The sequence below is a fragment of the Eucalyptus grandis genome, chromosome 11 (genome assembly GCF_016545825.1).
Source record: "Eucalyptus grandis isolate ANBG69807.140 chromosome 11, ASM1654582v1, whole genome shotgun sequence".
In the NCBI taxonomy this organism is placed as follows: domain Eukaryota; kingdom Viridiplantae; phylum Streptophyta; class Magnoliopsida; order Myrtales; family Myrtaceae; genus Eucalyptus; species Eucalyptus grandis.
Genome location: NC_052622.1, coordinates 12,847,073 through 12,919,161, shown reverse-complemented (window position 1 = coordinate 12,919,161; position 72,089 = coordinate 12,847,073). Strand labels below are relative to the sequence as shown.

Below are 72,089 nucleotides of genomic sequence, written 5' to 3'. Positions count from 1 at the left end.
TGAATATCAAATAAAACTCACCAAATTCAAGAGCAGTAGAACGGTTATTAGGTAGAAGCTGATGAAATATATGAGGGTCCAAGAGGTCCCTGTTAGTTCCTTGTAGCTCTGGAAAGTAGCAAGACAATAAATTAATTCATAAGACGCTCTGCCATTAGGAACAAAACACAATATATCAGATAGTATGTTAGTGACTGCAGCACCTGCATCCACTCTTGCCAGTTGTTCAGGACTAACAAATTGAAAAGTGTCACCATTCCATTTGGATAGTCATTAAAATTGAGGAGCAAATAGCTGACTTCTGTCAAGAAAAAGTGATCCAAATAACAAAATCTACCACCAACTAGCACAAAAGTAGGACATGAAAAATATTTGATGAAGCTTTCTACAAGATGAATACAGAATCAGGGTTATTAGAAATACTCTCAAACCATGGCATGTACAAGTTTTTTGTCCCTTTATGTAAAAGAAATTCGCCCAAAAGGGTCAAAAATGATATTAAAGTCTAGGAGGCATTCAGTTTGACGGATTTGCTTTTTTACATAGTCAAGGCCAAAAAATTTAGCTTAGTAGCTTTCTTTGAATCTTTGATACATAAAGCTATAACTGCTTATGTAATAAAAAAGTTCGCCCCAAAAGGTTTAAAGATGAAATAAAAATCTAAAAGGCATTCATTTTGAGGAATTTGCATTTTCTAATAATCATGGATAATGAATTTAGCTCCAAGTAGTTTCTTTTAAATCCTTACTGCACAAAGCTACGATTCTGCAGAGTAAGTATTCATTATTCTTGCCTTTTTTTTTAAATCTTAATTGTCTCTCTTTCATATAAGATTTTCATTGTCAATTGAAAATCATCTACAATTTTCCAATTGAAACATATACTGCATTTTCACCTTTTTGGCATTATTTCAACCCCTTAGAGTCAGCATTTAAAAGAAGTGGAAGAAAAATAGCTATTTCTTGTGGGTGTGAAGGGACTGGGGAGGGAGGGAGTAGATTTTACAAAGACTTTCAAGATAAATAAAAAAGGAGGGAGAAAAAGACAATACGAAGGATACTCATCAGCCGCAAGATCAGTTTCTTCCAATTTGGAGTTCCCAGCATTGACCATCCCACCAAAGATCTACAGAAAAGAATTTCAACAACAGTTTTAAGCTGAATTAACTTGAGAAGATGAAATAAAGACATGACATTTCATCCTTAATAAATTCAACTTATGACACAAGGACCAACTAAGGATGTGGTTCACAGAAAATTCAGCTGATAATGCTGAAAAAAGCTGTAAGGTTCCTACCAAGAATCATCATACTTATTTGATTTTTAAGAGTGGTAGATGTGTGGTCATTTCGCTTCAGCGAATGGAGTAGCAGAGTCTTACTTTTCCCTTTTTAAAAATAGGAATGCAGGTTTGATGACAATATATGCAAAAAATTAATTGGCTAGAAATGCTCGCTCCAAACTATTTAAACTAAACATGGAAGGAGTCGATACTTCAATATTTCATATTTACTGTAGAAGAAAAGATACTGCACCTAAAAAATAAGGTTGATAATGAAAAACAAGAACTTGGGAGACCACCCAATATTCTTCACCACAGAAAGATATGTAGGAGATAAACTACTGTTCGCAATTCCAATAAGGAGGAAAAGCAAAAACATTCAACAGATGATCCAAAGGACAATCCTTTGTTTGAGGACAAAAAGACGAGAGCATCTGATACCTGTTCTGCAAGGGAGCAATAAATGCACATTACACAAAAGATGATTCCAAGGTATGGCATCAAACTTGGTAGGAGAGTCAAGAATGTAGCAACAAAAGCTCGGTAGCGTTTAACATGCATTAGCAGCCTTATCAATCTCAGTAATCTCGCAAGAAGAAGGTACCGAATCCTGCAACAAAGAAACATCAGAAAAAAATTAGAAGTTGTCTTAAAGTGTACACGGAAGGCACAGAATCTACATTACATCTTTCGACTTTGGCAAACTCAAAGTGCCATGCTGAAATAGCATTGAAGGCACCCTGACAAATTATAGTTAATATTTCAACCCCATCGACTTATGAATCTGGATGTACCTTCTGTCCAAGTTTGTCGATTCAATATATTGTAATTTATATTAGTTGACCAGCTTTTAATCAAAGAAAGTTCACTGTAAACTGGACACTATACCTCGTCAAAAAAAAAAAAAAAAAAAAAAAAAAACTGGACACTATACATCATTATGATCAACCCCACCATGTTGTCACTGAGAATTGAAAGAAACAAACAAACTGGGCTACTCCAATATGCAACCTAACCTGATTGTTGAAGTCAGGCTCAGGGTAGCGTTTACGGATAATTGGTTCATGTTTAGTAGGAACCAGGAAAGGACTTTTCATTTTACCTATCATAAATTTTTTTTCCCTAAATGTGGATTACATAATTCAAGAAAATCCAAAATTTTCCAGTCCGGTTAAAATTCATGTAATGCATACAACCAAAAGGAAACATAGGATTTGCTCCTAACACCCCAATGCAAGTCTCCCAGCTGTCCTATCTGAGAATCTTTTGGGCACTTCACCTAGCCTACATACCTTCTGGTCATATCCAAGGGCCTACAGGTGATATCCGTGTAAAATATTGTAACCCACAAATGTGGCCATGTGAACCAGCAATAACCTCATTAACAAATTGCTCATCCGCAACTTAAATGATGTTCCTCTCCAGGAATTTCATGTCTAGATTAGCAGGTACAGTTCCTAAAAGCAGCGCGCCTGCAAAATTTCCCTCATGGACCTAGCGTATTCCAAACCGATGCAAAGCGAAGAAAGTAATGGGATATATCAAAAACTTATATCATGCGTACCATTCTCCATTTGAAAGAAAGTCAAGTCCATTAGGAGCCACAAAGGTGATAGTTTCTCCAATGACTGCAAAGCAGCAAGTATCGGTTCAGAAATGAGGAGCTTTAACATATCTAGAATAAGGAAATATCCAGACATGATTATTCAACAGCTGACTTGTTATTAGCAGATATGCATATTGTATCTGATAGTAAAATGTAACATACAAACAACCTTGGACCTCAACCATCTTCAATGTTTGTCATATCATCAGGTTATTTTACATGGAAAATTTTACCAAACTCTCTCGAGACACTCTTTAAGTTATATCTTATGAACTTTGAAAATGTAAAGAGATGTTTTGCATGTTCCAATGTCTTGTGACATTTGAAATTACTATACTTCACTCATTGTTTGTCTTGAAACATGTTCTATATGCATTACTCTCACCAAGTTCCCTTTGGACACCCATTAGAAAGTCTCGTCAAACATAAAGTAAGTAAAAAGCAGGTGAGCAGCTGCAACTCATTGCAATCAGCAAATTGACAACCATGTATTCTACTATTTGTGATAAGAAATTCTTATAACGTATTCAATGAATCATTTACGTCAAACTCTGTAATTGATTAAATACCCAAAGAGTTGCTAATAACTGTACATTTATTTTTATATATCATCTCATATAAATTGGCCTATGGTGAAAATTTACTGTATTTTAATGAAAAAAGGATCTCAACACTAAATTATTCAATGACATCAGCTTTACCTAGAGTCCGTAATTTATTTGATACTAGGGGTCCAATAGTAATCTTCATTTATTTCTTCTATTTAGTGATGCTTCATCGTATTTTACATACAGCTGATAATGGACTTCCATTTTTCTAGTTACAAACCTGATGAACTTATGGAGAAAATAATGCACTACTGACAATAACTAAATAGAAACTCAATTCTTATGAAGAAAGGCAGTATGTTCAATAATCATATGCATCGCATGGGTATGGAGACCAGTTTTATACACACACACACACACACACACACACACACACACACATACACACATCTCAACCACAACAAATTCCAGGTTCAACGAAACAGGCTACTATTTTCAGAGAATTCAATGGGAAAAATATGTCGTTAGGTCTTTGTATAGAATGTAGGGGCATCATTGCCATCATAGTAAGTAAGAACATTTATATGTCAGACAATTATATGCAGTGAAAAAATTTATGATCTATCATTGCATGAAAAATTCACCTATCACCCAGGTGATCACAAAATCAAAGCGGTTTTGACCATCCCTCCAATAATTTTCAAATCCCAATGAATAGACTTTCAAAGCCATCTCAAGCACATAGACCCAACCTGTAGGACAGAATAAAAATATCAATCATAACATCATATTACAAGCCCTTTAAAAGAATTAACCAAAAATCATAGGATATGACAATCAACCGACACAATACACAAGATTAACAAGTGCCAATGTATTATCTCATGTCTAAGATCTACAATAATTGATGGGCCCAAAAATTGCCAACCCAATCCCAGTGAAAAAGGATATTGAGTAGCTCAAAAACAAAGGAAGATTCCAAATAAGTAGGCAATTAGACAATTAGATGCACGATTGGAAACAATGACCACATGACTGCTTTTAAGATCGCTGACAAAGTGGATCTCACTCCGGCATTATAAAGACATCTGGTTCTGCTAGAGAGAGCATAATCAGATAGCAATTCACTAAAAATGAGCATGAATTAACAAATAAATCTTTTCAATGGTTTCGAGACAAAATAGCCATAACACTTGAAGACAATACAAGAAAATATCAGATCCATCCTCACTCACTCGACATCTGTAGACATTTTGAACTCAATGAAAGCACAACCCATTAGATAGAACTCATTAAAGCTGGTTCAAACTGGTATTTGATAAATAAAATTTCACTCTTGTAAGAAGGTAAATCATACTTATTGCAGCCATTTCCAATTCCAAATAGGAACTATGACTCATATACCATTAAATGACACAGGAATACCCAGCATATACTTACCAAAGATAAACTCTACCTCTTGCCACACTTTTTGGGCAGAGTTGTTTTCAATATCCAGCTGAAACACAACCAAACCATTAGCTCCGTTAATATTCCAATAACTACCACAATAATGTACCAAAGGGACTGAGATAAGTGAATTGTTTTACAACAAATGACGAAAGAGAGAATAGAAATAATGATGGTAAGGGGTACATGGTAAGTAGAGTGATTTTTGAGCTTTAATAGTGATAGGTCCAAGATAAGTCCATTGCACGAGAAAACAAGTCATAGCACTTCAGTATAGAATTGCAGGAAAGCCAGCCTTTTCTCCTTATTTGAACTAGGCGTGACAATCAATTAGTTAGCATCTGATTTAGATCATACTTAATCACCTCAGAGCACGTTATTTATCACGCCATTGACTGAAATCGACTCATCCCAATATGCAAGGAAGAGGTCAGCAATTCCAAGTTCTACAAGCCTGGGTAAATCCAGGACTTTTACACAGGTTGTGCCTATCAGTAACAATTAGTTTCATATTTCTTAAGCTCAGATAAGCTTTTATGACACACATAAGCTATTAATTGGCATCTAAAATTAAACAAAAACAGAAAGATATTCTTTCAACATTTGATCATCAAGAGACGTGGTCTAGACAATTATCACCTTATGAGTCACTAAAGTAATCATATTTGAGAGATTAGAGACGAGCAATAAGTTCAGCATTCTCATGCATGAATTTGACCATCAATTGCGTATAGAGCTCACTTCAGCATTGAAGACAAGGTAAAATAGAAAATTGTCCAATTGTAGCTCCGTTTTTGTCACATGATCAACTAACCAATTAACTGCAATTATCATAACTGATCATATGCTTCACTATAGTGCCATGCCGGGATTTGTAAAGCATTATGTTGATGAAAGTTCAAGCCGTACCGTTGTCTCAACAATCACCGCAACCAGATTCAGAATGAGAGCAAATAATATGGTATATCCAAATTTTTGACTTTTCACAAAACCCTTCAACTTCTCAGAAAATGGAGAATGGTAGATTGATGGAAATTTCTCGAACAGAGAAGGCTGCAAAATGGCAAAACAAATGGAAGTGAAACTCTGAAGCTTCATGCCTATGTTCAGATCAGCAAAAGAAGTAACTCACAGCATCCTCCTTCTCGAATCTGAGGGCAATTGCATTGCAAAGATCAGTAAATTCATCTGTGTTGATCTACAAAAGAAAAAGGAGAGGGAAAATTCTAATAGAGCATTGACCAGATAACTGACCATGGGTAGATGATATATCATCATGAAAATCAGTAATTGAAAGTCCAAAAATACAAAAAGAAATGGCAAATCATTTCCATTGTATAATATGGTCAGTTTAATGCATGCATATGCTTTCCAAAATATGTTGCTTTTTCTTCCTTTTGAGAAGTAAAAAAAATAAGGTAGTTGGCCATGCATATGCAAATTCTACACCAGTGAGATACATTAAAACAGCATATATCCGATCACTTCACTCATTAGGAAGAAGAAAAATAGAAGCAAGAAGTAAGAAAATCATAAAGAGCCTAGTGGAAAGAGTGTTGACATTGCACATATTTGAAACCATAGAAATAACATGTGAAGAGGCAAAGAAGAAAGTCCATTAAACAAAAATGAAACTAATGGAAGAAATGGCAATACTGTTAACCAAAAGCTCAACCAATTTTTTGATACCTTGAAGTCATGACTATCATCCAGCTCAACAAATATTAACTCAAAATCTTCTCTCGATATCTTTGGCAGTGTCCTGGAAGAATATTCAAAAGACCAGCATCCAAGGTTAGGAAAACATATAGAATAACCACTTTCTAAGAGAAATAAGATGGCTATTATCTTTGCACCGTAAGGCACGGAAGCCACACTTAATCATAGGCAAGCTTATTACCCAGACATTAGTCAGCGTAAAAGTCAAAGTGACGTGAAAGCAAATTAGTTTTTCTGAGATCCTGATTATTCATGCAAAGTTCAGAAGTTAAAAAGTCCAATAGGCTTTTCTTCATGCTATTGTTGCTTCCAGGCCCTAAGAAGATAGGGTCCTTCTTTACCATCATCAATCAGCTCTAATTCAAAGACAAACATGCTATTTTCAAGATAATCAAGATAATCTTACAGCAGCAATATTGCATTCTTCTTTGTTCGGGATTTCTCTGCTGGAACTATCTCTTCTTCTTTAAAATTTAAGGGCACTGACTAGCATCCCATGACATTTCATAATGCAAACAATTCACCACGCATGTTCTTGCATGTTCTCTGGCAGCTCTTACATATGAATGAATGCTTAACTTGACAGGCTGGAAATTATAAAACGAAAACAAGAAACAATAGTTCTAGTCATCTTGCAGTAGCATGCTTATATACCTGTAGTGATTCAGTTCTTCAAACAGGTGTACGCACTGCTCTTTATTGATATACCCAACGTTCTGCATGCAAAAAAAGACAAGCGCATCAGAGACGAGTACATGCAGGTATAGATTGACTATAAGACGAGCAAGTAAGAGGATAACCCGAACCACTCTAGGAAAACATAAGTAAGAATGATCCCCTGGAAGAAGCAACAGCAAAGTAAGATGAAGAGCTCCAATAATCCATCACTACAGGCTATTTATGCTTCTCACGGAGAGGAAAGAGAAACAAGAAGAGAGGGAGAAGGGGATGATAAAGAGAATATATATTCGGCCTCCATTATTCACCTTTGAGACATACACGGTATATTATCTTTTGTGGCTCATAATTGTGTCCAAGGGCATTATTCAATCAATCATATACATCCAAACCTTTTTAGTATAAAATTAGGTCATCGGAACGTCTAAGAGCTGTTCTTCTCTTCTATGCTGAAGTTAACTTCAGCAACTTCAGCATAGAAGATGGGAACAGCAAACAACATGTGAGAAGTTTACAAAGAAACCAAATAAATAACAGGTCTTAACGCACATACAAACCCATTTGATTATGTTTAGCTGTTTCTATTCCATGAGTTTTGGGACCTACACCTTGAAAACTTCGACTACCACACCAAAAAACGAGAGTACTAGCTCTCATGAATGACCGGCACAAGGAGATGCATGTTCTCTATAGATAGTGAAAACAAAATGATAAGCAAAAGAAGTTCCTTATGAAAGACATATAACAAAGAGTATTTAAGAGAGGCCAACATACTTACATTCTTATCTATGAGCTTAAAGGCTTTTCCCAACATGTTCTCCCTCATTCGGTCCATCTCAGAAACTTGTTTCACGAGCTAAAACAAATTAACATAATGTCAATATTTTCCTTCAAATACAAATTAAACATTACAAAGAAAGTTCCCCAAAGAAATTAAGTGAGATATTGAATAGACATATTTGCATGAGTTAATACCCCTTGATCACTGAAACAGCAGGGATGCAGAGAAAATTTACCTGACTCTTGAAGCTGTCATACACGACAGCAAGGACCAAATTCGTGACAAAGTAAACCCCCAGCAGGATATAGAGGACAAAGAAAAGGGAGTACCAACGTGAAACTCTGGAACAAAAAAATATTGAAGTCAAGCAGCTGTATAACATGATCATAATACAAATATAGAGGAAGTGAGGAAGTTAAGCCAGACCCAAGACCTTGGCCATTCCCTTATGGTACGTAATCCCTTATTCCTTTATGATATGTAATCATCTAAATAACAAAAATGTTTGGTCCAAATTTTAAGACATTCTCAGACAATCGCCAGTCCCAAACAAAAGATCAAGGGCATAGTTATGTGCCCGCCTAGTTTGAAGAAATAAAGAAAGAAAGTCTAGGTGTCCATTATGAAAGAATTCTAACTAATAATTTAATAGAGAATATCCAAAGGTAAAATTAAGAGACAGACAAAGACAGAGGGGGACAGAGACAGAGACAGACAGAAGCAATGTCCCCAATTTGAAAATTAGAAATTTAGCAAGCAGACAAAACAAAGCTAAAAGGCAAGCTAATCGCAGTCACATCTTGGGAATATGTAATCCAATAGTTGAGGGTAAAACCTATATTTTCTTCTCAAATGGCTATAAAAGAAGATCTTCTCTTGACAATCAACATGGGAAATTTAAAGCATTTACACCAATTTTACTTACTTATATGCCGGCATCCATACATCTGGATTATTGGATGTGGTGAATAACACAAACATCTTATATAAGGTGGCACCATATGAGGTAAATTCAGTCTTTCCCTGTGCGGTATCTTCAAACATGACATATGCTACCCAACTGGAAAACAAAAGAAACAGAAGCAACAGAGCCTGCAGTTTTACCAGAATAACAGGGAAATAAGCAAAACAAAGGTAAAACATCATGTAACGCAAGCTATATGTTGGCATTAATAGAGAAAATACTTGCTAAAATGTGATAATCTATTGCTAACATTAGTGAAACGTGGAGCAATAGCAATTCAAATGAGTAAAAGAGGGACTAAACCAACCAAGACATTTAAGTAGGTCCCAAGCATGCCAGCCAAAATGGAGGTGGTCGCTCGTAGTTCCCTATAATAACAAGGAAAGGTAAAATTTGAGAGCATAATATGAAAATGTAGAGATGCAAAGCTGGAAAGAAAGCAGTCCTGCCTATATTTTACTATTCATATCAAAAATTTTAGAATGGAAAAATTCCTTTCTTCCTTCACTATGGAATATAAGAAGCGGTGTAATTCTAGACCATTAAAATGGAAAGTATGACCTCAACTATAATGGAGAGTGTGAAAGTATAATTCCAAAATGCAATTGGACTTAAAAAATGACATCCTGTTTCGAATTTTTTTTCCATTTTGAATCGAACATGCAAAATAATCTGCCTAAGGTTTTTCAGATTTAATACTAAAAGCATGTCAAACCAGCTGATTTAAAGAAACATTGTGGAAATAACTCATACCGTACATTCATGATGAAAAATAAAACTCTAACATAAGGTGCTGCTCTAAAAGGAAGATAATCAAGGGCCACTGCAGGGGATAAGTAGAGGGCATATACTATTAAATCGGAATTATTATGACTTAAGTGACAGACAAAGAGAAGAGACAGAAGGCATTTGGTTAAGAGGATTCAATGTCCCCAATTTGATCATGAATTACGCTCTGCAAATTTTAAGCAGACAAAACAAAGCTAAAATGGCAAGCTAATCGAAAAGGCAGTCACATGTCCATTTATAGGCATAGTATAGTAATGAATGTTCATTCAATAGTTGATTGGGTAAAACCTATATTTTCTTCTCAAATGGCTATAAATGAAGATCTTCTCTTGAAAATCAATAAATGAAGCGCATAAGGTCTCAATATTTAAAAGCATTTACACAATTTTACTTACTTATATGCCGGCATCCATACATCTGGATTATTGGATGTGGAAGGCCCTCTGAATAACCTCAAACATCTATTATGGCACCATTTGGCAGCACTGAAATTTGACTGGTCGAGAATTCAGTCTTTCCCTGTGCATTTTCAATCATTCGGTATCTTCAAAAGAACATGACATATGCTACCCAACTGGAAAACAAAAGTTTAAAGCAATACGCAGACAAGTCAGCCTGCAGTTTTACCAGAATAACAAATAGTTTGTTTAAATAAGCAAAACAAAAGGTAAAACATTCCAATGTTTCGCGGCTAAATTGCCGTAGACGAAGCGTACGTAACCCGTTTCTAACGAGCTTGGCATTAATAAAACAGCAAGTGCCAATACGACGATTGCTAAAATGTGATAATCTATTTCATGCTAACATTATGTCGAAAATGCGGGATTTAAAGAGAACGAAAGACGAAGAGGAGAGAGAGAAAGCGAGCTAGACAATTCAAATTGAGGGACTAAACCACGAGCAGCAAGACATTTGGCGACGACAGTAGGTCCCAAGCAGCCAAAATTCAGATTCCCTATAATAACAAGAGGAGCATAGCAAAGCTGGAAAGAAAGCAGTCCTGCCTATATTTTACTATTCATATCAAAAATTTTAGAATGGAAAAATTCCTTTCTTCCTTCACTATGGAATATAAGAAGCGGTGTAATTCTAGACCATTAAAATGGAAAGTATGACCTCAACTATAATGAAAATTCAAAATGATTCGGTACAGTATCGACAGGGGGTGTCGGCACTTGATGACTGTAACTTTTAAATCGCCCTTTAAGAATTCCGAGAATTAACGTGGATCCTAAGTATCGGATAAGAACAGATCAAGATGTATTATCTGGTTTTCCCTTAGTTGGTGACTCGGAAGCTATAAGATTTCTCTGAAGCTTCTCCCACATTTTTCCATTTCCCAGCATCCATCTTTTTTCTAATTTTAAATGGAAACTTCTTTTCTCTCATGGTGCACCTTCTGTTCACTCATCTCAGTACTTGCGCAGGGTCCAAGGTATTTTCATTATTTCTATACCTTTATTTGGTTAAGAGGATTCCTTGAATAGATGCGTCAAAAATGGGAAAGATATGTATCACGGGTCACTGAAGGCTGATCGAGTATGACAAGTTCTGTTGATCAATGTAACACCACATCTTCGGCCTGCAGGATGCATTTTCAATCATTCGCACGTGATTATTCAAAAAGAACATCAGCAATGATCATTCCAGCTGGAGGAACAAACTTATAGGTTCATTCCCCAAGATAGGGAATAAGCGCATATACAGAACACCTATCCTCAATAATATAGTTTACAAGCTCACGGTTCTCATACGCAGACAAGTCAAAAGGCACTAAAGCAGTGGGCCACGATTGAAACAAAGAAAGCAAGATATAGAAATGCAAGCTGGGCAGGAAAGAAACTCGAAATAGTTTGTTTACAAGCTTAAGCCAAGATTAGCTAGAAAGAAGCACTCAAGATTTAATATCCCAAAAACCTGATAACCAAACAAGAGCACATTCCAATGTTTCGCGGCTAAATTGCCGTAGACAAGATCGAGACTTTTCGCGTTCCCGTCACGTAACCCGTTTCTAACGAGCTCAACGACTCGGGAAACATCGCAAACTCAGACCATCTCACCTCAACAGCAAACAGCAGCGCAGTGCCATCAGTCAGCGACGATCTCAACGCGGCGAAAAGCGATCGCCGCGAACGCAGCGTCACGACGCCACCTCCGACGGCAATCCGCGATCGAGATTTGGAAACCGAAAAAAAAAAAGACTGCTGATTTCATGCTCCGGGAAGCCCTCCCATTCGTCGCGCGCCGGAGAAGACGACGCGACGTCCCGGCGCAAATGCAGCACGCGCTCGTCGACTAAAACCGACTCGCGGGATTGAACACGGAAGAGAACGAAAGACGAAGAGAGAGAGAGAAAGCGAGCTGGCGAGACGGAGTCGCGCGCGCTCGCTCGCCGGCGGGGAGCGAGGGGACGGGAGGGGGGGGCTCACCAGATCGACGAGAGTGGCGGCCTTCTGGTACGGGGAGCCGTAGGCGAGGGCGTCGGAGCGGCGCTTGAAGCGGTCCTTCTTCAGCACCGCGTCGCTGCTCTCCCCGACGAGCAGCGGATCGTTCATGTCGCCGAAGCCGAAGCCGAAGCCGAAAGGCCTCCGCGCACAGAGAGAGAGAACTGAGGAGAGAGAAAGAGAGACAGCGGGGGCGCGAGAGAAGATGGCGACGACAGTGGCCGTTGCCTTTGCTGCGAGGGAAGGTGGACGCGCAGGTGGATGACGACGGGAAGGGAGTGAATACGTGTCGATCCCGCGGCGTTCAGGAGGAGCGCCCGAGAAGATTCGGTACAGTATCGACAGGGGGTGTCGGCACTTGATGAGTAACTTTTTGCCCTTTAAGAATTCCGAGAATTAACGTGGATCCTAAGTATCGGATCAGATCAATGCTGGTTTCTCGGAAGCGATTTCTCTCTCCTCCTTTTTCCATTTCCCAGCATCCATCTTTTTTCTAATTTTAAATGGGGTCGGCCGGGATATTTTCTATTTCTCTCCTCGGTAAAAGATACACGGGTCACTGAAGGCTGATCGAGTGTGTGATTCGATTCCGAGACTTTAGATTAATTCAATATGTTCCCTCGACTTTTTGTTCGTGTTCAAATTAATTCATATTACATATAAAAAAATTCAATGATATTGTGAATTAATTTAAGGATAATATTAAATATTACCCAAAATTTGTGGATGAACAAATTAAAAATTTATTAATCACATTGCATATTAAATTAAATTTCAGAAATCATATTAAATAAATTTGAAATTCAAAGGTAATATTATATATTAAATTAAAGTTGACCAAAGTCGAGGACTTTTTGTGTCCTCGTCATTCACTTTTTTCCTTGACATATAAAAGGCTAAGTGAATCAGCGTAGGGGACAAGGGCAACAGAAAGAAGGCCCCAACTGCAAGAAATAATTATTAAAACAAATGTTATTAATTTTAGTATTAATTTCTCACTTTAAAATATCTCTGTAGAATTTTCTCTTTCTTCCTCGTTGGCCAGATTTGGATCGCACATAGACCCGGGAGAGAAGGACCACCCCTTGCTCCTGCACCTATCAATTATGCCGGATTTACTGTTCTTGGGTACGGATGCCAGATGGGGCATACCCCGCTTACGGAAACTGACACCGTACAAAGTCAAACCGCTCACTTAAAATAATTCAGGAAAATCACAAAAGAAAAATAGTAGTGAGAGAGAGAGAGAGAGAGAGGTGAGGAGATGACGACGGGAAGCGAATGCGGGTCGGGCCCGCGTTCAGGAGCGCCGAGAAAAGTAGGTGCAGAAGCGACGGGGGTGTCGGCAGTTCGGTAACTTTAACCCTTTAAGAATACCAAGAATTAACGGGGATCCTAAGAATCGGATCAATGCTGATTCTCGGAACCCAATTTCTCTCTCCTTTTTTTGATTTCCGCATTTTCATGTTTTTAATTTAAATGTGGTAGGCTGGGATATTTTCTCTTTCAGATCAATAATATAAACTTCGACCAAAAAAAAAAAAGATGAACAATATAAACGGTTCTTAAACTTTCATCAAATACATAATGTAATTCATGAACTTTAAATTAATTTGATATATTCCTTATCATTTTGATACATGTTCAAATGAATTCATATTTTGTATGAAAATGTTCGATTATTTTAGGAATTAAATTGAACATATACTGTAACTTCAAAAATCATATTGAATAAATAAAAATTTATGAATCATATTTATATTAAATTTAAATTAAAAAATTATATTAAATAAAATTAAAATTTAAAGATCATATTATGCGCTAAATTAAAATTAAGAATTATACGTGCCCTTGTCTCTTTACTCTTTTTCTTGATATTTAATAGGGTAAGTGAGTCAGTGTACGGGATAAGGACAACATAAAGAAGCCCCCAACTGCAAGAAATAATTATTAAAAGAAAAGTTATTATTTTTAATTTTAATTTCGTACTTTAAAATATCTCTGTAGAATTTGGCCAGATTTGGATCGCACATGGACCCGGGAGAGAAGGACCTCCCCTCACACACACATCAATTATGCCGGATTTACCTTTCTTAGGTAAGGATGGGGCATGGCCGGCTTATGGAAAACGACACAAAACAAAGTCAAACAGCTCACTTAAAATAATTCAGGAAAATTTTTAAAAAAAAATAGTAATCATATGCTTTCAAGGGGTCCAAGTAGACCGGTAGAAAAGCCAAAAGAAATCGACACTCGGTAGTTATAAAGAGATAATGGTTTGGTTAAGGGAAAAAGACGTGGATCCAAACCCGTTAGCTTTGGAGAGAGGTCAACATCAAAATCCCAAAATATATTATGTGTTTTTTCTGGGTTTCATTTAATACGTGCACATGACCGTGAATCAAGGAGGAATCGTGTGGGACGGAGTCCCAACCACAGGTCAAAAGATAAGCCATCCACCTGAACTTTTCTTACAATGCCGTCGTCGCACCACGGAACCTTTTTTTGAACTTGGCGGGCATGTAAGAATTCAAAAGAGGTCAATGGTTGTAGAATTTGAGTATTTTCTGAGAACCCCACCGGTGAACGAGCACCAGAATAGAACCGCCATACCGAACACCAAACAACATCGAGCAAATGGAGGCGGTGTAAGCTGCGAAAATGACACCTAATTCGGAATTTATTGTCTTTAAAGTGAATCGGCGACGATCCAAAACTTCAACGCTTTTCATCCATTGTCCTCCATATTACTAGTTCATCCTTCATTTTGGATATGCAGGACACCCCAACCTTAAAATGATTTAAATTAAGCTTACGTCTAGTCCATAACTCAAAATGAATCAATGAAACAGCTTTGGCATGTTAAAGCTTTCATCTCACAGAAAATCAAAGAAATTGGTCCTAGTAACAATACTCATCATCATATCCACATGAGTACGATTGCTATTTTTCGCCACACCATTTGGTTCAGTCCCAAGCATAGTAAACCAAGCTACTATCTTAAATCCTTCAAATATTTGAAAAATGGCTCTTTAAGCTATCTAGTATCGCCATACTTACCAAAATACTCACAATCACGATCATATCTCACGACCATCACAAATTTTCTCAATTGTTTCTCAACTTCAGTGTGAAAAATCTTGAATTTATGAAGAAACTCGGATTTTTCCTTAATCGAGCATAGATATTTATATCAAGAATAATCATCAATAAATGTGATGAAATAAAAATTTCTACACAATGTTCTAATTAGTGTGAATGACCTCAAATAGGTTACAAATTCGGATTGCAATTTTCTTAAATATTTTAGTCATTTTATATCTAAAACAGTTTACACAAAAACTCTAGGTAAATTTTAAGAGTAGGCCGGATGTTAGGCTTTATCAGCCTTTCTAATCTTTTTTTAGAGTTAGTTAAAAAAAAATCTTTTTTAAGAGTTGTAACCAAGATGTTTATACTATAATGCATAAAATTGTTCATTAAGTACAGGTCTTTTGGAAACAACATTTTGAACTGTATAAGTGACGTATTTATCATTGAAAGTTAAACACAACCATATTGCAATACCTGACCTAACTTATTTGAATTAAAAAACATAAAAATATTATTGCTCTTTATTTTAAAATAGTAGACACACATGTCCAAACAAAATGCAAAAACTAAGTCGTGTCTAAAAGAAGGTATGCAAATTCCTTAATATCAAATTAAAACCAAAATTTAGAATTAAAATAACATCTCCTAGCTTTGATTCAACCTAATTTAGCTTCTTCCAATTTATGAATCCTTATACAATAAATGCAACATGATTAATTGCACCGCTATGAGACTTCTGATAGGTTGAATTTATAAACAAATGCCAATGAATTATTAATTGCATGTTCACGCTTGGACAACCATATTTTATATTTGTTGCAATCTTTCTTTTGTGATCTTTCTACCTATAAAAGTAACAATGGTCACCATCAATCGTAAAGGATGCTTTCTTAGAATCTAGACTATTAGAAAGACCAACAGTTTCATGAATGCCTATAAAAGTAACAATGGTATAATTTTTGAACCCATTACCCTTCTCACTACTAGAATTAAAGGCATACGAGACAATGTGCCCTTAAGTTTATCTTTCTCATTAACCATCCTTATATCAAGTCATTAATTGACTAGGTCTCATCTTAGCAATTATAATTAGTCTAGATAATCCCAAAATTCAGAGAAAGAGTGTTTAAGGCTTAATCCACAATGCAAGGAATGGAAATAGCAACGTTGAGAGCCTAAAGATTTGTGAACAAATCTATCATTTTTAGAACGTAATCCTTAACTCCACTTGAACTATCATACTTCATGTTGAAGAGTGCTTTTAGATGTATCATATTCTCAACATTAGACGAGACACGATATCAAACAACCAAGACTTCCATCATCTGACTAGCAGTGTAGTCAACCGATTTCTGAAATATGGATCGCCTCATAAATAACAAACAAATCCGATTACTTTTTTCCCAAGCAATAAAGTGTGCATTCTAGGCTTTTGCATTGTCAATTGGACACTTGTTGGCTTATCCGCAATAAGAATAACATAAACATCTACCAGATTCATTCCAACCAAAAAATCATTTCTCCATTTCTTAAAGTTTGAATTAATAAAAACTCCAATTATTACAATGGAGTTACTGTTGACAGAAAAAGTAACTGAAAACAAGCAACATATATTATCGTATATCGTATAGTCATCTTTGGGCAAAATACATAACATGCGGTTATATATTATCCACGTGATAGCGGCCATAGAAATAAATGCCAACCTTCCACTTTTGGTGTATGAATGACTAGTATGAATCACTCATTAATCATACATATCACTCCGTAAAATAATACACAATCACTTGCTTTGAGAGTATGATCACACATTAAAACATGAACAAGTTAGAATATGAGACATCCCATAATAACTCAAACTCAATTAAGTATGCCACTTTACCGGTCACGACTTGATTGAATCATTGAATCTCTGTATATGAGAGATATAAACTTTATGTCTCACATTCATCAAATACATGTAATTTTATGCTTGAAGACAGCCAATTTGTCACTAAAAGCATATGCATGTCAATTACATTACTCTATTTATTGATACATATTAAACCCCATGCATTTTATCCACACTCTACACATTCTTATGTGATAATATACATAAGTTAGCATCTGTAATTCCGAAATCATTAGGGAAAAAAACACACACGGAGGAAATATGCAAAAATACCCTAAAAATACATGTATTTAGGGTTTCATATGTAATTTTACATCCATAAAGACATCAAATATGTAAAATAAATATACCACAGCATAGGGAATCTCAATACAAGCATGTAGGCCCCAAGATCGCTTTAATTGAAGCTCCCACACGCTGCTTGAGCGCACTCTCAGCCCGCTCAACCGACTTGAACGGTCCAACCATTGATAGTTGGCAATTTGACTGGTGTTGGTCCGACCGATCGACTGATCTGGGTAAAAAATAAACCAAGTTGAGCGGTTCAACAAGTTGGATTTTCTAGTCAAGTAACCTAATCGATATTAATCCCAAAATGTTGCATGTGCAAGCATCGCCGCACACCACATGAGGGCGCATGCTCAACGCACACCACTGCTTAGCGATGCCTAGGGAATGTCCAGCCTCCCTTGGTGGCTCTCTAAGGGTCTGTTCGTTTCGTGAAAAATGACTTCCAGGAAAATGTTTTCCGGATTTTCCGGTGTTCGTTTCACGGAAAATGAACTAGTCAAGGAAAATGTTTTCCATCATTAGAAAAAACAACATTTAAAGTGAGGAAAACGTTTTCCATAACTTCTTCCCTCTTACTTCTTTTTATCAATACATTTTCGCTTTAATTTTATGCTTTTTTTTCTTCTTCTTTTTAAATCAAGTTTTTAATTTCTTTTCTTTTCTTTTTTTCTTTCCTTTTCATCTTATTCTTCGGCAGTGGCCAACGACAAACCACAGCCCGGTGTCCGACGACCGACCGAAAGCCAACGACCGGCGAGGCGGAGCTCTCGCAGCCTAGGCGGAGCTCGCGGCTCGCTAGATCCAGCAAGGCCGGGCAAGGCTCAGGCCTCGCCCGAGCTCGGCGAAGCTCGTGGCGAGCTCAGGCGAGATCAGCCGAGCCTCGAGCTCGCCGAATCTCACCACCTGATCTAGTCAACCGTCGGGCAGCCGGCCATCATCAGGCAGGAAGGAGGCGGCGGCGAAGGAAGTAGGAGGAAGAAGGAGGAATGTAAAGAAAAAGAAAAAGAAAGAAAAATAATGAATAATAAAAATTTCGATTTTTTAAAAATATAAATAATTAAAAATTTATTTTTAAAAATATATAAAAACAAAATTAATTTTTTGGTAATTAAAAATATTAAAATTCAATTTTTAATAATTTTTCCCAAATAATTAAATGAGCTAACGAATGGTGGAAAATATTTTCTACTCAAATTTTAGATTTTAGTGAACACCGAAAAATAGAGTCATTTTCCCGAAAAATGATTTCCAGGAAAATATTTTCCTAAACATGATATTTTCCGCGAAACGAACAGCACTTAAATGTCAAAATATTTGCCTCAACAAGTACAATCCATTTATGTAATAAAAATCAATTTTCATTGGACAAAAGATTCCCATAAGGCTCTATTTGTTTGTGTTCTTTTCTTCTAGTCATGAACATAATTTCTATTTTTTTTCTGGGAACAAAAAAGAGCATAAACGCGTTTATTTGCGTTTTTGTTCCAATTATATTTTTTTTGTTCCCGGAACAAATTTGGAGCAAACAAAAACAATAAAAACTTCTTTCTCGTTCCTAGAACACTTCCTAGAAACAATCTCTCTCTTATTTTTTTCCTTTTCTTTATTTTCTTCTTTTCTTTTTCTTTTTTCTTTGGCCCGTCGCCGGCCTCGACCATGGTCGGCAACCAACTATCAAGGGCCGACAACCTCGCCGGAGCGTCGCCAGCCATGGCGGAGGTCGGCGACGTAAAAGGAAGAAAAAAGAAAATTAAAAATTAAAAAATTAAAAGAAACAAAAAAAAAATTATACAAGTTTATCAAACATGTTTCTGTTATTTTTCTATTCGAGGAACAAATTTACTAAACGCATTCTTCTGTTTGAAAATGGTTCCTCGGAACAAAAATAGTTTTTTCTATTTCTGTCTCCTAAAACAATTTTTGAATAGAAATGTTACTAAACACACAATAAAAGGCAAAATTTGCACATTCCAATTCCAAACTATGGTTGTTAAACCGTGAAAACGACACCTCAAAAACTCCATAGCTAGAATCCAAAACACATAATTGAATAAAAGAGATTTTTGTATTTGATTTAGAATCCATCGTTCTTTATGCAAAGCAACAATTATACGAAGCTCAAGTGTTTTTCCACCATTACCCTATGTATCCCAATTCTTACCTAACAAATTCCAAGTTACTTTAGGCCATATTTGTTTATATTCTTTTCTTCTTCTCATGAACACAATTTCTGTTTTTTTTGTTCCAGGAACAAAAAAAGAACAAAAACACATTTGTTTGCATCTTTGTTCCAAATCTATTTTTTTGTTCCAAGAAACAATTTTTCTTTTATTTTTTTCTTTTATTTATTTTCTTCTTCTTTTCTTCTTCTTTTTTCTTTGGTCAATCGTCGGCCTTGGCCATGACCAACGATCGGCCATCAAGGCCCGATGACCTCGCCGAAGTGTCGCCGACCCCGGCGAGCCTCGCCGTGGCTAGGCGAGGCCGTTGGCTCTCGTCGGCTAGTTGCCGGTCATGGCCAAGGCCGGGGACAGGCCAAAAAGAAGAAAAAAGAAGAAAAAAACAAGGAAAATAAATAAATATATTAAAAAATTAAAAGAAACAAAAAAATTATACATCTTTACTAAACGTGTTTATGTTCTTTTCTATTCTCGTGAACAAATTTATCAAACGCGTTTTTTATTCAAAAATTGTTTCCCAAAACAGAAATGGAACAATTTTTTTAACGAAACGTTATGAAACACACTCTTAATATTTTATTAGTAGGTCAGGCTCAAAAGAAAAAGGATAGAACCATTATACATTTTTCTTATTTAAATTTTGAATTAAACTAGTATTCAATGAAAGGATACATGATTTTCTAAAAATCGTCTTAGTAATTTCACCGTTTCTTTTAAGTCTATTCTTCTCACTGGTATTGAAAGAAAAGCGTGGGATATTCTAGCATTTTCTAAAACAATCAAAACGTCTTTCATTCAAATGGAAGGTTTTACCATGAATTAGTTTATGAATAAACGAACTAATAATTAATTTAAAAAAATGAACTAGTTCTTTTTTTTATTAAGCCCATTCTGGTATGGATCATCCTATTATTTATATCAAAATTTAGTAATGTATTAACTACATATTTTGGTGTAATCATTTGCTCCATGGATATAAATTAACATATTACGTACTAATAATTGAATTTTTATTTTTATTTTCATTTTCATCGACTCAATAAGATTGCCCCACGCTCGGCATCATTTGTAAGGATATTTGTGTTTATGGGATTAATTAAAAGACTTGAACATTATTTATAGAATTCTAAGCCATCGGCCCTCACAATATCAATTAATGCAGCTCACATCAAAAAAAAACTTTTATAGGCGACGCAAAAGCTTGTGACATCGAAGCAAATGAAGCAGAACATAAAGTAATATTATGCAACAAGAATCGCTCTCGCATTGTACAGGACATCAGTGTCCTCTAACCGAGACGGCATGTTGACTGTTGAGTAATGTGCACAAAATTTACTCATATCGGAAGTCAGAAACTCGTGTTGCAAATTATAGGGTTGAAATTCGCAGCTGTACAAAATTTACCCAGCAACACAAACAGGCAATAGCAAACCGTGGCAAGAAGAACTACATACGTATGGTTCGAACCAGCCTATCTGAAATGGTCCATAAAATGCGGTCTGCTGTAACCTGTTATCTCGTATCGGGGTCTTCAAAATCACGCCCGCAACTAGCCAAAATGACGACATAAAAGAAATCAGGCTTAGTCCCATTTTTTCATCACCGCACCCTAAGAAAAGGCTAGCTGAAAGCTAGAGAACCAGGGTGAGCGAGTTGAAGGCGAATAAATAAGAAGGGAACAGTAACATGCAACTGACTACCTGTTACAGAGCTGACACAATCAAATTTAGAGACTGACTGCCACTAGCGGTTGCGTATATTTGACCAAACACTACCTAAAAGATATGATACGTACATAGCAACCATTGACAACTCGTACATGCAACCATGAAGCAACTATAGCAGAGCTGAAATTATAGCACTTGAGATTTTGCTGCAGTTCAGATGGAAGCGAGACGAAATATATCTTTATAGTCTGACAATGTTAACATGCATATGCATCAATCATCTATATCTAGTACCTCCCTCTATACTCATCAACAACCAAAACAGGGAGCCATCTAGAACTTATGAGATTAACATGTGATGCAATAAACAAATGCAATTCTAGCAATCCAACCAGTAAACCCTACCAGAATGACAGCCTTTAATACTGAACTTTGGTTGAGGGTTTGACAACAACATCCATTGAGTACTTAAACTATCTATGCCCTTTAAGATACCAAAGTTAGTTAAAATTGATAAAAACAGGTATTTTTCGGAAATCTAAACGAATTTAACTTCCAGTTTTCTATTCTGCATTAGTAGCAAACACCATGGTGAAGATTGCTTGGAAAACAAAGAGGTCTGCAGGACTTGAAAATAAATTCTTACCTCAATACTACATGATTAAGGTTGAGGAATAGTGCATTTTGCTTTATCAAGCTCCGCACTCAACATATGATGAAGCAGGACATCAACTCTCTGACTTCTTGTCTTCGTGCTGTATTAAACCAGGAAAAGAAACAAAGGTAATGCATCACACAATAATCTAAATCACTTGTAAATAAGAAGACAGGTATCACTAAATCGTGTCCACATGGTACATACCCGACTGAATGAGGCCGCCTGCCCCTTGTTTCCTATATAATGGGGATTGCATAGATTAATAAAAGCTTGATTCTAATAATAACTGGCAATTGGACAATTCTATGCCGACAATAGCTCATGTACCTAAAAGTTGTCATAACCTTTACTAGATAATACAAACCTTGTCCTGTTCCTCGCAGTTTTCTGATGATTCAAGATCCATCTCAGTAAAGAATGCCTCCAAGACAAAGGCAACGACCTGTAATCATATGGAAATAAAAATGCAAGCCCTTAATTTAACAATTGCCACAGAACTCAAGGATACAGTTTCAACCATCAGCGGATGTATTTTGCTATATGACTGAAGAATAAAAAAATCAAGATTTCATTTATCTAATCAATTTTCACTAGTAATACTGTTTCAGTCAATCATTAAAACAAGCCAACTCATAAAGTTTCGAGTTCCAATAAGAAGATGAGAATGCTTGACCATGCTGACTATTAACAGAATCTAGAAGAATAAATATAATTGCTAGTCTGACTGCCATATTTGGCAAAATCCTCTCAAAATTGTCCATGCCATTAATTTACTGCAATGCTAAAGAAGCATAGCTTGTTCAGATATTATTCTCAACATTCATTTCACCTATCTAAAAGCATACCGCTTAATAATTGGGTATACCGTGGTATAGGGGTGAAAGATGCATCAAAATAATGCAGATCAAGAGACAAGGAAGTTAACATTTTTCAAGTCAGGGCTTCTTGTATAAATTGTCTGGCTCAATTTGGATCTCTCTAATGCAAGTATGGAGACCCCCTAAAAAGCAATAACATCTTTAGCTACTAAAGTACATGTGCCAGCCATTTCCAATAATCTGCAGCAGTTGAGGTAAAGGTACCTTCTCCAGCACTAACATGCACGAAGTGCACTTTTTGATGATTGGAAAACACTACTATAGAGGAGATGATGCATTAAAGGATACAGAATCAAAAGCCTAGAAAGTTAACAAATCACTAGTCACAGCCCTGTCTAAGTTGTCAATTGCACTCTATCTCTAATGCAAGTATGGAGACCGATAAAAGGAAATTAACATCTTCAGCAGCTACGATACATGTGCCAATCATTTCCCACACAGCCTACAGTGCTTGAGGTAAAGGTCTCATTCTCCACCAGTAATAGAAAGAAATTCTCTTCTTGATAGAGAAAACCAATATGATCTCCAACTTGCGAATGTGTCACACTACACGACCCCCTTTGAACTTGATAAGGGAAGAAGAAGTTCCTTGACATAAGCATACTACATTAGGTGGGTGAGGCCTAGATGGTATTGCTCATGAAAGACTCCGCAGAGGCTTAGCTGAGCTCAACCAACACAAGGTTCTACAGTCTGCCTCATGCTAGGATGACTGCTTAATAGATACTGCTTAGTCTAAGCAAGTTGATCCAATACATCTACAGCAGAAATAAGTCATTTTGCATGCATATCCGGCCAGAACTTGATTCAATAAGAAGCAATTTAGCTGGCTTCTTGTAGAAAACAGTGTCTTCTCATAAACTTTTCCATGCCTTCTCTTCAAACTTCTTGCTTATTTAATTAATGGTCAGCAAACTCTCTTCAAGAGGAAAATGCACTCTAGAATGTTAAAAAAAATCAATGATATGTCCCTGTGAATATCAAATAAAACTCACCAAATTCAAGAGCAGTAAAACGGTTATTAGGTAGAAGCTGATGAAATATATGAGGGTCCAAGAGGTCCCTGTTAGTTCCTTGTAGCTCTGGAAAGTAGCAAGACAATAAATTAATTCATAAGATGCTCTGCCATTAGGAACAAAACACAATATATCAGATAGTATGTAGTGACTGCAGCACCTGCATCCAGTCTTGCCAGTTGTTCATGACTAACAAATTGAAAAGTGTCACCATTCCATTTGGATAGTCATTAAAATTGAAAAGCAAATAGCTGACTCATGTCAAGAAAAACTGATCCAAATAACAAAATATACCACCAACTAGCACAAAAGTAGGACATGAAAAATATTTGATGAAGCTTTCTACAAGATGAATACAGAATCAGGGTTATTAGAAATACTCTCAAACCATGGCATGTACAAGTTTTTTGTCCCTTTATGTAAAAGAAATTCGCCCAAAAGGGTCAAAAATGATATTAAAGTCTAGGAGGCATTCAGTTTGACGAATTTGTATTTTTTACATAGTCAAGGCCAAAAAATTTAGCTGAGTAGCTTCCTTCGAATCCTTGATACATAAAGCTATAACTGCTTATGTAATAAAAAAGTCCGCCCCAAAAGGTTTAAAGATGAAATAAAAATCTAAAAGGCATTCATTACGAGGAATTTGCATTTTCTAATAATCATGGATAATGAATTTAGCTTCAAGTAGTTTCTTTTAAATCCTTACTGCACAAAGCTACGATTCTGCAGATTAAGTATTCATTATTTTTGCCCTTTCTTTTGAAATCTTAATTGTCTCTTTTTTAAATAGGATTTTCATTGTCAATCGAAAATCATCTACAATTTTCCAATTGAAACATATACTGCATTTTCACCTTTTTGGCATTATTTCGGCCCCTTATTTAAAAGAAATGGAAGAAACATAGTTATTTCTTGTGGGTGTGAAGGGGCTGGGGAGGGAGGGAGTAGATTTTACAAAGATTTTCAAGATAAATAGAAAAGGAGGGAGAACAAGACAATACAAAGGATACTCATCAGCCATAAGATCAGTTTCTTCCAATTTGGAGTTCCCAGCATTGACCATCCCACCAAAGATCTACAGAAAAGAATTTCAACAACAGTATTAAGTTGAATTAACTTGAGAAGATGAAATAAAGACATGATATTTCATCCTTAATAAATTCAACTTATGACACAAGGACCAACTAAGGATGTCGTTCTCAGAAAATTCAGCTGATAAGGCTGAAAAAAGCTGTAAGGTTCCTACCAAGAATCATCATACTTATTTGATTTTTAAAAGTGGTGGATGTGTGGTCATTTTGCTTCGGCTAACAGAGTAGCAGAGTCTTACTTTTCCCTTTTTAAAAATAGGAATGCAGGTTTGATGACAATATATGCAAAAAATTAATTGATTAGAAATGCTCCCTCCAAACTATTTAAACTAAACATGGAAGGAGTCGATACTTCAATATTTCATATTTACTGTAGAAGAAAAGATAATGCACCTAAAAAATAAGGTTGATGAAGAAAAACAAACACTTGGGAGACCACCCAATATTCTTCACCACAGAAAGATATGTAGGAGATAAACTACTGTTTGCAATTCCAATAAGGAGGAAAAGCAAAAACATTCAACAGATGATCCAAAGTACAATCCTTTGTTTGAGGACAAAAAGACGAGAGCATCTGATACCTGTTCTGCAAGGGAGCAATAAATGCACAGTACACAAAAGATGATTCCAAGGTATGGCATCAAACTTGGTAGGAGAGTCAAGAATGTAGCAACAAAAGCTCGGTAGCGTTTAACATGCATTAGCAGCCTCATCAATCTCAGTAATCTAGCAAGAAGAAGGTACCGAATCCTGCAACAAAGAAATATGAGAAAAAAATTAGAAGTTGTCTTAAAGTGTACACGGCTACATCTTTCGACTTTGGCAAACTCAAAGAAGCAGTGTCATGCTGAAATAGCATTGAAGGCACCCTGACAAATTATAGTTAATATTTCACCCTCATCAACTTATGAGTCTGGATGTACCTTCTGTCCCAGTTCGTCAATTCAATATATTGTAAATTATATTAGTTGACCAGTTTTTAATCAAAGAAAGTTCACTGTAAACTGGACACTATACATCATTATGATCAACCCCACCATGTTGTCACTGAGAATCGAAAGAAAGAAACAAACTGGGCTGTTCCAATATGCAACCTAGCCTGATTGTTGAAGTCAGTCTCAGGGTAGCGTTTATGGATAATTGGTTGATGTTTAGCAGGAACCAGGAAAGGAGTTTTCTTTTCTCCTGTCATACAATTTTTTCCCCTAAAAGTGGATTACATAATTCAAGAAAATCCAAAGTTTTCCAGTCTGGTTAAAATTCATGTAATGCATACAACCAAAAGGAAACATAGGATTTGCTCCTAACACCCCAATGCAAGTCTCCCAGCTATCCTATCTGAGAATCTTTTGAGCACTTCACCTAGCCTACGTACCTTCTGGTCATATCCAAGGGCCTACAGGTGATTTCCGTGTAAAATATTGTAACCCACAAACATGGCCATGTGAACCAGCAAGAACCTCATTAACAAATTGCTCATCCGCAACTTAAATGATGTTCCTCTCCAGGAATTTCATGTCTAGATTAGCAGGTACAGCTCCTAAAAGCAGCGCACTTGCAAAATTTCCCTCATGGACCTAGCATATTCCAAACCGATGCAAAGCGAAGAAAGTAATGGGATATATCAGAAACTTATATCATGCGTACCATTCTCCATTTAAAAGAAAGTCAAGTCCATTAGGAGCCACAAAGGTGATAGTTTCTCCAATGACTGCAAAGCAGCAAGTATCAGTTCAGAAATGAGGAGCTTTAACATATCTATCCAGACATGATTATTTGACAACTGACTTGTTATTAGCATATATGCATATTGTAGCTGATAGTCAAATGTAACATACAAACAACCTTGGACCTCAACTATCTTCAATGTTTGTCATATCATCAAGTTATTTTACATGGAAAATTTTACCTAACTCTCTTGAGACACTCTTTAAGTTTTATCTTATGAACTTTGAAAATGTAAAGAGATGTTTTGCATGTTCCAATGTCTTGTGACATTTGAAATTACTATACTTTGCTCATTGTTTATCTTGAAAACATGTTCTATATGCATTATTCTCACCAAATTCCCTTTGGGCACCCATTAGAAAGTCTCATCAAACATAAAGTAAGTAAAAAGCAGGTGAGCAGCTGCAACTCATTGCAATCAGCAAATTGACAACCATTTATTCTACTATTTGTGATAAGAAGTTCTTATAACGTATTCAATGAATCATCTACGTCAAACTCTGTAATTGATTAAATACCCAAAGAGTTGCTAATAACTGTACATTTATTTTTTTTATATCATCTCATATAAATTGGCCTATGGTGAAAATTTACTGTATTTTAATGATAAAAAGGATCTCAACACTAAATTATTCAATGACATCAGCTTTACCTAGAGTCCGTAATTTATTTGATACTAGGGGTCCAATAATAATCTTCATTAATTTCTTCTATTTAGTGATGCTTCATTGTATTGTACATACAGCTGATAATGGACTTCCATTTTTCTAGTTAAAAACCTGATGAACTAATGGAGAAAATAATGCACTACTGACAATAACTAAATAGAAACGCAATTCTTATGAAGAAAGGCAGTATGTTCAATAATCATATGCATCGCATGGGTATAAAGACCACACACACACACACATACATACATATCTCAACCACAACAAATTCCAGGTTCAACGAAACAGGCTACTATATTCAGAGAATTCAATGGGAAAAAGGACTACCTACAATTCAAAAAATGTGTGCCGTTAGGTCTTTGTATAGAATGTAGGGGCATCATGGCCATCATAGTAAGTAAGAACATTTATATGTCAGACAATTATATGCACTGAAAAATTTATGATCTATCATTGCATGAAAAATTCACCTATCACCCAGGTGATCACAAAATCAAAGCGGTTTTGACCATCCCTCCAATAATTTTCAAATCCCAATGAATAGACTTTCAAAGCCATCTCAAGCACATAGACCCAACCTGTAGGACAGAATAAAAATATCAATCATAACAGCATATTACAAGCCCTCTAAAAGAATTAACCAAAAATCATAGGATATGACAATCAACTGACACAATATACAAGATTAACAAGTGCCAATTTATTTTCTCATGTCTAAGATCTACAATAATTGATGGGCCCAAAAATTGCCAACCAAATCCCAGTGAAAAAGGATATTGAGTAGCTCAAAAACAAAGGAAGATTCCAAATGAGTAGGCAATTAGACATTTAGATGCACGATTGGAAACAATGACCACATGACTGCTTTTAAGATCGCTGACAAAGTGGATCTCACTCCGGCATTATAAAGACATCTGGTTCTGCTAGAGAGAGCATAATCAGATAGCAATTCACTAAAAATGAGCACGAATTAACAAGTAAATCTTTTCAATGGTTTCAAGACAAAATAGCCATAACACTTAAAGACAATACAAGAAAATATCAGATCCATCCTCACTCACTCAACATCTGTAGACATTTTGAACTCAATGAAAGCACAACCAATAATATGACCCATTAGATAGAACTCATTAAAGCCGGTTCAAACTGGTATTTGATAAATAAAATTTCACTCTTGTAAGAAGGTAAGTCATACTTATTGCAGCTATTTCCGATTCCAAATAGGAACTATGTGACTCATATACCATTAAATGCCACAGGAATACCCGGCATATACTTACCAAAGATAAACTCTATCTCTTGCCACACTTTTTGGGCAGAGTTGTTTTCAATATCCAGCTGAAACACAACCAAACCATTAGCTCCATTAATATTCCAATAACTACCACAATAATGTACTAAAGGGACTGAGATAAGTGAATTGTTTTACAACAAATGATGAAAGAGGGAATAGGAATAATGATGGTAAGGGGTACATGGTAAGTAGAGTGACTTTTGAGCTTTAATAGTGATAGGTCCAAGATAAGTCCATTGCACGAGAAAACAAGTCATAGCACTTCATTATAGAATTGCAGAAAAGCCAGCCTGTTCTCCTTATTTGAACTAGGCGTGACAATCATTAAGTTAGCATCTGATTTAGATCATACTTAGTCACCTTAGAGCACATTATTTATCATGCCATTGACCAAAATCGACTCATCCCAATATGCAAGGAAGAGATCAACAATTCCAAGTTCTACAAGCCTGGTTGAATCCAGGACTTTTACACAGGTTGTGCCTATCAGTAACAACTAGTTTCATATTTCTTAAGCTCAGATAAGCTTTTATGACACACATAAGCTATTAATTGGCATCTAAAATTAAACGAAAAGAGAAAGATATTCTTCCAACATTTGATCATCAAGAGACGTGGACTAGACAATTATCACCTTATGAGTCGCTAAAGTAATCATATTTGAGAGATTAGAGACGAGCAATAAGTTCAGCATTCTCATGCATGAATTTGACCATCAATTGCTATAGAGGTCACTTCAGCATTGAAGACAAGGTAAAATAGAAACTTGTCCAATTGTAGCTCCATTTTTGTCACATGATCAACTAACCAATTAACTGCAATTATCATAAGTGATCATGTGCTTCACTATAGTGCCATGCTGGGATTTGTAAAGCATTAGGTTGATGAAAGTTCAAGCCATACCGTTGTCTCAACAATCACCGCAACCAGATTCAGAATGAGGAAAAACGATATCATATATCCAAACTTTGGACTTTTCACAAAACCCTTCAACTTCTCAGAAAATGGAGAATAGTAGATTGATGGACATTTCTCAAACAGAGAAGGCTGCACAATGGCATAACAAATGGGAGTGAAACTCTGAAGCTTCATGCCTATGTTCAGATCAGCAAAAGAATCAACTCACAACATCTTCCTTCTGGAATCTGAGGGCAATTGCATTGCAAAGATCAGCAAATTCATCCATGTTGATCTACAAAAGAAAAAGGAGATGGAAAATTCTAATAGAGCATTGACCAGAAAACCGACCATGGGTAGATGATCTATTGTCATGAAAATCAGTAATTGAAAGTCCAAAAACACAAAAAGAAATGGCAAATCATTTCCATTGTATAATATGGTCAATTTAATGCGTGCATATGCTTTCCAAAATATGTTGTTTTTTCTTCCTTTTGAGAAGTAAAAAGGAAGTTAGTTGGCAATGCATATGCAAAGTCTACACCAGTGAGATACATTAAAACAGCATATATCCGATCACTTCACTCATTGGGAAGAAGAAAAATGGAAGCAAGAAGTAAGAAAATCATAAAGAGCCTAGTGGAAAGAGTGTTGACGTTGCACATATTTGAAACCATACAACTAACATGTGAAGAGGCAAAGAAGAAAGTCCATTAAACAAAAATGAAACTAATGGAAGAAATGACAAGACTATTAACCAAAAGCTTAACCAATTTTTTGATACCTTGAAGTCATGACTATCATCCAGCTCAACAAATATTAACTCAAAATCTTCTCTCGATATCTTTGGCAGTGTCCTGGAAGAACATTCGAAAGACCAGCATCCAAGGTTAGGAAAATATATAGAATAACCACTTTCTAAGAGAAATAAGATGGCTATTATCTTTGCACCGTAAGGCACAGAAGCCACGCTTGATTATAGGCAAGCTTATTACCCAGACATTAGTCAGAGCAAAAGTCAAAGTGACGTGAAAGCAAATTAGTTTTTCTGAGATCCTGATTATTCGTGCAAAGTTCAGCAGTTAAAGTGCGATAGGCTTTTCTTCATGCTACTGTTGCTTCCAGGCCCTAAGAAGATAGGGTCATTCTTTACCATCATCAATCAGCTCTAATTCAAAGACAAACACGCTATTTTCAAGATAATCAAAATAATCTTACAGCAGCAATATCGCATTCTTCTTTGTTTGGGATTTCTCTGCTGGAACTATCTCTTCTAGTTTAAAATTTAAGGGCACTGACTAGCATCCCATGACATTTCATAATGCAAACAATTCACCACACATGTTCTTGCATGTTCTCTGGCAGCTTTTACATATGCATGAATGCTTAACTTGACAAGCTGGAAATTATAAAAAGAAAACAAGAAACAATAGTTCTAGTCATCTTGCAGTAGCATGCTTATATACCTGTAGTGATTCAGTTCTTCAAACAGGTGTACGCACTGCTCTTTATTGATATACCCAACCTTCTGCATGCAAAAAAAGAGAAGCGCATCAGAGACGAGTACATGCGGGTATAGATTTGAGTATAAGACGAGCAAGTAAGAGGATAACCCGAATCACTCTAGGAAAATATAAGTAAGAATGATCCCATGGAAGAAGCAACAGCAAAGTAGAATGATTCCCTGGAAGAGCTCCAATAATCCATCACTACAGGCTATTTATGCTTCTCACGGAGAGGAAAGAGAAACAAGAAGAGAGGGAGAAGGGGATGATAAAGAGAATATATATTCGGCCTCCATTATTCACCTTCGAGACATCCACAGTATATTATCTTTTGTGGCTCATAATTGTGCCCAAGGGCATTATTCAATCAATCATATACATTCAAACCTTTTTAGTATAAATTTAGGTCATCAGAACGTCTAAGAGCTGTTCTTCTCATCAAATATCTATATCAGATAACTTCAGCATAGAAGATGGGAACAGCAAACAACATGTGAGAAGTTTACAAAGAAACCAAATAATTAACAGGTCTTAACGCGCATACAAACCCATTTGATTATGTTTAGCTGTTTCTATTCCATGAGTTTTGAGACCTACACCATGAAAACTTCGAGTACCACACCAAAAATGAGAGTACTAGCTCTCATGAATGACCAGCACAAGGAGATGCATGTTCTCTATAGATAGTGAAAACAAAATGAAAAGTAAAAGAGGTTCCTTATGAAAGACATATAACAAAGAGTATTTAAGAGAGGCCAACATACTTACATTCTTATCTATGAGATTAAAGGCTTTTCTTAACATGTACTCCCTCATTCGGTCCATCTCAGAAACTTGTTTCACGAGCTAAAAGAAATTAACATAATGTCAACATTTTCCTTCAAATGCAAATTAAACATTACAAAGAAAGTTCCCCAAAGAAATTAAGTGAGATATTGAATAGAAATATTTGCCTGAGTTAATACCCCTTAATCACTGAAACAGCAGGGACACCAAGAAAATTTACCTGACTCTTGAAGCTGTCATACACGACAGCAAGGACCAAATTCGTGACAAAGTAAACCCCCAGCAGGATATAGAGGACAAAGAAAAGGGAGTACCAACGTGAAACTCTGGAACAAAAACATATGGAAGTCAAGTTGCTGCATAACATGATGATAATACAAATATAGAGGAAGTGAGGAAGTTAAGCCAGACCCAAGACCCCGGTCATTCCCTTATGATACATAATCCCTTATTCCTTTATGATATGTAATCATCTAAAAAACAAAAATGTTTGGTCCAAATTTTAAGACATTCTCAGATAATCGTCAGTCCCAAACAAAAGATCAAGGGCATATTTATGTGCCCGCCTAGTCTGAAGAAATAAAGAAAGAAAGTCTAGGTGTCCATTATGAAAGAATTCTAACTAATAATTTAATAGAGAATATCCAAAGGTAAAATTAAGAGATAGACAAAGACAGGGGGACTGAGACAGAGACAGACAGAAGCAATGTCCCCAATTTGAAAATAAGAAATTTAGCAAGCAGACAAAACAAAGCTAAAAGGCAAGCTAAGTCGCAGTCACATCTTGGGAATATGTAATCCAGTAGTTTTGAGGGTAAAACCTTTTTCTTTTTTTTTCTCGAATGGCTATAAAAGATCTTCTCTTGACAATCAACATGGGAAATTTAAAGCATTTACATCAATTTTACTTACTTATATGCCGGTATCCATACATCTGGATTATTGGATGTGGTGAATAACACCAACATCTTATAGAAGGTGGCACCATATGAGGTAAATTCAGTCTTTCCCTGTGCGGTATCTTCAAACATGACATAAGCTACCCAACTGGAAAACAAAAGAAACAGAAGCAACAGAGCCTGCAGTTTTACCAGAATAACAGGAAAATAAGCAAAACAAAGGGAAAACATCATGTAACGCACGCCATATATTGGCATTAATAGAGAAAATACTTGCTAAAATGTGATAATCTATCACTAACTTTAGTGAAACAAAATCGTGCTAGTGGAGCAAAAGCAATTCAAATGAGCAAAAGAGGGACTAAACCAACCAAGACATTTAAGTAGGTTCCAAGCATGCCAGCCAGAATGGAGGTGGTCGCTCGTAGTTCCCTATAATAACAAGGAAAGGTAAAATTTGAGAGCATAATGTGAAAATGTAGAGATGCATAGCTGGAAAGAAAGCAGTCCTGCCTATATTTTACTATTCATCTCAAAAAATTTAGAATGGAAAAATTCCTTTCTTCCTTCACTATAGTATATAAGAAGAGGTGTAATTCTAGACCATTAAAATGGAAAGTATGACTTCAACTATAATGGGGAGTGTGAAAGTATAATTCCAAAATGTAATTGGACTTAAAAAATGACATCCTGTTTCGAACTTTTTTTTCCATTTTGAAACAAATATGCAAAATAATCTGCGTAAGGTTTTTCCGATTTAATACTAAAAGCATGTCAAACCAGCTGATTTAAAGAAACATTGTGGAAATAACTCATACCGTATGCTCATGATGAAAAAGATAACTCTAACATAAGGTGCTGCTCTAAAAGGAAGATAATCAAGGGCCACTGCAGGAGATAAGTGGAGGGCATATGCTATTAAATCGGCGACCAAAAGCAGTAGGCAAACAACCTGAAAAATCAAGCCAAGGTCAAAGTATCATTCAAATATTTAAACAGCAAAAGGAATTTCGACATGCGAGATTTTAATAGCCTATCGATATTGCAGAAATCAACCCCAATTAAGAGAAGGTATTAACTGCATAAACAATGCAACTAAGAACATGTGCTTCCACTTAATATCATAAAAGTGCAAGATCACTACATGTATTATCATAAGCACAAGATAGTTTCCCTTTGTTGGTGGCTTCATGATGAGATGCTATAAGACTTAAAGCAATGGAAAATTTACAATTAGACTGAAGCCACCATTCTCCCACATGAAAGTAATCAGAGACAGCACTTTCAAGCAGTTTTTTTATCAGATCGTTGAATAATGCTCCCAGACGCAATACATTGAACATTGCTTTTCATGTGCCCAGGAAATATCTGCTTGAAAGACAACTCAAAGGTTAAAGAGCCCGTCCCTTATTATGACTTAAGTGAAGAGAAATTACACATGGAAACTTCTTTTCTCTCATGGTGCACCTCCTGTTCACTCATCTCAGTACTTGCGCAGTCCACGTGTCCAAGGATACTAGAAACTCCAAAAAAGCGAAGCAGCTCCAAGAAAAGAATGATCATTAAAGATATGGCTAGGCAAAAGCAAGGCTCTATACCTTTAATTGGTTAAGATGATTCCTTGAATAGAGGCGAAACCCCTCATATGAAATGGGAAAGAATGTATGTATCGTGAGTATAACAAGAGTTACGCTCTGCATGAGAAAGAATATCATGAGCTCCTCACACAACAATATCTCAAGTATTTGCTAGCATAAGCTGGGTAGAACTCATACAATTTGCAAAAGTACGACAAGTTCTGCAGTTTGATCAATGTAACACCATAGAAAAGATAACGGTCCTCACTGAAGAGAGCATTAATTTTTTCAAAAAAAAAAAAAATTACTACAGAGTGTCCATTCATAGGCATAGTGGGGATAGGCACATCAATGAATGTTCATTTGAAGTATGACAAGCATTATATGATTGTATAATCAGGTACGTGCAAGGAAGGACAGATGTAATTTCTTTATGAAGTCTCAATTATTATGAAAAGACTTAAATAAACGCCAGGCAGAATTTCAAGATGAACCTGCTCCCCAATGTGAAATTTGGTGAAAATCAATAAATGAAGCACATAAGGTCTCATTTATATCACGAGAGTCATAAGTGAAGTGGCACCAAATGTATCTACAGGGCTTTTACAATTACCTCATATATGAGAGATTCTACACCCGTTAAGTATGGTAACTGTCCCAGGAAAAAGTATTCCCTCTCGCTGCAAGCATCTGCAGAGTATTTGGCACACCACAGAGGTTTCTGTGCAGGGGCAAAGAGTTAGTGCAGTAACCTTGGCAACTTCTGGGGACGCAGGCCCTCTGCCAGTGAAGAAGAGACCAGAAAGCAGACTAACCTCAAAGAAGTTCAGTACTATTAAGGCAAAATAATTAAGGGACCAGATGATGTCAAATTTTGTGAACACGAAGTAGAATTTGGCAGCACTCTCGAAATTTGACTGGTCGAGAATTTGAACAGGAAGACCGACACCATCTTCAGCCTGCAGGATGCATTTTCAATAATTCGCACGTGATTATTCAAAACGAACATCAGCAATGATCATTCCAGCAGGAGGAAAAAAATTATAGGTTCATTCCCCGAGATAGGGAATAAGCGCATATACAGAACACCTATCCTCAATAATATAGTTTACAAGCTCACGGTTCTCATACGAAAACAAGTCAAAAGGCACTAAAGCAGTGGGCCACGATTGAAACAAAGAAAGCAAGATATGGAAACGGAAGCTGGGCAGGAAAGAAACTCGAAATAGTTGTTTACAAGCTTAAGCCAAGATTAGCTAGAAAGAAGCACTCAAGATTTAATATCCCAAAAACTTGATAATCAAACAAGAGCACATTCCAATGTTTCGCGGCTAAATTGCCGTAGACAAGATCGAGACTTTTCGCGTTCCCGTCACGTAACCCGGTTCTAACGAGCTCAACGACTCGGGAAACATCGCAAACTCAGACCATCTCACCTCAACAGCTAACAACAGCGCAGTGCCATCAGTTAGCGACGATCTCAACGCGGCGAAAAGTGATCGCCGCGAACGCAGCGTCACGACGCCACCTCCGACGGCAATCCGCGATCGAGATTTGGAAACCGAAAAAAAAAAAAAAAAAAAAAGACTGCTGATTTCATGCTACGGAAGCCCTCCCATTCGTCGCGCGCCGGAGAAGACGACGCGACGTCCCAGCGCAAATGCAGCACGCGGTCGTCGACTAAAACCGACTCAGGGGATCGAAACGGAAGAGAAAGAAAGACGAAGAGAGAGAGAGAGCGAGCTGGCGAGACAGGCGCGCGCGCTCGCTCGCCGGCGGGGCGCGAGGGGACGGGCTCACCAGATCGACGAGAGTGGCGGCCTTCTGGTAAGGAGAGCCGTAGGCGAGGGCATCGGAGCGGCGCTTGAAGCGTTCCTTCCTCCGCCGCGCGTCGCTGCTCTCCCCGTCGAGCAGAGGATCGTTCATGTCGCCGAAGCCGAAGCCGAAGCCGAAAGGCCTCCGCGCAGAGAGAGAGAGAGAGAGAGACTGAAACAGCGGGCGCGCGAGAGAAGATGGCGACGACAGTGGCCGTTGCCGTTGCTGCGAGGGAAGGTGGACGCGCAGGAGGATGACGACGGGAGGAAGTGAATACGTGTCGATCCCGCGTTCAAGGAGCGCCCGAGAAGATTCGGTACAGTATCGACGGGATGTCGGCACTTAAGTATCGGATCAGATCAGTGCTGGTTTCTCGGAAGCGATTTCTCTCTCCTCCTTTTTCCATTTCCCAGCATCCATCTTTTTTCTAATTTTAAATGGAGGTCGGCCGGGATATTTTCTATTTCTCTCCTGGGTAAAAGATATACGGGTCACTGAAGGCTGATCGAGACTGTGTAATTCGATTCCGAGACTTTAAATTAATTCAATATGTTCCCTCGACTTTTTGTACATGTTCAAATTAATTCATATTTCATATAAAGGATAATATTAATATTATGAATCATGTCGAACGAATTACATATTAAATTAAGTTTCCGTAATCATATTTAATAAATTTGAAATTCAAAGATAATATTAAATATTAAATTAAAGTTGACCAAAGTTGAGGACTTCTTGTGTCCGTCACTCATCTCTTTTCCTTGATATATAAAAAGGCTAAGTGAATCAGTGTAGGGCACAAGGACAACAGAAAGAAGGCCCCAACTGCAAGAAATAATTATTAAAAGGAAAAGTTATCATGTTTAGTTTTAATTTCTTACTTTAAAATATCTCTGTAGAATTTTCTCTTTCTTCCTTGTTGGCCAGATTTGGATCGCCCAATGCAGTATGCACATAGACCCGGGCGAGAAGGACCGCCCCTTGCTCATGCACCCATCAATTATGAAAAAATATTGGGTGGTCCGGGACCGGAAAAGGACGAAACTTTACGCTCTTTCTTTCTGGTCCCCCTCCCTCCTATGTGGCGCCATATGTACCACGGATGCCAGATGGGGCATGCCAGATGGGGCATACCCCGCTTACGGAAAATGACACCGTACAAAGTCAAACTGCTCACGTAAAATAATTCAGGAAAATTACAAAAGAAAAATAGTAGTGAAAGAGAGAGAGCTGAGGAGATGACGGCGGGGAGCATAGCGAATGCGTGTCGGGCCCGCGTTCAGGAGCGCCGAGAAAAGTAAGTGCAGAAGCGACAGGGGGTGTCGGCAAGTTCCGGTAACTTTAACCCTTGAATGCAAATTCGTGGATTAAGAATATCAAGAATTAACGTAGATCTTAAGAATCGGATCAATGCTGATTCTCGAAACCCAATTTCTCTCTCCTTCTTTGATTTCCGCATTTTCATGGTTTTAATTTAAATGGGGTAGGCTGGGATATTTTCTCTTTTAGATCAACAGTATAAACTTCGACAAAAAAAAATATATTTTCTCTTTTAAATCAACAGTATACACTTCAACCAACCAAAAAAAGATGAACAACATAACGGTTCTTCCCGCCATGGGGCTGTCGGGATTTCCCTGGATCATCAAAAAAAAAAACTATATAAATGGTTTTTAAACTTTCATCAAATATGTAATATAATTAATGAACTTTAAATTAGTTCAATATATTCCTTATTATTTTAATACATGTTCAGATTAATTCATATTTTGTATGAAAAAATTCAATATTTTTAGGAATTAAAGTGAACATATACTGTGACTCCAAAAATCATTGAATAAGTAAAAATTATAAATCATATTACATATTAAATTAAATTTAGAAAATTATATTAAATAAAATTAAAATTTAAAGGTCCTATCACGCGGTAAATTAAAGTGAAGAATTATTCGTGTCCTTGTTGTCTCTTGACTCTTTTTCTTGATATTTAATAGGGTAAGTGAGTCAGTGTACGGGATAAGGACAACAAAAAGAAGCCCCCGACTGCGCTGCAAGAAATAGTTATTAAAAGAAAAGATTTATCTTGAGTTTATTTTATTATTTTAAAATATCTCTGTACTTTTTCTTTTTTTTTTAACAGAATATCTCTGTACTTTTTTGGCCAGATTTGGATCGCATATCTCTCGCATATGGGAGAAGACCCTGGAGGCGTTCCACCTGTCCACATACCCATCAGTCATGCCGGATTTTTCGTGGGTACGAATGGGGCAGACCCTGCTTATGGAAAATCACACTGGACAAATTCAAACATCTCACTAAAATAATCTAGGAAATTTTTTTAAAAAATTAGAAGTTATACCCTTTCAAGGGGTCCAAGGGGAGAGGGAAGAAAAGCCAAAAGAAATCGACACTCGGCAGTTATAATGAGATAACGGTTTGGTTAAGGGAAAAAGACGTGGATCTAAACCTGTTGGCTTTGCCGACAGGTCAACATCGAAATCCCAAAATATATTATCTGTTTTTACGTGCACATGACCACGAATCAAGGAGGAATCGTGTGGAACGGAGTCCCAACCACAGGTCAAAAGATAAGCCATCCATCTGAACTTTTCTTACAATGCCGTCGTCGCACCACGGAACCTTTTTTGGAACTCGGCGGGCATGTTAGGGCCTACGTTGCCAAACAATACCTAATTTTAATTTTTTGTTCTCAAAATCAGTTTGAGACGAAAATTTGGTAAAATTTTTGTTCCTGAGAACAGATTGAAAAGAGAATTGAGAATAAAAAAAGATATGATTCTCCGTCCAAGAATCAAAACAAGAATCAAAATAGTAAAATCTCCTTCTTCCCTTCCAACATCGCGCGATTGCCATCCACCACCACCCACTGCCGTCCGCTGCCGCCTACCGCCGCTGTCTGCCGCTGGTCACCGTCCGTCGGTCCGGCGAGCTCGCTGAGGCGGCCAAGCCGGTGAGGTCCAGCGAGCTCGCCGGAGGCAAGCTCGCCCACCGGGCCGGTGAGGCCGAGCCTCGCCGGTGGCCGAGCCAACCTTGCCTTGGCGGGCCGGGCGAGGCTCGCCCGCCTACCGGCGAGGCTCACTCAACCCGGCGAGGCTCGCCCGGCCCCCGGCCTCGCCGGGCCGGGCAAGCCTCGCCCAGCTGTCGGCAAGGCTTGGCCGACAAGGGCCGACCTTGCCGAGTGTCGGCGACGCTCACTGAATGAAGAAGAAGAAGAATAGGAGAAAAGGGGGAAAAAAAAAGGAAAAAAAGAGTATTTAAAAATTAAAAGAAATTAATTTGAAACATAATCAATTAGCACGGTATTAAACGCAATTCTATTTAGAATAAATAATTTTTGATAGTTACCAAACGCGTTTTTTTACTCAGAATTAGTTCCCGGGAACAGAATAAAAAATAATCATTTCTAATCAGAATCAGCTCCCAGGAATAAAATCGTTACCAAACGCGCCCTTAAAATTCAAAAGAAGTCACCACCGGTGAACGAGCACCAGAAGAGAACCGCCATATCAAACACCAAACAACATCAAGCAAATGGAGGCAGTGTAAGCTGCGAAAATGACACCTAATTTGGAATTTATTGTCTTTAAAGTGAATCGGCGACGATCCAAAACTTCAACACTTTTCATCAATTGTCCTCCATATCACTAGTTCATCCTTCATTTTGGATATGCAGGATACCTCAAACCTTAAAATGATTTAAATTAAGTTTACGTCTAGTCCATAACTCAAAATGAGTCAATGAAATAACTTTGGCATGTTAAAGCTTCATCTCACAGAAAATCAAAGAAATTGGTCCTAATAACAATACTCATCATCATATCCACATGAGTACGATTGCTCTTTTTCGCCACACCATTTGGTTCAGTCCCAAGCATAGTAAACCAAGCTACTATCTTAAATCCTTCAAATATTTGAAAAATGTCTCTTTAAGCTGTCTAGTATTGCCATACTTACCAACATATTCACCATCATGATCATATCCCACAACCATCACGAATTTTTTCAATTGTTTCTCAACTTTAGTGTAAAAAATCTTGAATTTATCAAGAAACTCGGATTTTTCCTTAATCAAGCATAGATATCCATATCGAGAATAATTATCAATAAATATGATGAAATAAAAATTTCTACACAAGGTTCTAATTAGTGTGAATGACCTCAAATAGGTTACAAATTCGGATTGCAATTTTCTTCTTTATTTTAGTCATTTTATATCTAAAACAATTTACACAAAAACTCTAGGTAAATTTTAAGAGTAGGCTGGATGTTAGGCTTTATCGGCCTTTCTAATCTTTTTTTCAAGTTAGTTCAAAAAAAAAATCTTTTTTTAGAGTTGTAACCAAGACATTTATACTATAATGCATAAAATTGTTCATTAAGTTCAAGTCTTTTGGAAACAACATTTTAAACTATATAAGTGGCGTATATATCATTGAAAGTTAAACACAACCATATTGCAATACCTAACCTAACTTATTTGAATTAAAAAAACATAAAAACATTATTGCTCTTTATTTTAAAATAGTAAACACACATGTCCAAACAAAATGCAAAAACTAAATTGTGTCTAAAAAAAAGGTATGCAAATTCCTTAATATCAAATTAAAACCAAAATTTAGAATTAAAATAACATCTCCGAGCTTTGATTCAACCTAATTTAGCCTCTTCCAATTTATGAATCCTTATACAATAAAAGCAACATGATCAATTGCGCCGCTACAAGACTTTTGATAAGTTGAATTTATAAACAAATGCCAATGAATTATTACTTACATGTTCACGCTTGGACAACCATATTTTATATTTGTTGCAGTCTTTCTTTTGTGATCTTTCTACCTATAAAAGTAACGATGGTCACCATCAATCGTAAAGGATGCTTTCTTAGAATCTAGACTATTAGAAAGACCAACAGTTTCATGAATTCCCTTACTGGTATAATTTTTGAACCCATTACTCTTCTCACTACTAGAATTAAAGGTATACGGGACAATGTGCCCTTAAGTTTCTCTTTCTCATTAACCATCCTTATTATCAGGTCATTAATTGACTAGGTCTCATCTTAGCAATTATAATTAGTCTAGATAATCCTAAAATTCGGAGAAAGTGTTTAAGGCTTAATGCACAATGCAAGGAATGGGAATAGCAGCATCGAGAGCCTAAAAATTTGTGAACAAATCTATCATCCTTAGAACGTAATCCTTTAACTCCACTTGAACCATTATACTTCATGTTGAAGAGTGCTTGTAGATGTATCATACTCTCAACATTAGACAAGACACGATATCAAACAACCAAGACTTCCATCATCTAACTAGCAGTGTAGTCAACCGATTTCTGAAGTATGGGTCGCCTCATAAATAACAAACAAATCTAATTACTTTTTTCCCAAGCAATAAAGTGTGCATTCTAGGCTTCTACACTGTAAATTGGACGCCCGTTGGCTTATTCGCAACAAGAATAATATAAACATCTACCAGCTTCATCTCAAACAAAAAATCATTTCTCAATTTCTTAAAATTTGAACTAATAAAAACTCCAATTATCACAATAGAGTTACTGTTAACAGTAACTGAAAACAAGCAACATATATTATATAACTTGAAACCGTACAAGTACACAACATATAGTTACATACATTATTGTATAGTCATCTTTAGGCAAAATCCACATGATAGCGGCCATAGAAATATATGCCAACCTTCCACTTTTGGTGTATGAATGACTAGTATGAATCACTCTTCAATCATATATATCCCTCCATAAAATAATACACAATCACTTACTTTGAGAGTATGATCACACATTAGAACATGAACACATTAGAATATGAGACATCCCACAATAATATGATATCAATATTTCTCAAATTCAATTAAGTGTGCCACTTTAGCGGTCACGACTTGATTGAATCATTGAATCTCTATATATGAGAGATATAAATTTTATGTCTCACATTCATCAAATACATGTAATTTTAGGCTTGAAGACAACTGATTTGTCACTAAAATCATATGCATGTCAATTACATTACTCTATTTATTGATACATATTAAACCTCATGCATTCTATCCACGCTCTACACATTCTTATGTGATAATATACATATGAGTTAAAATCTGTATTTCCGAAATCATTCGGGAAAAAAACACACACAGAGGAAATATGCAAAATACCCTAAAAATACATGTATTTAGGGTTTCATATGTAATTTTACATCCATAAAGGCATCAAACATGTAAAATAAATATACCACAATATAAGGAATCTCAATACAAGCACGTAGGCCCCAAGGTCGCTCTAATCGAAGCTCCCACACATTGCTTGAGCACACTCTTAGCCAGCTTAACCGACTTGAACGGTCCAACCGTTGATGGTTGACGATTTGACTAGTGTTGGTTCGACCGATTAACTAATCTAGGTCAACAATAAACTAAGTCGGGCGGTTCAATAGGTTGGATTTTCCAGTCAAGTAACCTGATCGATATCAATCCCAAAATGTTGCATGTACTAGCATTGCCGCACACCACATGGGGGCGCATGCTCAACACACACGACTACTTAGCAATGCTTGGGGGCATGTGCAGCCTCCCTTGATGGCTCTCTAAGGGTTCGTTCGTTTCGCGGAAAATGGGCAATTTCCGGAAATTTTTTTTTCAAAAGTCATTTTCCAGGAAAATGACAATATTTTCTGGTGTTCAGCTAAAATCTGAAAATATTTCGGAAAATGTTTTCCGGTATTCGATAAGGAAAATATTTTTTAAGACTTCACCACTTAGGCATGTATTATTTACTGACCTATAAATTCATCAAATATGAACTTGTCTTTAAATCCAAGCAAACTTACTTCATATCTCTGTTCCTCATTGTCACCAAACCCTCATCTACTCTAAAAAATGTTTGTATGGATTTTGTACTTCTGTTTTTCTTACCAAAAAAAAAAAAAAAGAAAGCATATACAACCCTCATGAGAATCTTCCAATTAAGTGGCATGTTCTCCCCTTGTGTCTTTTGTATTCTAATAAACAAAAGAAAAAATAAACAAAGTATATTGCTTGAGTAATGTACAACTACAGGGTAGAATAAATAAAGAAAAGAATAAGCAAGAGTGCAAAGCGCGCTTAAGATTGACGAGCTCGAGGTTCACCTGGCAACGGCCAACGACTAGCCAAGAAAGAAGAAGATGGAAAACAAAGAAAAGAAAAGAAAAAAAGGAAATTAAAAATAATTCGAATTAAAAAAGAAAAAGAAAATTAAAAAATAATTCGAACAAAAAATAAAGAAGAAAAAAAGAAAGGAATGAGGAAGTGAGGATTTGTAGAGGTGTGAGATAAGAGAGATCAAGTGAAACTTTTCAAAAATGAAAAACATTTTCTCTTAATTTAAAAAAAAAAAATCCTTTCATGAAAAACATTTTTTTCCAAAGAATTTATTTTCCGTGAAACAAACGCCGGAAAATCCGAAAACATTTTCCCGAAAATTATTTTCCATGAAATGAACGAAGCCTAAATGTCAAAATATTTGCCTCGGCGAGTACAATCCATTTATGTAATAAAAATCAATTTTCATTGGACAAAAGATTCCCATAAAAGGCAAAATTTGCACATTCCAATTCCAAACTATGATTGTTTTGATACCACATGTAAACTGTGAAAACGACACCTCAAAAACTCCATAGCTAGAATCCAAAACACATAATTGAATAAAAGAGATTTTTGTATCTAATTTAGAATCCATCGTTCTTGATGCAAAGCAACAACAATACGAAGCTCAAGCGCTTTTCCACTATTACCCTATGTATCCCAATTCTTAGCTAACAAATTCGAAGTTACTTTTGAGTTTTATTAGTAGGTCAAGCTCAAAAGAAAAAGGATAGAACCGGTATACATTTTTTTATTTAAATTTTGAATTAAACTAGTATTCAATCAAAGGATACATGATTTTCTAAAAATCATCCGTTTCTTTTAAGTCTATTTCTTCTCACTGGTATTGAAAGAAATGCGTGGGATATTCTAGCATTTTCTACAACGATAAAAATGTCTTTCGTTCAAATGGAAGGTTCTACCATGAATTAGTTTATGAATAAACAAACTAATAATTAATTTATATAAAAAAAAAAAAAAGGAACTAGTTCTTTTTTTTATTAAGCCCATTCCGGTATGGATCATCCAATTATTTATATCAAAATTTAGTAATTTATTAATTACATATTTTGGTGTAATCATTTGCTCCATGGATATAAATTAACATATTACGTACTGATAATTGAATTTTTTTTCATTTTCATCGACTCAATAAGATTGCCCCACGCTCAGCATCATTTGTAAGGATATTTGTGTTAATGGGATTAATTAAAAGATTTGAACATTATTTATAGAGTTCTAAGCCATCGGCCTTCACAACATCAATTAATGCAGCCCACATCAAAAAAACTTTTATAGGGGACGCAAAAGCTTGTAACATCACAGCAAATGAAGCAGAACAGAAAGTAATATTATGCACCAAGAGTCACTCTCGCATTGTACAGGACATCAGTGTCCTCTAACCGAGACGGCATGTTAGTAATGTACACAAAATTTACTCATATCGGAAGTCAGAAACTCGTGTTGCAAATTATAGGGTTAAATTCGCAGCTGTACAAAATTTACCCAGCAACACAAACAGGCAATAGCAACCGTGGCAAGAGGAACTACATACGTATGGTTCGAACCAGCCTATCTGAAATGGTCCATAAAATGCGGTCTGCTGTAACCTGTTATCTTGTACCGGGGTCTTCAAAATCACGCCCGCAACTAGCCAAAATGACGACAATAAAGAAATCAGGCTTAGTCCCATTTTTTCATCACCACACCCTAAGAAAAGGCTAGCTGAAAGCTAGAGAACCAGGGTGGGTGAATTGAAGGCGAATAAATAATAAGGGAACAGTAACATGCAACTGACTACCTGTTACAGAGCTGACACAATCAAATTTAGAGACTGACTGCCACTAGCGGTGGTTGCGTATATTTGACCAAACACTACCTAAAAGATATGATACGTACATAGCAACCATTGACAACTCGTACATGCAACCATGAAGCAACTATAGCACAGCTGAAATTCTAGCACTCCGAGATTTTGCTGCAGTTCAGGTGGAAGGGAGACGAAATATTACTTTATAGTCTAACAATGTTAACATGCATATGCATCAATCACCTATATCTAGTAACTCCCTCTATACTCATCACCAACCAAAACAGGGAGCCATCTAGAACTTATGAGAATAACATGTGATGCAATAAACAAATGCAATTGTAGCAATCCAACCAGCAAACCCTACCAGAATGACAGCATTTAATACTGAAATTTGATTAAGGGTAAGGACACCGGTGACAACTTGACAAAAACATCCATCAAGTACTTATTCTATCCATGCCCTAAGGTACCAAAGCTATTTAAAATTGATAAAAACAGGCATCTTTTGGAAATTCTAACAAATTTAACTTCCATTTTTCTACTCTTGCATTAATAGCAAACATGGTGAACAATGCTTGGAAAACAAAATGAGTCTGCAGGACTTGACAATGAAGTTTTACCTGTATGCTACATAATTAAGGTTGAGGACAAGTGCACTTTGCTTTGTCAAGCTCTGCGCTCAACATATGATGAAGCAGGACATCAACTCTCTGACTTCTTGTCTTCGTGCTGTATTAAGCCAGGAAAAGACACAAAGATAACACATCACGCAATAATCTAAATCACTTATAAATCAGAAGATAAGTATCCCTAAATAGTGTCCAAACAGTACATACCCGACTGAACGAGACCGCCTGCCCCTTATTTCCTATATAAACGGGATCGCAGAGATTAATAGAAGCTTGATTCTGATAATATTTGGCAACTGGACAATTCTATGCTGACACTGACACATGTACCTAAAGAGTCACCATGACATTTTTCTGAGTAATAGATAATACACACCTCATCCTGTCCCTCGCAGTTTTCTGATGATTCAAGATCCATTTCAGCAAAGAATGCCTCCAAGACAAAGGCAACAACCTGTAATCACATGGAAATAAAAATGCATGCTCTTAATTTAACAATTGCCACAGAACTCAATACAGTTTCAACCATCAGCTGGCTTTGTCTTTAAGTTTCGATGCATTCTTTTATACGACTGAAGAATAAGAACATAATAATTTCATTGATCTAAGAACATCATAATTTCATTGATCTGATGGTTTTTCACTTGTAATACCATTTCAGTCAATCACTCAACAACAAGCCACCTCAGGAAGTTTTGAGTTCCAAAGAGGAGAGATTGCAATAAGTAAGAAGATGAGAATGCTTGAACATGCTTTGTATTAACAGAATCTAGAAGAGTAAATAGAATTCATAGACTTATTGCCATATTTGGCGAAATGTTCTCGAAATTGACTCTTGAATTGCCCATGCCATTAATTTACTGCAACAGTAAAGAAGCCTAACTTGTTTAGATATTATTCTAAAATATCCATTTCACCTATCTGGCGTATACTGCTGAATGATTGGTATACCATAGTATAGGGGAAAAATATGCATCAAAGTAACATAGATCAAGAGACTAGGAAGTAGAAAGTTCACATTTTTCTAGTCAGGGCACCTTATATTTCCAGCTCAATTTGGATCTATCTCTAATGCAAGTATGGAAACTGATAAAAGGCAATTCACTTCTTCAGCAACATAAGGTACACATGCTGGCCATTTCCAATAATCTACAGCAGTTGAGGCAAAGGTCCCTTCTCCAGCATTAACATGCTTGAAGTGTACTTTTTGATGATTGGAAATACACTAGTAGAGGAAAAGAAGCATGATAGATTGTAGAACCAATGGCCTAGGAAGTTAATGCACTACCTCGGTCACAGCCTTCTCTAAATTGCTAAGGCTCTATCTCTAGTGCAAGTATGAAGACCGATGAAAGGCAGTCAACATCTTCAGCAACTACAGCACATGTGCCAACCATTTCCCACACAGCCTACAGTGCTTGAGGCAAAAGGTCTCATTCTCCAACAGTATTAGAGAAAAATTATTTTCTCGATGGCTGCAGAAGCTTAGCTGAGCTAAACCAACACAAGCTTGCACAGTCAGCCTCATGCTAGGATGAATGCATGATTGATAGTCTAAGCAAGTTGACCCAATAGATCTGCTGCAGAAGTAAGTAGTTTTGCATGCATGTCTGGCATATGGAATTTGATTTGAGAAGAAGCATTTTAGCTGGCTTGCTTGTAGAAAACAGTATCTTCTCAAAAACTTTTCCATGCCTTCTCTTATTCTTCTTGCTTGTTTAATTAAATTGTTAACGAACTTTCTTCAAGAGGGAAATGCACCCTGGAATGTTAAACTCAATGATATGTCCCTATGATTATTAAAAGAGACTCACCAAATTCAAGAGCAGTAGAACAGTTATTAAGTAGAAGCTGATGAAATATATGAGGGTCCAAGAGGTCCCCGTTAGTTCCTTGTAGCTCTGGAACATAGCAAGACAATAAAGTAAAACATAAGACATTCGGTCATTAGGAACAAAACATAATATATCAGATAGTAGGTAATGAGTGGTAGCACCTGCATCCAGGCTTGCCAGTTGCCCATGACTAACAAATTGAAAAGTGTCACCATTCCATTCGGATAGTCATTAAAATTGAAAAGCAAATAGCTAACTAGTGTCAAGAAAAAGTTATCCAAATAACAAAATCTATCACCAACTAGCACAAAAGTAGGACATGAAAAATATTTGATGAAGCTATCTACAAGATGAATACAAATTAGGGTTATTAGAAATACTCTCAAACTATGACATGTACCAGTTTTGTTTTTTTCCCCCTTTATGTAGAAGAAATTTGCCCCAAAAGGTTTAAAGATGATATTAAAGTCTACAAGGCATTCATTTTAATGAATTTGCATTTTTTACATAATCAAGGATAAAAAAATTAGCTCCAAGTACTTTCCTTTGAATCCTTATACATAAAGCTGTGATTTTTTATGTAATAAAAATGCTCGCCACAAATGATTTCAAGATGACATCAAAGTCTAAAAGGCAATCATCTTGATGAATTTGCATATTCCAATAATCATAGATAAAGATTTTAGCTCCAAGTAGATTCTTTTGAATCCTTAGTACATAAAGCTATGATTCTACGGATTAACTATTCATTACTTCTTGCCTTTTTTCTTGAAATCTGAATTGTCTCTTTATTATATAGGATGTTCATTGTCAAATGAAAATCAGCTGTGGTTTTCTAATTGAAACATATAGTGCATTTTCACCTTTTTGACATTATTTCCGCCCTTTACAGTCATTGCTTCAAAGAGGTGGAAGAAACAAAGTTATTTCTTTTGGGTGGAGCAGGGACTGGGGAGGGAAGGGGTGCATTTTTAGAAAGATTAAGGAGGAAGAACCAGACAATACAAAGGATACTTATCAGCTGCAAGATCAGTTTCTGCCAATTTGGAGTTCCCAGCATTGACGATCCCACCAAAGATCTACAGAAAAGAATTTCATAAACAGTTTAAAGCTGATTTAACTTGAGAAGATGAATATATGTATAAGGAAGACATTATATGTCATTTTTAGTAAATTCAACTTATGAGACTAGGAACAGCTAAGGATATCATTCTCAGAAAATTCAGCTGATAATGCTGGAAAAAGCCATAAGGTTCCAACCATTTATCATCATCCTTATTTGATATTTAAGAGTGGTGGATGTATGGTTATTTCGCATCAGCTAACAGGGTAGCAGAGTCTTCCTTTTTCCCTTTTAAAAATAGGAATGCAAGCTTGATGACAATATATGCATAAAATTAGTCGATTGGAAATGCTTGCTCCAAACTATTTAAACTTAACATGGAAGGAGTTGATATTACAATATTTTGCTGTAAAAGAAAACATAGTGGACCTAAAAAATAAGGTTGCAGATGAATAAGCAAGCATGTGGGAGACCACCCAATATTCTTCACTACAGAAAGATATGTATGAGATAAACCGCTATTCGTAATTCCAATAAGGAGCAACAGCAAAAACATCCAGCAGATGATCCAAAGGACAATTCTTTGTTTGAGGACAAAAAGAGGAGCATCTGATACCTGTTCTCCAAGAGAGCAGAAAATGCACAGTACACAAAAGATGATTCCAAGGTATGGCATCAAACTTGGTAAGAGGGTCAAGAATGTAGCGACAAAAGCTCGGTATCGTTTAACATGCATCAGCAGCCTTATCAATCTCAGCAATCTAGCAAGAAGAAGGTACCGAATCCTGTAACAAAGAAATGTGAAAAAAGAATTAGAATTTGTCTTCAAGTGTATACAGGAGGCACAGACGCTACATTACAAAGAATAACAAAATTTTCTTTAGCAAACTCAAAGAAACAGTAAACACTCCGTCATGCCAAAATAGCATCGAAGGACCCACCCAGACAAAGTATAGTTAATATTTCATCCCCGTCAACATATGAATCTGGATGTACATTCTGTCCTGCTTTGTTGATTCAATGTAGCCTAAATTATATTAATTGACCAGTCTTTAATCAAAGCAAGGTATCTGTAAACTGGACACCATACATCATTATGCTCAACTCCACCATGTTGTCACTGAGAATGGAACGAGAAAAACAAACTGGCTATTCCAATATGCAACCTAGCATGATAGCTGCAGTCAGGCTAAGGGTAACTATAATGGATAATTGGTTGATGTTTAGTAGGAAACTGGAAAGGAGTCTTCATTTTACCTCCTGTATGTCCAATTTTTTCCGTAAATGTAGATTACATGATTCAAGAAAATCCAAAATTTTCCAGTCCAATTACAGTTCATTCATGAATACAATCAAAAGGTGGCGTGAGGATTTGCTCCTGACTTGCAATTCCAAATATTCCAATGCAAGTCTCACAGCCGTCCTATCTGAGCATCTTTCAAGCACTTAGCTTCTAGTCATATTCAAAGGCCTACAGGTAATCTCTCATGTAAACTATTCTAAATATTGGACCATGTTTGCCATCGCCATGTGAACCAGCAAGAACCTCAATTAACAATTGCTCATCTGCAACTGAAATGATGTTCCTCTTGAGGACTTTCATGTCTAGATCTATTAGCAGTCTAAATAGTAAAGTTCCTAAAAGCAGGGCACTTGCAACATCCCCCAAATGGACCTAAAGCATTCCAAACTGATACAAAGCAAAAAGAGTAGTGGGATATATCAAAAACTTATATCGTGCATACCATTCTCCATTTGAAAGAAAGTCAAGTCCATTAGGAGCCACAAAGGTGATAGTTTCTCCAATGACTGCAAAGGAGCAAGTACCAGTTCAGAAATGCAGTGAAACTTCACGAGATTTAACATTTCTAGGATATGGAAATATCCAAACATGATTATTCGACAGCTGACTTGTTAATGACAGATATCCTTGGGCCTCAACTATATTCACTGTCATGACATCAAGTTATTTTACATCTCTCTTGAGAGACTCTTTAACTATATTTTATGAGCTCTGAAAATGCAAAGGGATATGTTTTACATGTTCTAATGTCCTGTGACTTCGACCAAAAAAAAAATGTCTTGTGACATGTGAAATAACTGTACTTCGCTCTTTGTTTTTTTGTTTTGAAAATATGTAGCATTACTCTCACCAAGTTCCCTTGGGGCACCATTGCAATCATAAAGTCCCATCAAACATAAAGTAGAGCAGCTGCAACTCATTGCAATCACCAAGTTGACAACCATTAATTATACTATTATGATAAGTTCTTATCACTTATTCAATGAATCATCTAAGTCAAACTCTAAACTGATTAAATACTCAACAGATGCGTAATTACAGTCCCTGATTTCTTTTATCATAAAATATAAATTGGCCTATGGTGAAAATTTGCTGTGTTTTAATGATAAAAAGGTTCTCAAAACTAACTTATTCAATGACATCAAATTTACCTATAGTCCGTAATTTATGTGAAACTAGGGGTCCAATAATAGTCTTCACTGATTTCTTTTATTTAGCAGAGCTTCATCTTATTTCACATTCAGCTGATCATGGACTTCCTCTTTTTTGCTTACAAACCTTACGAACTTATGGAGAAAGTGATGCCCTACTGAAAGTAACTAATTAGATGTGCAATTCTTACAAAGAAAGGCAGTATGTTCAATAATCACATGTAACGCATGCATATGAAGACCTGTTTTATATATCTCAATCACAACAAATTCCAGGATCGACAAAACTGACCACTAATTTCAGAGAATTCAATGGTTTAATAAACTACCCACAATTGGGAAAATGTGTTCCATTATATATTTGTATGGACTGTAGCGGCATCATAGGCATCACTTGTAAGTAATAACATTTATATGTAGACAGTTTATACACGCTGAAAAAATTATGATCTATCATTGCATGAAATATTCACCTATCACCCAGGTGATGAGAAAATCAAAGCGGTTTTGACCATCCGTCCAATAGTTCTCAAACCCAAACGAATAAACTTTCAATGCCATCTCAAGTACATAGATCCAACCTGTGGGACAAAATAGAAATATCAATCACAACAGCATATTACAAGCCCTTTAAAAGAATCAACATAAATTCATAGCATATGACAATCGACTGATACAAAATCCAGGATTTAACTAGTGCAAATTAATTATCTCACGTCTAAGACCTACAATAATTGATGGGGTCCAAAATCGCCAACCGAATCCCAGCGAAAAAGGATATTGAGTACCTCAAAAACAAGGGAAGTTCCAGAATTAGAAGTCAATTAGTCTACAATTGGAAACAATGACCACACAGCTACTTTCTAAGATCCGCACAAATTGAATCTCACTTCAACACTATAAAGACATCTAGTTCTGCTAGAAAGAGCATAATCAGATAGCAGGCCACTGAAAATGAGCGCAAATTAACAGGAACTAAATTTTTTCAATAATTCTGTGCCAAACAGCCATAACACTTGAAGACAATACAAGAAAATATCAGATCCCTCCTCACTCGCTCAACATTTATAGACATTTTGAACTCAGCGAAAGCACAATCAATAAAATGCCACATTACATAGAAGAGCCATGTTCCATTCCAGCTGGTTCAAACTGGAATTTGATAAATAAAATTTGCTATGCCATATTTATTGCGATCATTTCCAATTCTGAATAGGAATTACAACTCATATACCAGTGTACAACACGAACATCCAGAGCACACTTACCAAAGACAAACTCTACCTCTTGCCACACTTTTTGGCCAGAGTTGTTTTCAATATCCAGCTGTAACACAACAAGCCATTAGCTCCCTCAATATTCCAATAATTACCACAATAATGTACTAAAGGGACTGAGATAAGTGAATCGATTTGCATAAAATGCTGAAAGTGAAAATAGGAGTAATGATGCTAAGTTATACATGGTAAGTAGAGCAACTTTTGAGCTTTAACAGTGATAGGTCAAAGATAAGTCCTTTGCACAAGAAAACAAGTCATATAGCACTTCGCTATAGAATTGCAGAAAAGCCAGCTTGTTCTCCTTATTTGAATCCACTAGGAGTGATAATAACATCTGATTTAACTCATCTTAGTCACCTCAGAGCATGTTTTCACACTTTTGACCGACATTGACTCATCCCAATATGTAAGGAAGAGATCAACCATTCCAAGTTCTACAAGCCTGGGCAAATCCCTGACCTTTTATACAGGTTATGCCCATCAGTAACAACTAGTTTCACATATCAAACCTAGATAAGCTTTTATGACCCACAATATCTGATAATTGGTATCTAAAATTAAACAAGAAAGAAAGATATACTTTCAATATTTGAGTATCACGAGATGTGAACTAGACAATTATCACCTTATGAGTCGCTACAGTAGTCATATTTGAGAGACTAGAGACAAAAGCGATAAGTTCAGCATTCTCACACATGGACATGGCCATCCATTGCATCTAGAGCTCACTTCAGCATTGAAGACAATGCAAAATAGAAAATTGTCCAATTGTAGCTTCATTTGCATCATCATTTGCATCACATGATCAACTAACCAATTAACATAAAATATCATAACTGATCTTGTGCTCTTGTGCTTCACTATAGTGCCACACAGGGATTTGTAAAGCATGAAGTTGATGAAGGTTCAAGCCATACCGTTGTCTCAACAATCACCGCAACCAGATTCAGAATGAGAAAAAACGATATCATATATCCAAACTTTGGACTTTTCACAAAACCCTTCAACTTCTCAGAAAATGGAGAATAGTAGATTGATGGAAATTTCTCGAACAGAGAAGGCTGCACAATGGCATAACAAAAGGGAGTGAAACTATGAAGCTTCATGCCTATGTTCAGATCAGCAGGAGAATCAACTCACAACATCCTCCTTCTGGAATCTGAGGGCAATTGCATTGCAAAGATCAGCAAATTCATCCATGTTGATCTACAAAAGAAAAAGAGGATGGAAAATTCTAATTAGAGCATTGACCAGGTAAACGGTCATGGGTAGATGATCTATTGTATGAAAATCAGTAATTGAAAATCCAAAAACACAGAAAAGAGATAGTAAATCCTTTCCGGTGTATAATATGGTCAATTTAATCAGTGCATATACTTTTCACACTAAGCTGTTTTTCTTCCTTTTGAGGAGCATAAAGGAAGCAAGTTGGCAACGCATATGCATATTCTGCACCAGTGAGATACACTAAAACGGTATATATCAGATCACATATATTAATTAGGAAGAAGAAAAATAGAAACAAGAAGTATCAAAATCATAAAGAGCCTAGTGAAAAGAATGTTGACGTTCCACATATTTGAAACCGTACCAACTAACATGTGAAGAGGCAAAGAAGAAAGTCCATTAAACAAAAGCGAAATCAGTGGAAGAAATAGCAATACTATTAACCAAAGGTTTAACCAATTTTTTGATACCTTGAAGTCATGACTATCATCCAGCTCATCAAATATGAACTCAAATTCTTCTCGCGATACCTTTGGCAGTGTCCTGGAAGAACATTCACGAGACCAGCATCGAAGGTTAGGAAAACATTTAGAAGAACCACTTTCTATGAGAAATAAGATGGCTATTATCTTCACGCCGCAATGCACAGAAGCCACACTTAATCATAGGGAAGCTTGTTACCCAGACATTAGTCAGAATAAAAGTCAAGTGATCTGAAAGCAAATTAGTTTTTCTAAGATCCCAATTATTCGGGCAAAGTTTAGTGTTAAAAGTTTGATAGGCTCTTCTTCATGCTAGTGTTGTTTCCAGGCTCTAAGAAGATAGGATCATTCTTGACTATCATCAATTAGCCCTAATTCAAAGACAAACATGCTATTTTCAAGATAATCTTACATCTGCAACATTGCATTCTTCTTTGTTAGGAATTTTTCTGCTGGAACTATCGCTACTGCTTTAAAAATTCAAGGGCGCTGATTAGCATGCCATGACATCTCATAACACAAACAATTCACCACACATGTTCTTGCATATTTTCTGGAAGCTTTTACATATCTCGCAGATGAATGCTTAACTTGACAGGCTGGAAATTATAAAAAGAAAACAAGAAACAATAGTTCAAGTCATCATGTGAGTAGGATGTTTATATACCTGTAGTTATTCAGTTCTTCCAACAGGTGTATACACTGCTCTTTATTGATATGCCCAACATTCTATGCATGCCAAAGAAGTAACACGGCGAGCAAGTAAGAGAATAACCCAAACCACTCTAGGAAAACATAAGTAAGAAGAATCCCCCAGCAGAAGCAATGGCAAAGTAAGATGAAGAACTTTAATAGTACATCACTTCCGGCTATTTACGCTTCTCACAGAGATGAAAGAGAAACAAGAAGAGAGGGAGAAGGGAAGGAGAAAGAGAATTATCCACCTCGAGACATCCAAAGTATATTACATTTTGTGGTTCGTACAAGTGTCCAAGGGCCATATTCAACCAATCATGTACATACAAACCTCTTTAATAAAAATTATGTCGTTAGAACATCTAACAGCTGCTCTTCTCATCAAACATCTACATCAGATAACTCTAGCATAGAAGTTGGGAACAGCAAAGGACACGTAAGAAGTCTCCAAAGCAAACAAATAATTAGCAGGTCTTAACACGCAGACAAATGCATTTGATTATGTTCAACTCTTTCTATAGCATGAGTTTTGAGACCTGAGCCATGAAAACTTCAAGTACCATACCAAAAAATAGCTGTCATGAATGACCGGCACAAGGAGATGCATCTTCTCCATAGATATTAGAAAACAAAATGATAAGCAGAAGAAGTTCCTTCTGAAAGACATGCTTTAAAGAGTATTTAAGAGAGGCCAACATACTTACATTCTTGTCTATGAGTTTAAAGGCTTTCCCTAACATGATTTCCCTCATTTGATCCATCTCAGAGACTTGTTTCACGAGCTAAAACAAATGAACTTTAGTGTCAATATTTTCCTCCAAATACAAAATGAACATTACAAGCCCTATGATAGTAAGTGAGATATTAAATAGATATATTTGCATGAGTTAATACCCCTAATTCTCTGAAATAGCACTGATATTGAAAGAAAATTTACCTGACTCTTGAAGCTGTCATACACGACAGCAAGGACCAAATTCGTGACAAAGTAAACCCCCAGCAGGATATAGAGGACAAAGAAAATGGAGTACCAACGTGAAACTCTGGAAGGAAAACATATCGAAGTCAAGCAGCTGTATAACATGATAATACAAATAAAGGGCAAGCAAGGAAGTAGCCAAACCCAAGACCTCGGTCCATGTAAGGATGGACCACCACTAAGGCCAATCCCTTAATCCTTTATGACATGTAATCATCTAAATAAATAAAAAAATGTTCGATCCAACTTTTAAGACAATTCTCAAATAATCGCCATTCCCAAACAAAAGATCAAGGGCATATTTATGTACCCAACTAGTCTGAAGAAATGAAGATAAAAAGTTTAGGTTACCATTATAAAAGAATTCTAACTATTAACTAAAAAGAGAATATCCAAAGGTAAAATTAAGAGAGAGAGAAAGAGGGGGACAGACAGACAGAAAAAGAAGCAATGTCCCCATTTTAAAAAACAAGTTTTTTTAGCAAGCGGACAAAACAAAGCTAAAAGGCAAGCTAAGTCGCGGTCACATCTTGGGAAGATATAATCTAACAGTTTTGAGGGAAAAACCTTTTTTTTTCTCAAATGACTATAAAAGTTCTTCTCTTGACAATCAACAGGAGAAATTTTTTACTTCAATTTTACTTACTTATATGCCGATATCCATACATCTGGATTATTGGATGTGGTGAATAACACAAACATCTTATATAAGGTGGCACCATATGAGGGAAATTCAGTCTTTCCCTGTTCAGTATCTTCAAACATCACATATGCCACCCAACTGCAAAACAAAAGAAACAGAAGCAACAGAGCCTGCAGTTTTACCAGAAAAACAGGAAAATAAGCCCAACAAAGGGAAAACATCATGTAACACAAGCTACATATCGGCATAAATAGTGAAAATACTTGCGAAAATGTGATAATCTATCACTAACTTCAGTGAAACAAAATCATGCAAGTGGAGCAATAGCAAGCAAAAGAGGGTCTAAACCAACCAAGACATTTAAGTAGGTCCCAAGCATCCCTGCCAGAATGAAGATGCTCCCTCGTAGTTCCCTACAATGACATGGAAAGGTAAAATTTGAGAGCATAATGTGAAAATGCAGAGATGCAAAGCTGGAAAGAAAGACCTGCCTATATTTTACTGTTCATCTCAAATGCTTTAGGAATGGAAAAATTCATTTCTTCCTTCACTGTGGTAAATAAAAATATATGTAATTAATAGACCTTTAAGATGGAAAGTACAACCTCAACTATAAGGGAGAGTTTGAAAGTGTAACTCCAAAATGTAATTGGACTTAAAAAAATGACATCTTATTTCGAAGCATTTTTTTCCATTTGAAACAAATATGAAAAATAATCTGCCTACTGTTTTTCAGATTTGGTACTAAATGCAGGTCAAGCCAGCTGTGTTGAAGAAAAATTGAGGAAATAACTCAGGCATACCGTATGTTCATGATGAAAAAGACAACTCTAACATAAGGTGCTGCTCTAAAAGGAAGATAGTCAAGCGCCACCGCAGGGGACAAGTAAAGGGCATATGCTAGTAAATCAGTGACCAAAAGCCCTAGGCAAACCACCTGATAAATTAAGCCAAAGGTTAAACTATCATCAAAATATAAAAACAGCAGAAGGAATTTAGACATTCAAGATTTTAACAGCCTATCGATAGTGCAGAAAGCAATCCCAATTAATAGAAGTTACTAACTGCATAAACAATGCAACTCAGAACACATGTTCATGACGAGATACTGCAATGTAAAAATAACAATAAGACTGAAGCCACCATTCTCTATTTTTTGTATCTATCAAACTGTTGATAATGCTCCCAGTCAGAATACATTGCACATTGCCTTCATGTGCCTATGAAATATCTGCTTGAAGAAAACTCAAAAGATAAAGAGCCCATCCCTCATTATGACTAAAGTGAAGAGAATTAACAAGTGGAAACTTCTTTTCTCCCATGATGCACCTTCTGTTCACTATCTCAGTACTCACAAAGTCCACATGTCCAGGGCTACTAGAAACTCCTAAAAAGTGAAGCAGCTAAAAGAATAATCATCAAAGAAATGGCTAGGCGAAGGCAAAGTCCTGTACCTTTATTTGGTTAAGAGGACTCCTTGAATAGATGTGAAACCCTTCATATGAAATGGGAAAGAATGTATGTATCATGAGTATAACAAGAGTTACGCTCTGCATGAAAAAGAATATCGATGAGCTCCACTCACACAACAATATCTCAAGCATTTCCTACCATAAGCTGGGTAGAATTCATATGATTTGCAAGATTACAAGGAGTTCCCCAGTTTGATCAATGTGACACTATAGAAGATATAATGGCCCCTCCAGAAAAGACCATTACTATTTTAAAAGGAAAAGACCACTTGAATATTTTACTACTGAGTGTCGATTTATAGGCATAGTGGGCATAGGCACATCATTGACTGTTCATTCGAAGTACAACAAGCATTATGCGATTGTTTAATCAGATACAAGCAAGGAAGGATAGATGTATCTAGGACATCCTGAAAGGTACTTTCTTCATGAAGTCTCAATCATAATGAAAAGAGGCTTCAAATAAATGCCCAGCAGAATTTGAAGATGAACCTACTGCCACAAGTGACATTTGGCGAAAATAAAAAAGTGAACCCCCATGAGGTCTCATTTATATCACAAGGATTCGTGAGTGAACTGGCACCAAATGTATCTACAGGATTTTCACTCTTACCTCATATACAAGAGATTCGATGCCCGTTAAGTATGGTAACTGTCCCAGAAAAAAGTATTCCCTCTCACTGCAAGCATCTGCAGAGTACTTGGCGCACCACAGAGGTTTCTGTGCAGGGGTGAAGAGTTAGTGCAGTAACCTTGGCAACATCTGGGGAACAAGGCCTCTGCCAGTGAAGAAGAGACCAGAAAGCAGACTAACCTCAAGGAAGTTCAGCACTATCAAGGCAAAATAACTGAGGGACCAGATGATGTCAAATTTGGTGAAGAAGAAGTAGAATTTGGCAGCACTTTCGAAATTCGACTGGTCGAGGATTTGAAACGGAATACCAACACCATCTTCAGCCTGCAGGACGCATTTTCCAAAAACCGTGCGTGATTATCCAAGAGAACATCGGCAGTGATTGTTCCAGCTGGAGGAACAAACTTATAGGTTCATTTAACATAGATCACGAGCTCATAGTTCTCACATGCGAACACGTCAGGAGGCACTGAAGCATTGGGCCGCAACCAAAACAAAGAAAGCAAGATGCGGAAACGGAAACTGCGGGCCAAAAAAGAAAATCTCGAAATGGCTGTTTACAAGCTCAAACCCACATTTTTGTTTTCCAGAATGATTACAAGCTTAAGCCACGACAAGCTGAAAAGAACTCAAGATATGATATCCCCAAAAACCTACTAACAAAACAAGAGCTAAAAAAGTCAACTTGGAGTACTCAACATAAAACTTTGCTGGTTGCTCTTCTATTTGTTCGAATCACTCATTTCGATGTTCCACTGCTACATTATCGCGGACGAGATCAGCCTTCCCGCCGCGTAAATCCAGTTCTACTGAACTCCATTACCAGGTGAAAAACATGCAAACTTAGTGTCATCAGACTGCGACGATCTCGACGGCGAAGAGATATCGCCGCAAATGCAGCATCGGCAAGCCATCCTCCGTCCGCCCGAAACAGGATTGAGATTTGGAACAAACGCATTCTAGACAACGCAACACGTGCTCGCCCACTCCAAAAAAAAAAAAAAAAAAAAAAGCACAGAGGCAATGCTACGACCAGCTCACGGGATCGAACAGCAGAAAACGAAAGACGAAGAGAAAGAGAGAGAGAGAGAGAGCTGGCGAAACGGAGCTCGTTCGCGCGAGGCGGGACGCGAGGCGCTCACCAGATCGACCAGGGCGGCCGCCTTCTGGTAAGGAGAGCCGTAAGCGAGGGCGTCGGAGCGGCGGTCGAAGCGCTCCCTCCGCCGCCGCGCGTCGCCGCTCGCCGCGCCGTCGAGCAGCGGGTCGTTCATGTCGCGAAGAGAGAGAGAGAGAGAGAGTAAGCGATGAGCTCGATGAGAGAGAGAGAGGGCGCGAAGGAAGATGGCGCGACCCGAGCGCCGGCCGGGACCGCTACTGCTGCGGGACGAGGAGGAGGAGGAGAGGGAAATGGACACGTGTCGAGCCCGTGTTCGGCGCTCGGAAGATATTGATACACAAGCGACAAAGGTGGCGGAACTTTGGTATCTTCTCCTTTAATGTATCTTCGCGAATTATATAAAAAAGTAGATCCAGAGAATTAGAAAATACTGTTTTCGAAAGTGACTATGATATCAAAAATCTCAAATAAAAAATCTCTCCTTAGATTTTTTATACCATAGAGTAAATACATTACACTATATAATTTTGGGTTTTTTTAAATTGCAAAAAAAGTTTGAGATAAATTTGTTTTAATAAATATATTTTATAATTTTTAGTGACTTTTGTCCTATTTCATTTTTGCATTTTCATTTTTTAATACAATTTCTCCTTTTCCCCTTGATATTTAAAGGGCTTGGCGTGCAGAATAAGGATGACATAAAGAAGCCCCCACCTGCAAGAAATAATTATTACAAAAATTGTAATTTTTAGGTTTTCTTTTTTACAATTTCTATGTAAGATGTTGGCCAGACTTGAATCGCATCAAAAGCCTGGGCACTTCCCTGTCCACACGTATCAATCACGCCAGTTTACTTTTCTTGGGTACAGATGGCCCGTACCCATTATGGAAAATGACACCAAACAACAACTCAAACAGCTCACTGAAAAAAATTCAAGAAAAAAAAAAAAAAAAAAGGATAATCATGCGCTTTCTAGGGGACTGGGGAAGAAAAGCTAAAGGAAATCGACACTTGGTGGTTAAGGTTAGGTTAAGGGAAAAAGACACGCTTTTTAGACAGATCAGGATCAATGCAGAATATATGCCGTCATTTTCGGGCTTTCTTTAGTGTATTCACGTTACCATGACGAGTCGAGGGGTGATGTGAACACGAGTCCCCACCACAGATCTAAGATGGGCCATCCATCTCTTTTTTTGAAGTCGGTGAGCGTGTTAGAGTTGAGAAGAGGTCAATTATGTTACGTTTTGTACCATTCTAATCTCAAAAATAATTGACCGACAAAAAAAAAAAAAAAAATCTCAAAAATAATTTTCATTTAAAAATAATTTTTCTTATTCTATTTCAAAAATAATTTTTAAATTTTTAAAAACACTTGAAAACTATTTTTAAAAAATCAAAATAAAATGCATTTGATAAGACTTTTAAATTTTTTATTTCTTTTAATTTTTTAATAATTTTATTATATCTTTTTAATTTTTTATTTCTTTTTCTTTTTCTTTTTTTTTTTTTCCTTTTCTCTTCTTCCTAGTCGCCCTGCAGTCGCCGGCGACAAGATCTAACGAACTCGCCGAAGCCTTGCCAGGCCAGAGCAAAGTCCAACGAGCTTGCCAAAGACTTGCCTAGCCACCATGAGCCTCAACCTCACTTTGGCTATGCGTCACCAGAGGTCAACGACTCTTCCACGAGGTCGCCGGCTATGGCCAAGGCCAACATTCAACTAAAAGGAAGAAGAAGAAAAGGAAAGAGATGAGAGAATAAAAAAATTAGACCTAGAAAGAAGTAATTATTTTTTCTACTTCTTGATTTTATTCCAAATATATTCCCGAAAATAAAAAATTTACCGAACATTTTTTTTTTTTCATAGAACAATAGAATAGAATCAACTATTCCCACGAGTGTTATCAAATAAGTCCATAGTTACAGAATCTAGGTACTTTTCGAGAACCCCACAACTAGCAGCACCAATATACGAACCACCATCTCGGACACCAGACAAGTGACAGCCACTCGCAGAAGCTCTCGAATCGTTTCAAGGACTGCCAGAAAACGAAATGCTTGAACCCCGCTTAAAGTGTCTTCTGAAAGATTCTTGTTATGCCGATGTGCTGTCCCGCTGCGCTTGCATCGAATTTGAAGATCAAGATCGAGCAGACGGAGGCAGTGCACGGGCTGTGACGCCGCAGCCAATGAAGCAGGACGGAAAGCAAGATTATATAACAAGAATCGCTCTCGCATTGTACAGGAGATCAATGTTCTCATCATGTCCCTTCCCAAACTCAGATTAGGTAACAAATATATTCATTATGCAATGAAAGAATCACAAAAATTACGAATGTGTAACTACCTCATCATGCTATAGTAAGATCACAAAAATCTCCATCCATCGCATGGGGAAGTCCCCAGTTGCATATACTAATGAATTCAAGCGGCACTCAGTAACTAATTACACCAGTAGATGGGGTATAAGCAGTACAAAAAAAGAAGAAGCAGAACTATGAACACCCTTGCGATGAAATCCCATCGCAAGGAGCTGGAGAGTCGCCATGGTCATGCCCAAGAACTTTGGATCAAGTCTCTCAGATTCTACAGTATTTCTACATCTCACGTTGACCTCCAGCCTGACCAAAATGGAAAAATGTCTATCAGAATGTCGCACCACCACCAGTACTCAGAGCAGACCAGTAAAGGATCCTCACTACAGACCAATATGCACACCAAAGCTTGTCAGAAATCAGGCAGACATTGAGTTAATGAGTTGAAAGATTTGACGCAAGGAAAAAAGAGTCAGCAACAAAAACCTGAAACCAATGGGAATGAAGATATTTTGATTGAGCACGAAAACCTGGGGGAGAATCCCCATGTCAATAGTATTAACAACAAAGAAGCAGAAACTTGAACCATACTGCAATTCAAAAATGATTTATTCAAAGCACATCAGAGAGATAATCCAGAATTACCAACATGCCAGGTTAAACCCACCTCACTGATCTTAATGCACCGACAACTTGATTCATAAGTTTAACCAAATAACTGAACAAAATAGATAGAATTTTCTATTTGTCTCGAGTTAAAGGATCGACTTGATTGGAAGAAAACCAATGAGGATAATACACGTTCCAAATTTCCAAGCCTAATTTTGAATATTTTGTGCAAAAACAAATACATCCCCATCGTGGTCCTTACTATTCCAACATTCATAAACAGGAAATATGGCATTCTTTTTTGCTTAGGCCCTGAAAGGAGAGGGGAGGCTGCAATGTTAACAATGTCTGACAACTGAAAGGAAAACTAACGGACATACATTCAGATAACAAAAAAAAAGATTTTAACCTGCCACCATTCAAATGGAGGTGGAAATATAGGGAGACGGGGGATGTCAAAAATTGCCTTACTGTTTGAAAAACAAGAGCCATTTTTTTTGTGATGATAACTCAATCAGGCAGCTGACAAGGGCATGCTAGATAATACCCATTTTCTCTAAAACACTTCTTTTTATAACATCATCCTGGCAAAAGTCCAACATCTCTCATTTCAACCCCCTTCAAATCATTGTTAAAAATTGTGACTGACATTGATAAGAGAGATCAACAATTGTACAAGAAGATATATCAGGCAGGGGTGAAGGACTCCCAAAAACAAAGAATACAGGCAACATATCAGGGCAGTCATATTCCAAAATACTAAACACAGCAGCAGATGACATTGTATCAGAAATCAAGCCAGACGATAAAATAAATAAACTACAGAAACCAGTCAAACTTTCAGTAATTACCTCCGATCACGAGTCAACCTTTGATTTCTTTCCAGTAACAATCTGGAATATTCGTAGGCCTCGACTGAATGCTTCATTAAATAAGATTCGCGTCTGCATCGACTGAAACCCAGGCATCCAAGATAGAAATGCTACTGGGGCCATGACTATGACTCCAAACATAATGTCGTACATCCGGGCCACAGAAACAACACTATCCCAGAGCTTAGTTCTCTGCAGAAATGGTCGGAGCACCTGGGCGATCAATATGATGCCCCACCCAGTTGGGATGAACGCCAACAGACTTGTGAAAATGTCCACGAATTTGAATTTAGTAAACTCCAACAATGCAATTGTCAAGAGAATCCCAAGAATAATAACAAGGAACTGAACAAGCCGATAGTAGATGTGGTCTTTTGCTGCATACTTGTCCTGAGCATATGATATCACCCAGTATACTCCAAAAGTCACAAAAACAAAAATCCAAGATAGCAAATAAACAGCAATATTGGTACTTCCCGCAGCAATACCAAGCTGGTAGACGATACCATATTGAAAGAAGAAGAAGCGAAGATCCAAAATTATTTCAAAAATCTTTCCCCAAAAGCCAGTGGTTCTGAAGTGATCCTGCTCCTCATACCACCATCTCTCCCAACTTTGTTCAGCCTTAGCAAACACACCACCACGGTACCATATCCAATTCATAAAATCATCAAAGTCGTAGACAGTTTTCAACCAATCAAAACCAGAAGGGTTGAACACAAATGGAGCCAAGATCCATGACATGACAAGGAACCAACTTGTAATGGTCAAGGCGATGTACACGAAAGTGGCTTTGGCAATAGGACTGTGAGTTGCATAAACAATAAGTATGAGACCAAGTTCGATCGCTTTAACAAAATGACTGCGAGCATATAGCCTATAATTCTCGGCAAAGCTCTTGTGCTGCACAACAAAACCCCGGCCAGTAGCGCGGTACTTCGCGCCACCATGAAGAATAGTCCGGCCAAAGAAGTGGGTACGGGTTCCCATCGAAAATGTGTAGAAAACAGATGAAAGCTGGAGCTGCATGGTTATGAAATCCCAGAGTGCTTGAAGAAATCCAAGTTCAAGAGAATTCTCCACTATCATCGGAAGGGCTGTGAATAGACCTAGTTGAATGATAAGCTGCTGATTCAAAATGGTACCAAGTGCTCTATTGTCACTACTGGTGGCGGCCGCCTCAACACCGCTCAGAGCCAGGTAAAGTCGACCCCACAAAAACGTATACACGGTCAATATAACCAACATTGTGTTGAAAAAGAATCCAACAGTCGTGTAAAAGAAGGAGAGCATGCGGAAGAAGTCTAGCCTATGCCCCAACCTGTACACATCCCTGCTAAGAACTTGTTCACCATTCCCACTGGCAACTTTGGCCTCAAACATGGATACCTGATTCAACCCAACATCCCTCCCCTTCCCTACTTGGATGTACTCATGGTGCGTGACATTACCTCCCCTCAGAGTGCAATTAAAACCGGCAAAAATGTCCTCACTGATGTTGATAACCCGTGAAGCTTTGCTAATCCCACCCCGACTCAAGAACCAAAACCTATCAAACACGTCTGGATGGCCATAGTGCATCCGAATTTTCAAAGGGTTGGCCAAGACACGCTGCCCTAATGTGACAAAACTCGTCTCCTGTGCAGACATAAACCAAGCAAGGGATGAAACCGAACCAGTAAAAATATGTTCTCTCACTCCCAAGATTGTGGGCTTGCGGATGCCGTAAAAAGCCCTATACTCTTCCAATAAGTTCCGCATCTTGAGTGCCTCCTCAAAATAGTTGTCTTGGTTCATGTCGATGGTCTGGACTGCATCTCCACGAGTGAAAATTGAAGCATGGTTCTGATTCTCTGGCTTCCCCTCTCCAAGTTTCACGGGACCAGGCAGCTTCACCCTGTATATTTCCACTTCCTTCTGTAGCTTCTGATCATATTTCACAAGAACGGAATAATACTCCTTCTCATCCCTTCCAGTAAATACTTCATCGACATACGCTACCCTCAAGGCTTCATTGTCTTTCATCAGGTACAATATTTCATCGGCATGAGGGTCCTTTTTGGCCTTCTGGGCCCCGTAAATTTGGCAGGCAACCACGTACGTGTATTTCATCATTGCCGTGCCATCCTCGTGGCCTTTAAACAAAGTGCTTACGGAACTGCTTGCTCTGCTAAGGCTCTTGGAAGAAGGCAACCTTCCTGAGCCAAAGCTATCCAGAGTACCATCTCTACGCATCGACCCAAGCTCTTCCGAACCTTCCCTGACATCCACTTCTGATGCAGAATCAAGAAAAACCAGCATCTTGAGGGCCCTATAATAATACATCATCCCCCTCACCGTTCTGCCAAGAGTCTGCCCTCGATATGACGCCCAAAGCCTGAGATCCCTCAACTTGGTCGTCCAGATCTCATCATCCTTTACCATCCCCTCACGACGCATCCTCTCCATGAAGTTTTTCCACTCATCATCATATATTGTCTGCAAATAATATAAAATGGAGATTCCATCCTCGTTCTCAGTACGAAGTTGTTCTCTGCTGAATACGACTTCTTCATTGTAGTAGGGAGTCAGAATACTGAAAGCCATCATCTTCTCTACTTGGGGAGCATGAGGCATGTTCATGAACAGTGAGTTACTGAAAAAGGCGATTCGCCTCCGTGCCTCGAGATTCACAGGAATATCATGCATTGAGTCCCGGGAGGTAAGGATAGTGTGCAATCGCCGGACCTGCCTATAGAACCTCTCATCATCTGGTTCAGGCAATACGACTGCGTTTTCAAAAAGCAAACCACTGGATGCCAGACCATCTGCCTTTAGCTGTTCAGGAGTCCTCTTTTCCTTGAGAAAATCTCTAATGGCGATCTCATAAAGTGCCTGCAGCGTGTTCACCACCTTGCTCAGGTCCTTCTTAGGCTTGATCAACAGTTCAACAAGCTTTATAAGATTACTGTGAATCTGAGGAAGCGCAGTCGTTTTGAATGACTTGGTAAACTTCTCGATCTCAATAGAATGATCAATTTCTTGAAAGAGAACAGCCATTATCGAATGCTCTTCACTGTTGACCTTAATTATCTTTAGCAGCAGGTGCTTGACACTATCATACGTTTCAATGACAGCACAGCGCCTGAACTCATTCTTGCAGACCTTATACCACAGCCACTTATCAGGAGCAACCACCAACTCTTTTGCCTGGCCCAGCGCAAGAAGCAGCTCATTGCAAAGGAGAAAACAAGGCCAACGGACGACCCTGACATTCCAGGTATTGGGAGGCAGCTCCAATAACTCAACCTCGTGATCAGAGACAATATCCTCCTCCCTAAATATACTAATGATCTCATTCCATATCAAAGCGAACTTACGTGCCTCCACTTGATTGGACTCGAGCTTTTTAAACGGCCTGCCAAGTCCATATCTCAACTTCAATCGGTGAATGGCATCATTCAACTTGCTTTTCAGGGTGCCCCTTGTATTCAGAAGCTGCTCTTCTGGCATCAGATTAAACTGAATCGCGCTAGCAAAGAATTGGAACCTCAACCTCAACTGCTGAATATTTCGGATCTCACCCAAATGATCAAACAAACCAACTCCTGCTCCCACAAACGAGGAATATATGGAGTACCAAATCTGCAAATCCATAAGGTACATCACCACGACCGGAAGCCACAGCAGCCCGACCGCAAACCTATTGCTATTATTAAAGAATTCATGCCATTCGTACTTCACATTCTTGAGATCCAGTAGCTCTTTTGTCGGCTTGATCATGGGTTTGATCTGCATAAAGTAACTGAAGAAGAACTTTGTGGCAAGCACCAGAATCCAGAACAAAGTATACTTCACATTATCCACCAGACCTTCCCGAAGACCACGGCCCACGAAAATTCTACTCTGGAACCACCAAGTCATCAAGTGAAAGATCCTCCAATTCGTTCCCTCCAGGAAATTGCGAATCCAAGGGATGATAAAGAGAGCCAAGGCTAACAGCTCCGGGATGATGAAAACAAGCGCTGCCTCGAGAAAATGGACCACCCTCGTATTCGCTGCGCCAGGCCATTTCCCATCAGCGTTCTTTTGAGACCAAATGCGCCCATACAACACCCCGAAGACGATGATCCACACAGCAGCGGCGATGCTCTTCAGCACCATTCTCACTCCAAGCCCCATCGTCTCCCTCGACACCAACCTGTACTGCATTCCTATATCCAGCAAAGACTGCAGGAACCGCATTCCGCTCCAAGTGATAAACACAGTCAAAACCCTAACCTGAACATCCCTACTTTCCAGTGCCTGCCATGGATACTCCTTCCCCTCCCAAGCAACAATAATGCCCGCCTGCAAAAACAAGGCCAACATAACCCACAATCGATCGAAGCTCCTAAACAGGTTCCAAAACGACCTCTGCTCCACGAAACCCGTCTTCCCCACGCGATCCCTCCTCGCACTCGTCACGAAGAAGTTACTCCCACCATCGAGCGGCCATTTCAACTTCTCAAAGCACCTCTTACTCCAGAAGTACTCATTGATATCATCGTAATTCCTCCACGCGCGATGCGGCGCGGTCCCATTCTTGCTCCCCTCCACCTCAGCCTTCACGGTCTCGTAAATGGGCTTCACCACCATGTTCAAGAAAGCATTCTCCCCCGAGAACGAGGGCAACACGGGCTGCCCGGTAGCCTCATCGATGTAATCCTCCAAGATCTTGTTCAGCTCCATGGCCATATTGTGAAATATGTAGCAAATGCATTCGGGCATGAATCGCAAGTTCGCGGCCTCGCCCCAGATGAGAAGATAGAGCGACACGTAGAGGAGCTCGCGGCGCGGATCCGGGGCGGAGGGGCGGCGATCGGAGATCCAGACGTTGGACTTCTTCCCCAGGTAGGCGCACCACTCGGAGTAGTTCTTCAGCAGCTTCTTCCGGAAGCGGCGGACGACGGAGGGTCGAGGGAGTCGATGTTGTCCGGGGGAGGGGAGAGGCGCATCTGAAGGTTGGCGAGGTGGAGGACGAGGTGCTCCCGCTGGTTGCGGACGCTGTCCGCCTGGAACCCGAAGAAGAGGGCCAGCCAGTCGAGGAGGTCGTAGTGGGGCCGCCACGTCGAGAAGGGCGGCCGCCGGAGGTCGCCGACGGAGCGGAGGGCGGCGGCGGCGGCGCGGACCTCGGGGAAGCGGAGGGAGGGGTGGTCGGCGAGGAGGTTGTGGATGGGGATTATGTTGTAGACCTCCTCCTCGCCGCCGCCGCCGCCGTCGGGGGCGGCCGGGCCGGACGGCGGCGGAGGGGACGGCGTCGGCGGGGGCGCTGCCGGAGGCTCATGGCGTGGGGCGCGCCGGAGGAGAGGGGGAATGCGACGGGAGAGACACGGCGGCGGCGGCGGCGGCGGCGGCGGCGGATCGGGAGAGAGAGCTTTTCCGGCTGGAGGTGTGGCGGGTGTTCTGCTGCTTGAAGCTTTGGAGTGAAAAAAGCTTGAAATTCTCTCGAGCAACGGGCAGAGGTACGGAGAGAGTAACGGGCAAAAGGGATTGGGGGGCGCGGAGGTGGGAGAGATGAGGGAAAAAGGGAAAAGCGAGTTTGGGGATGGCTTATGACGGGGGAGGAGACAAGACAACAGTCTCCTTTTGATCTTTTCGAGGCACATCCCCGGGTATTTCTTTTTCATCGCGCCGTTCGTATTTTTATTCCGCCGCTGGGGACCCTTGGATTTTGCTTTTTTAAAGTTCCGTTTATCCATCGGAACAGTTCTTTTTTTTCATTTTGGGAGCCGAAACCTACCCTACGTGTCCAAAAATCTAATATCTATCCCTCACATGTTCCAAAATCGTTCCCTCTTAATCTTAATTGAAATATTACAATCAATTATTACATATTACACAATCTACTTATCACAACCTATATTTAGACACAGAACTACTGTGAAATATAAATAAAGTGAAAATCTCGATTATAGATATCGCCCAAAGTAGAAAGTTTAGATTAGTAATTTTATATTATATATTAATTATTAGTCATCATGGGATGTCGCGCGAGAATGTAAAACAAGATAAACACTAAAAACTTATTATGAGTTCCCAATTCCCAATTTCAATGAGAACCTAACCTATCGGAAAATGTCCCAATTTTTTAGCTCTACAACCTACTCTACATCTTTCAATCAAAAAAAAAAAACCTACTCTACATCTCATAAACCTAAGAACCAAATCAGCTCCGATCAATTTAGTTCTCAAATTCTCGATTTCACCCTAAAATCATGCTCACCCTTAATAGGAAAAGGCAATAGGCAAGTAACTGTTTTCTTGGAGCTTTTATCCCAAGTGCGAATTCAACCTAGTTCGACGAGGGGTGGAAAGTCACCATGGCAGCAAAAGGACCTAAATAGGGAGTAGTGGCTTCTGGCATGCTCGTAGAGTGACAGGAGGACCAAGGGAGTACTGAGTTACACGCATGGATCAGAGGAGAGTGATCTAAAATTACATATGCAAAACTAAAATGAGTTATCTATAAGTGTCTATTAATGCGACAATATCATTTAGTGTTGCAACTTTAATTGTTTATCATGCTCAAATGAGACCTCCTCGTAAAATTAAAGAAGTTGAAGGATGAAACCAAGAAACTCATGAGCCAATTTCACTCAATATATTTGAAAGTTGATTAAATAACTATCGCCGCTGTCCAATCGAATTGAGAAAGTGTCATTTTTTTTACCTCTTCTAATTTTTTAAATTATAATTACATTTTAGGACACGTACAATGATTCTTTTAATTATAGTATATTCCGCGAATTTATGTAGCCCTTTGCATCTACGCGGTTGAATAAAAGACTCTATTCATAAATTGCCTAACCCAGCGTCCACATAAATACATTTTAATACAGTTCATTATGAAAAGTATTTATATTGAGAATGCCAGCCGTTTAAAATCTATCAGATGTGTTTGGTAAGTTCTCCTATTTGGTTAGTTCTTCCAAAGATCTTTACATTTAAGCTTTGATTTCAACACTTAAAATTCTAACATTTATTCAATACGAACCTGAAATAAATGTTCAAAATCATTATGAGTATTTTGAATTTTCGCATTTTCTCACATTTTTGAGATTTCAGAATAACATTTTTGATTTTGGCGATCAAATCAAATCCACGTTTAAAAGTCACCTCGGAAAGGCTTTTTATTCCATAATCGATTATTGGACCATGGAGAATAAAAGTTCCTGCTAATGACACTAATAATGGAATCCCCTTTAAATGCTATGTGTCGAGTGAAGGAATGTGTTTAAATTTAACGGTGTCCAATCAAATCGTAATATTTAAAGTTTCATATCTGTCATGCCAATAATGGAAAAAAAAAGGTTAGTATCATGCTAAAAGCTAATGCCCTTTCGACTACTGTACTAAAGCAATTCGACATTTTTCAAATATATGCACTTTTCTATAGTTAGTGCAATTCGTCGCCTTGCTCAATTTCTTTGTTGGATGATTACGTCACATGCACTTCCTATCTTTTGTGCTATCTCTGATATGATACGACGATGTCATGTTCATGTCGCGATATGAATACTGATCGTGTTAGTGAGTGCTTGCATTTATTAGATAGTATACAAAGTAAGTATTTGTACTTTCCATCGGACTCAAATTTTTTTCCATCCATGTTAAGTCAAATTTCGTTAATTTTGAATTATTTTTTATAAAGTGCGCTTAAGTACTCTAGAGACATATATATTATTCTGGCCAAAATTGCAAGATGTTACGTAGGATGGTATCACCGGTGGGTTTCCTTGTTTTGGCTTCAAATTCAAAATCGTCCCTCCACTTTTTTATCTTCAAAATGGCTCCGTACTTTTAAAAGCAAGCCACCGTTCGCCCCTCGCGTTCCAATATGACAAATTTTGTCGACATGGAATTGATGCCATTAGAATATGCTGTCATATACTTGACACTGATATAAATCGATAGTTTGAACATTCGTTTAGAAAGAAATAAAGACTACGCGTATCTTGACGTTGTGCTTGTGGCAACCATGGCCACTCAAGCTTTGTTGTCTCACAGCCATGGAATATCAAACTTGAGACTTTATCACGAAACGACGGCAAGACAGGCGAGTGGATATGTCGATGTCAGCAAAATTAGTTTATTTTTTTAATATTCATACGCCTATCATTTCTTAACTTTTAAACAATCTTTTACTCATTCAGTCACATCGGCATTTTCGATCGCCAACTCAGCATTTCAACCATCCATGCCAACAACAATCAACTGAAAAAAAATAAAAAAATAAAAGAGATCAATCGAGAGACGAAAAATCCCAACTTCTTAAAAAATAAAACGCAGTCAATTCTCGTGATAATTAAAAAAAATGAACAGTTTTGAATTTCGTAGTGGAACCGCCCCGGTAACATCGCCATGGTCAAATCATGCTAAGGTAACGTGGAGTGAACGCTATAATGGGAGCGCTTTATTCGTCCTGTCGTGCGATGTTCACCGGCCCATTCGGGACATAAATCTTTTGTTTATGGCATGATGAGATTTACCTTACCTTCATTCTTTTTTTATTCATATTCTCGACTGGGACATTATTAGACTTTGTCGCATAAGACAAACGACCGTTAGACCGATGGGCACTTGTTTCCAGAACAGAG

General features: G+C 37.7%; 4 protein-coding genes and 1 non-coding gene across 7 annotated transcripts in view; all 5 read right to left on the bottom strand.

The window, feature by feature from the left end:
• Positions 1-10,247, bottom strand: part of LOC104424918 (two pore calcium channel protein 1) — a 13,195-nt gene extending 2,948 nt beyond the window's left edge. The window contains exons 1-14 of the mRNA XM_039304736.1: positions 10,211-10,247; positions 8,298-8,403; positions 8,060-8,137; positions 7,258-7,319; positions 6,574-6,646; positions 6,017-6,082; positions 5,794-5,937; positions 4,876-4,933; positions 4,080-4,187; positions 2,846-2,909; positions 1,723-1,891; positions 1,061-1,125; positions 204-294; positions 22-108 (exon numbers count right to left, since the gene is read on the bottom strand). Of these exons, the coding sequence (XP_039160670.1) occupies positions 22-108; positions 204-294; positions 1,061-1,125; positions 1,723-1,891; positions 2,846-2,909; positions 4,080-4,187; positions 4,876-4,933; positions 5,794-5,937; positions 6,017-6,082; positions 6,574-6,646; positions 7,258-7,319; positions 8,060-8,137; positions 8,298-8,403; positions 10,211-10,224 (1,185 nt within the window). The 5' untranslated portion in view covers positions 10,225-10,247. The remainder of the gene's footprint in view (positions 1-21; positions 109-203; positions 295-1,060; positions 1,126-1,722; positions 1,892-2,845; positions 2,910-4,079; positions 4,188-4,875; positions 4,934-5,793; positions 5,938-6,016; positions 6,083-6,573; positions 6,647-7,257; positions 7,320-8,059; positions 8,138-8,297; positions 8,404-10,210) is intronic.
• A 10,713-nt stretch (positions 10,248-20,960) lies between these two features.
• LOC104424919 (two pore calcium channel protein 1) lies at positions 20,961-36,524 on the bottom strand. Its single transcript, XM_010037453.3, has 24 exons — positions 36,179-36,524; positions 35,194-35,337; positions 34,992-35,099; positions 34,400-34,495; positions 33,620-33,753; positions 33,173-33,233; positions 32,815-32,981; positions 32,123-32,228; positions 31,885-31,962; positions 31,078-31,139; positions 30,396-30,468; positions 29,841-29,906; positions 29,618-29,761; positions 28,701-28,758; positions 27,891-27,998; positions 26,672-26,735; positions 25,606-25,774; positions 24,944-25,008; positions 24,094-24,184; positions 23,913-23,999; positions 22,404-22,481; positions 22,244-22,275; positions 22,028-22,136; positions 20,961-21,263 (listed from the first exon to the last, which is right to left on the bottom strand). Exons 1-23 carry the CDS (start codon positions 36,302-36,304, stop codon positions 22,043-22,045), a joined length of 2,211 nt encoding a protein of 736 aa, XP_010035755.1. The 5' UTR covers positions 36,305-36,524; the 3' UTR covers positions 20,961-21,263; positions 22,028-22,042.
• Positions 21,025-59,940, bottom strand: LOC104424920 (two pore calcium channel protein 1). Of its 3 annotated transcripts, none has more exons than XM_039304735.1 (24): positions 59,703-59,940; positions 58,741-58,884; positions 58,540-58,647; positions 57,909-58,004; positions 57,258-57,391; positions 56,807-56,867; positions 56,458-56,624; positions 55,770-55,875; positions 55,537-55,614; positions 54,804-54,865; positions 54,125-54,197; positions 53,568-53,633; positions 53,345-53,488; positions 52,416-52,473; positions 51,621-51,728; positions 50,439-50,502; positions 49,310-49,478; positions 48,645-48,709; positions 47,792-47,882; positions 47,610-47,696; positions 46,172-46,249; positions 46,003-46,034; positions 45,787-45,895; positions 21,025-21,263 (listed from the first exon to the last, which is right to left on the bottom strand). In XM_039304735.1, exons 1-23 carry the CDS (start codon positions 59,829-59,831, stop codon positions 45,802-45,804), a joined length of 2,214 nt encoding a protein of 737 aa, XP_039160669.1. In that variant the 5' UTR covers positions 59,832-59,940; the 3' UTR covers positions 21,025-21,263; positions 45,787-45,801. The 3 variants fall into 3 exon arrangements, with proteins under 3 accessions (XP_039160669.1, XP_010035756.1, XP_010035758.1); XM_010037454.3 differs by lacking the exon at positions 21,025-21,263 and adding an exon at positions 44,684-45,003 and having other exon boundaries at positions 59,703-59,939; XM_010037456.3 differs by lacking the exon at positions 21,025-21,263 and adding an exon at positions 45,104-45,331.
• Positions 59,941-61,525: 1,585 nt separating this feature from the next.
• LOC104424922 (callose synthase 12-like) lies at positions 61,526-69,119 on the bottom strand. Its single transcript, XM_039305088.1, is given in 3 exon segments — positions 61,526-62,296; positions 63,451-68,405; positions 68,408-69,119. Coding segments are annotated over 2 exon segments (5,661 nt in total). The 3' UTR covers positions 61,526-62,296; positions 63,451-63,456.
• LOC120290073 lies at positions 65,730-65,810 on the bottom strand. The gene has a single exon (XR_005547947.1). It is a non-coding gene; the product is annotated as a small nucleolar RNA J33 (small nucleolar RNA).
• Positions 69,120-72,089: the final 2,970 nt, after the last annotated feature.

Excerpts from the sequence above, each read along its gene's own strand:
- LOC104424919 (XM_010037453.3), bottom strand. The coding sequence starts at position 36,304 with ATGAACGATCCTCTGCTCGACGGGGAGAGCAGCGACGCGCGGCGGAGG. Across the intron at positions 29,762-29,840 it reads GATTCCAGAAGGAAGATGTT|CCTTCTCTGTTTGAGAAATG; the intron begins GTGAGTTGATTC and ends GCCATTGTGCAG. Across the intron at positions 22,482-23,912 it reads TTTTACTGCTCTTGAATTTG|GTCGTTGCCTTTGTCTTGGA; the intron begins GTGAGTTTTATT and ends ATATGATTACAG.
- LOC104424920 (XM_039304735.1), bottom strand. The coding sequence starts at position 59,831 with ATGAACGACCCGCTGCTCGACGGCGCGGCGAGCGGCGACGCGCGGCGG. Across the intron at positions 58,648-58,740 it reads TAGTGCTGAACTTCCTTGAG|AAACCTCTGTGGTGCGCCAA; the intron begins GTTAGTCTGCTT and ends ACCCCTGCACAG. Across the intron at positions 49,479-50,438 it reads TTTCTTTCAAATGGAGAATG|GATTCGGTACCTTCTTCTTG; the intron begins GTATGCACGATA and ends TCTTTGTTACAG.